Below are 61,306 nucleotides of genomic sequence, written 5' to 3' on the forward strand. Positions count from 1 at the left end.
CTCGAGTGAAGACCTGAATCCCTGACTCCGTTTTCCACATTCCCCTCTCTTAAACCCATGCATTAAGGGATTTGAAAATTGAGATGCCAAGTATCTTTTTGTAGGTTGTCAAAACAGAACATAGCATAACACCTTGGAAGCAAATAGTAACACTTCTTGAAACAATGTATACAGAAAGTTCAAAGTGGCTGGCCGTTTTAACGCTGTGCATGGGAGTGACTTAGAATTGAGAATACTCCTTTCAATGCAACTTAATCAAAGTTAAACATATTTCTTGTGTTATTAGCAATAGACAGTTATCTGGAAAAATGAATAAATACATTAATCCAATGGAAAAGAAGCTGTGTCATGATGCCACGACACCTGTGATTACTGAAGAATCATCAGCTAAGTTAATTTCTAAAGCTGTCAGTGCAGACCTCTTCCAGAAGCTACTGATTTTAAACTGATAACCTCTACTGAAACTTAAATGTAATGTCTTAGCTAAAGAAAAATCACTTTTATGATGGTCTTTAAAAACCACTTAACCAGGGGTGCCTGGGTGGCTCAGTTGGTTAAGCGTCTGACTTGGGTTCAGGTCATGACCTCAGCGTTTGTGAGTTCAAGACCTGTGTCAGGTTTTGCACTGGCAGCTCAGAGCCTGGAGCCTGCTTTGGATTCTCTGCCTCCCTCTCTCTCTGTTCCTCCCCTATTCATGCTCTGTCTCTCTCTCAAAAATAAGTAAACATTAAAAAGAAACATTTAACTACTTATGTTAAATGAATTGACAGATCATGATATCCACCCAAGATTAAAAAAAAAACTTTTAAATAATGTCTTAATTTCAAAGATAAATACATGTTTTTAAATGATTTGCAAACTAAATAATATGTATTTCAGTAGATAAATGCTCTGGCTTGGTTTAGTAACAATAAATCTCTATGTACGTGTCACATACAAGTGCAGACTTGAGTATTGTATTGTATTGTTGACTCAGAGAGTGTCACAGTCGAGTTCCCTGGAGAAAAGATTTTGAAATGGAGATTGCCAGGCAAGAAGTTGTTAGTCGATACCTGTGGAGAAGAGAAAATATCGGGGAAAATATTACTGACAAGGAGTCACAACAAAGGCTTCAGCCAATCCAACCGGGAACTCCAGAGCTGGGATTATCCTTCATATGCCTGTACCAACTAATTAACCAATAGACACAGGATGCTTCCAGACAGGGTGGGAACCGTGGGAACTGAGAGAGAAGTAGCTCTCCTCAGTTGATGGTGATTCCCAGAGGCAGCAAGCACCAGTACTGCCAGCCACTGAGGGAATGAGTATTTCAGCCCCAAAGAGAGCAAGACCGGAGGTGTGCCTCACATCCTCTGCCACCGTCTGCCTCTGTGATGCTCAGATCCCTATGTTCTTTATGGCAAGTTCTGGGATAGCCTCCTCCATGAGATTGCTGCATTTCTTCTCCTGGGGAAAATTAAAGAAGGCTAATTGGACAACTCATAGCCCCAGTGCTGAAGCTGGTCTCAAGACCACACTACTTCTCATCAGCTCTCTCTTCCAGATTCCTGAACTCAAAACTGTCAAGAAACTGCCATGAAAATGAAGGGAAGTCTGAGAAACTATCTTAGCCAAAAAGAACCTCGGAGAACATAATGACTCAATCCAATATGGCGTCCTGGATGGGATCCTGACAAGGAAAGACATTGGGTAAAAACCCATATCTGAATAAACTATGTAATTAGTTAATCATAAAAATGTATTAACATTGGCTCATTAAAGGTGACAAATGTACTGTATTAAGGTAATATGTTAACAGTAGGGGAAACTTGGTGTGAGACATATAGCATCTCTGTGCAATCTTTGCAACTTTTCTGTAAATCTAACAGTATTCTAAAACTAAGTTTATTTATTTTTTTATAATTTATTTATTTTTGAGACAGAGAGAGAGCACAAGTGGGGGAGGGGTAGAGAGGGAGACACAGAATCTGAAACAGGCTCCAGGCTCTGAGCTATCAGCACAGAACCCGATGCAGGGCTTGAACCCACAAACCATGAGATCATGACCTGAGCCAAAGTCAGACGCTTAACTGACTGAGCCACCCAGGCACCCCAAACGAAGTTTATTTTTTAAAAATAACAAGGAAGGGGTGCCTGGGTGGTTCAGTCAGTTAAGCATCTGACTTGATTTCAGCTCAGGTCATGATCTCATGTTTCATGAGATCAAGCCCTCCATTGGGATTCTCTCTACCCCTCCCCCTTTCATTCTCTCTCTGTCTCTCAAAATGATAACAACAACAACAACAACAACAACAATAATAATAATAATAATAATACAAGGAAAGAATTGGATTACTGCTAGACTTTGACCTTATGCCTTGGTCGGTCTGCTAAAAACTCAGCTCATGATGAGTTTTTCAAATGATGCGTAATTCTTGCCTGCAAATGGCATGGCTGTGCCCCAGAACCCTTGAGGTCTGTGTTGTCATTCTCCTATTGAGTTTTGCACAAATTCCACAGGGCATCTTTTCTTATTCCCAAGACTGTTTAACACCAAAGGTGTCTGCAGGGTTGTAGCATGGCCCTGTTTTGGAGCCTTTACCTGCCCTAAGCCTCCCTCAGAGGTCTAAGTGTCTCACATCACCCAGCTGTACAGGGTGGAGCAGTATTTCCAGGTGAGAACATAAGGAGGCCTACTGAGCATTCTGCTGCCTACCTAGCAGGGGGAGGTGAAAGATGAAATGACCTGACCTTTCCTTTGAGGAAGATATTCCAACAATGCCCCTGACCACTGGACCCCTAAAACCTTCACTGAAGTGATAGGTCCCTGAGACTTTGTAGGATTTATCTCCCATCCTCTGAAGTGCGTGTCTTTTGCCAAGGTCTCCATGCATTTGCCACTTCGTACTCCTCAGGTCTAATCTCATTGAGACAGGTGATCAATGTGATATTCTTCAGAATGACCGCATGGTACCTGTCCCCTTTGATTATAACAGAGGATGAGACACTCTAGCTCTGGAGCAAGCCCATAAAGGTATACTGTTGTCCCTCCCAAGTGAATGCAAACACTTTCTGATCTGTCTTTATGATGGGCATGGAAAGAACAGATTGCCAGATCAATGGCCACCCTCCATGTAGTTGAATCTGTGTTAATTTGTTCTCACAAAGATTCCGCATCCAGCTCAGCAGCTACAATTAGGGCTACCACGTGACTGTGCTTTCAATACTCCACTTGCATTCTCTGGAATCCATCCAGTTTTCATAAGGGCCAGTATGATGAATTGTGGTCAAGACCAATACTCTAGAAACCTTTAGACCTTTATGGGTAGTACTAATCTCTGCCCTTTCCCAGGATGCAATATTGATTTGAGTTTACTATCTAGGCCAGGGGATGGAGCAGTTTCAGACGCCTCCACTAAGCTTTCCCATTAAGACAGTTTTTAACCTACAGACCAAGAAATTAATGGTGGTCTTGCCAAGTCCCAAATACATTCAACCCAATAATTTATTCTGGAAGTGGAGAGATGACCATTAGCTATATCCATGGACTCAACGGACATACTGTGGGATAGACGTAAGTTAGGACTCTATAAATCCCATATTCCCTCATTCTAAAAAGCACACCATTATGATACTCTTGTTTCTGAGCATCAGCGTCAACTTGGACACTGTGTCCCACATCCTCAGAGTGTTTTTGTACACTTCTTTTCCCGGTGTACAGTTAATCTAGGGAAATAATCATAGGTCCCTTTGAGGAAGGACTAGTGGAAACATTGCCATATAGATTTGGAGTGCTGTTGTGAACTCCTTCTTCTTGGGGATCCAGACTTTCCCCTGGATCCTTGGAAAATAGCCAAGGTCTGGAACTTGGCAAGAGATCATAACTTTCTGTTAGGGTGGCTGTGCCCTATCTATCTCCTGGTCACCCATCCTTGACATCATTTGATAGCAAAGGTTGAGCAATATTCTTATTGGCTACCCATCTCTTCTGCCCCACGGACATTGTCTTCTATTAACCAACTCTAACTGTCTCTGCAGGTACCCCTCAGACGTGGCACAGACCACAGACCCTCAGACCTGGCACAGACCACATTATGATAACTGTGCTCACTTTGTTTCTGTGCCACTGGACCCCTATTCACCCTCCCCAATTGCTATCAGTGAGCCACTTCTGGAACAGCATCTGGACTACAGGCCTCCTTTTCAGTGAGCTTTTCAGTGATGCTGGTGCTCCCTCACCTTGGCCAGCATGTCGACTGTGGCTTCCTGGGTCCATCCCCTTTAAGGAAGCACAAATACTTTATTGTTTACTGCAAGAATATTCATGAAACAGGATATCCATCAATAGCTGATGTGCAAATGACAGAGATTTCCCTCTGGTGCACATTAAAATAAATAACTTTTAATGTGGAAATTCTCATTTATCTACCACCTGAAATCACCGTGCATAAACAAATGAACCTTTGAGAAGTACTACAGTAGCCAACTGGGAGACATTTAGACAGTAGGAAGACCCTCCGGCCACCTGCACATCTGTGGATCCTGGTCCTGCTGAACACCGTTTGAGTTCTGGAACTGTCCCTTCAGTCACACTTGAGCCTGTCATGTACTTGGATGTTCCCTAGACTTGAGCACAGATATAACCCCTTGAATGGCTTTAGGATGAGGGGAGGTCCTTAAATCCATTTGTTTATCAGTTTCTTTACCCTTTAATTAAAAGGGATTATGGAAAGAATTATCTGTTCCTTCTTACTTCATGGAACTATTAACACATATCCAACTGAAAAGTAAATGGAAAAGACTTTTTAATTCCTTGCAAGGAAAACTTCCTGGATAACTCTGCTTTTTTTATAATCAGATACATTCTCATCCTTAGTCATTCATTACCAAAAACAAAGACAATGGTGACAATTTATTCTTCATGGATGAAAACATCTCATCAAAAAAGGCATAAAGACAAAACACAAATTATGAGGACAGAAATGAAAACAATACAATTTTCAAAGATTTTTGCTCATTTTTGTTTTTATTTGTTCATTTCACTGTTTATTTGTTTATCTCGCAAGAGCCTACAGAAGTGAGGAAAATTATCTGCAGGCTCATTTTAAACAATACAAGAGAAAGATTAAGCATTAAATATAAAAAATAAAACTTTTACCTTACTTACTAAACTAGAAAGAATCTTCTTGAAACAGGTCAGTTAAACTGGTCTGCAATGCATTAATAAATGGAGAATGTGTGTCTCCTCTAACAAATATTTCAAACATTGTATACACTACCAAAAGAGCTAGTCAGAAAGTCTTCAAGTCACAATCCCTTGGACAGACTAAATTCAAGTTCCTTTTCACCTGAAGTTAGAAGAGCAAAGTCTGTGAAAGTAAAAATATTGCTATTGTTCTCAGCAATCTATGGCTAAATCCTATAGGGTCTGAAAGTCTTTTCAATAACAGGAACTATGATTTCCTGGCAAGCTCCTTGCTTACGTGGCAAGTAACTTTTGAGGCTGGACTTCTCAGTCTGTGACTAGAAGCAAGCTGTATTGGCAGCACTATCCATCTGGGAAATCCTCTTCCGAATGGAAGAAAGTACAGCAATGACCTTATGTGCAGTACTGCCTGCAGACGCAGAGAGACAAGTCCATGTTAGAGGTCACTGGGCAGGTGCAACTTGCAGCCAAGAAGCCAGAAACAGATTAAAGAGAAGAGAAGGAAGTGGAGGTCAAACGTTCCAGTGTACAGATGCTATTCCAGATAAAATATCAAGGGCTTGTGGTCTAGAAATGGATGATATGCAAAAATGAGGTAACCAGGTATTGCTAACGTTGAGAATTTAAGACGTGTGTCCCACAACTGAAGACAGAGCTGAGACGCTCTGCCTGGGATTGATCTATTTGGAACTCCCTTCTGAGGAGCAGTCTTAGATATTTCTATTATTTACTGTATCTAAACCTCTGAATAATCATAACTTATATTCAAAATGATGCCTCTGGCACCTCCAAGGTTCTGGAGGATCTTCCAAATCAGAGAAAGGTCACATAATGCCTGGCACTATTTTAGCGTTAGCCTATGTTATATAAGTTATTTAAAATTCAGTAATCCATATTTGGGTTCAATGATGGCTCTGTCAATCTTACTGTTTTTTAAACTAGAGCACCCCGTTCTCCCAAGAGGCTTAGCAACAACAGCTTATTGTACAACCAAAACCAAAATGGGGACAGTGGACTCTTGAAATCTAATCACCCATGAGGAAATATCACCTTCACTAACTCCCTGATGCCAAGATCACCAGGCTGTTTCACTGCAACTCAGACTCTCCTGACAGTAGCATCCCCATGAAGACCAGATATCCAAACCCTTAGTTTTTTTATAGGACTTAGGCTCATTTTTCCCCTAACTAGCCCTCCACTTGCTTCTAGTCTCCTGTATGCATTTGTCCGACTTGGGCTGGCTGCTGAGAGAACCATGGAGGAATCCCAATTCTGCCTCCCAGCCTCTCCTTTAGGGACTTGGAAATGGAAGGTAGTGCAGTTCTTTCTGGCCATCTGCCAGACTTCGGACCCCAGGCTTCTTGGGGTAAGTTCGACTGGCAATTTTAAAGAACTCTTCTGCGGCATCAAGAGCAATAAGACGGTCCTGCCAAAGATTTAAAAATACAAATGTTGTCAAGATGGGAACAAAGCCACGTTGATGGGAAAACCAATGTAAACACGACCCTACCCACCTTAGAAATTATCATGAGTGAGCAAAACACATCTTAAATTTTTCTCAACGAATTTAGAGATGTCCCCTCACCCTTTGCTTACATTATCCAAGAAACACTCTACATTCTTAAAGCCCCTCCAAACCCTTTGTTAATCTTAGGCTTTGTAAACAATGTTTCTCACATTTCTTTGACCTACAAATGGTTCAGAAAGCTGACTACATAGCAGAACTGGCTGGGTACAGACTCTTGAGCCATAACCGAGCCTCAATACGTCTGGGTGCAAGCCAGAAATCTGAACATGCAAAGCCCTTCCTGTGGTTCTGATGCGGCTAGACCCTGGAAGGCAGTTCACGAGATGCCAGCCACATCTGTCATCTCAAACTGGGTATTGCTGGCACTGCCAGAATGAGAAGTATATGGAATAATAGAAAAGTAAACATTTAAGGCAAAATTAGGGCACATTAAAAAAAATCACATCCACTTGGGGCACCTGGGTGGCTCAGTCAGTTAAGCAACCAACTTCAGCCTAGGTCATGATCTCACAGTTTGTGAGTTTGAGCCCCACATAGGGCTCTGTGCTGACAGAACCTGGAGCCTGCTTTGGATTTTGTGTCTCCCTCTCTCTCTCTATGCCCCTTCCCAACTCACACTCTGTCTTTCTCTCTCAAAAATAAACATTAAAAAAAATTTTTTTAATCACATCCACTTAGGATGTGGGTGACTCACTCAGTTGAGGATCTGACTCTTCATTTTGGCTCAGGTCATGATCTCATGGTTCAGTCCCTGGGATCGAGCCCCAAGTCACGCTCCATGCTGACAGCTGAATCCCTGCTTAGGACTCTCTCTCTGCCCCTTTCCAGCTCACATTCTCTCTCTCTCTCAAAATAAATAAACTTAAAAAAAATATATCCACTTACCACAACAAAGAGATATCTCTCTGAAAGCTCCCAACTTGCTGGGAAAATACTGGTTTCCTCAGCCAGTCTTAACAATATCTCCCGAGCTTTCCTTGTGTTTTTGGAATCACTGATGGTGCTGAGTTTCGTCACTGACAGCAAAGAGTCTGCTTCTTTTTGAAAACCTGTGGGGAAAAAAGCAGTCACAAGAAATGGCGGTCCTGCAGGAGATTAAGAAGGACCCAAATGTGGATTCTGAACGAACAGCAGGAGTCAGAAACCTGACTCTCCATGTGCTGCTTCCCAGGTCAATGTGATCGGCAGGGTCTTTAATTAAAGCTCATTTGATATTTCTTCTTGTTTAATTTTCTTCCTTAGCTTTTCCCTCAGAGTCAAGCCTCAGCTTCCTTGCTGCCCCCCCCCACCCCCTTTTTGGGAGGTTGAAATCCTCCCTCCTAGTCCCTACTCTGCACCTACCTACCTTCACAGTTCGGGAGCTACAAAGTGGCCTCTGCTTCTCCAAGTCCTGATTCCCTTCCCGGGGCAACAGGGTTGCCTGGTTAAAATTACTTACCCAAAATATGAAAGAGTCAGAGATTTATACCTGCCTGGAGTAACTCACATTATAAAAAGGAGACAATTACGTCCCAATAACATTGGGTAAGTAAAGAGGCCAGAGGTCCATCCCATCCCACTATATCCCAATAAAGCAATAGAGTGAGCAGTTGGGCACACCATGTTTGAAAAGTTATGATGCTGAAGTGTCATGGTCTCTTTCAAGGCAGAAGGATAATGGACTTCAAAACTGATAAATTCACTTTTTCTTTTTTAAAGTTTATTTATTTATTTTGAGGACAGGGAGGTAGAGAGAGATATATGTTTACTGGATCACGACCCTGGAAAAATTAAGAAAAATCAATACCCAATATCTGCTCTGATGCCACAGGTGTTTATCCGAACTCAGATGCTTTTCTACCCTTTAGTTCTTCTGGACTGAGTTTTGTTGTCTCTCCTACAAGCAATATTTTTTCCAACTTGCCTCGTCTTAAAAAGCTACTACTAATTGGCCAACCGTGCTCATCTAATTCAATGACATAATCTAATCGAATCATGATCATAATCTAATGCCAAAAACATTCAGTGGTAGCGTCCACACAATGCCTCTGCCCTATGCTACTCCATACTGAGGATAGATGGAGTAAAGCATGGCAAACTATGTCCTCGGAACGTGGGCTGGTGGTAACAGAAATATCAGATGCTTATGTTTAAGGACACAAGAAGGACAGGATTGGGAAAACAATCAGTGCACAGTAGCTTCTGTCAGTCAGTTACGATATGCCTTTTACAAAAACCATGCAGAAGCGCAGAGGAAGGATCACCACTAGTTATTTGTACCATGTCATAATCACTTCCGGACTCACCTAAATCTTCTAAAATGCGTTTCCATCTATTCCTCACTTCCCTTCGAATCTGTCGCAGGGTGTAGATATCATAGTTGAGTTTTTGCCACTCCTGTAGGAAAATAAAAATTGAGTGTTATTTTTACCCTTTGGCCTACGCTGCCATCTAATCCCCACAGGTATGCTGTGACACGTGGTTCCCCTCTTCACTAATCATCAAAATCTTTCTTATTTTCCTTTAATTTTTTAAAGTTTATTTATTTTGAGAAAGAGACAGAGAGAGCAACAAGGGGAGGGGCAGAGAGAGAGAATCCCAAGCAGGCTGACAGCGTGGAGCCCAACATGGGGCTCAAACGCACAAACTTTGTACATGAACAAACTGAGGCCCAAAGAGGTTAACTGGGGAATCCAATACCATCCAGTTAACTGCTACCAGAATTGGTATTGGAATCCAGGTCTGACTCCAAAGTTCATGAGAAAAATGACACATATAAAGAATTTATTTCTTCTTTTATTATCAGAATAAAGGAGACCTGGGGATTCCAGGCTTCTTGATTCCCAGCCAATGTTTTTTTCACCATATCTCAGCATCGCTCTCTTTTACTTATATTCTATGATGGGGTGAATCTTTCAAACATTCAGCAGAACGATTAAAAAGCTCTCATTCTGAAAACTTCCATCTTATGGGCAGTAGGCCAGCAGGTTGGTCCCAAAACAGAATCTGAATCTTTCAGGAGTATTGCAATCTTTACTAAGCTATGCGTTTCTTTTAAATGTCATGAAAATTATTTTTAAAGAGCCTTATCTATACAGAACAGTCATTTTATAGAGTATTCCTTTTCCTTTTAGCAAAAACACCCACCACACAGCTATTCTAATCACAGCTTAAAAGAGCATCATTCTGGGGCGCCTGGGTGGCTCAGTCAGTTAAGCATCCGACTTCGGCTCAGGTCATGATCTCATGGTTCATGGATTCGAGCCCCACGTCGGGCTCTGTGCTGACAGCTAGCTCAGAGCCTGGAGCCTACTTTCGATTCTGTGTCTCCCTCTCTCTCTGACCCTCCCCTGCTCACGCTGTCTTTGTCTCCCTCAGAAATAAATTAAAAAATTTTTAAAAAGAGCATCATTCTTAATGCTCCATTTAAGACTCAAGATATTCTGATTCATCTAACTGCACATGTTTCAGTGATGCCACCATTTCCCTATCAAGTTCCCTTTAAGGTTGGCCTTGCTCATTGCTCATCAACTTTCATGACTGGTTAAGATAAATCAATTTAACTACCATTCCCAAATACTTATAGATACCACTTTGAAGAAGAAAAGCCAGCAAAATAAAGAGTGTTTTGATCTTGTATCTAAGGTTATGCCATCAAAAGGGCATAAGATTTCAGCTGTCCCCTACTAGAAACAGTAAGGGGTGAATTTGAATACTCTTTCCTGGTCCCTTTTTTTTTTTTTTTTTTAACCAAAGGAGTGTATGTGTCTATGTGGACATGAGGGTGTGGCAACTGGGGTCAGGGATAAAGTCTGTGATCCTGGAAGGAAGCTAGGTTAACAGGGTCATCTCAGACACATGCCACCCTGACCTCACCTGTAGCATCATGTTAAAGCACGTGATAGATATAATCCCCTACAGAGTAGAGTGTATAAGTCGTTGGGGAGAAAACTCAAGTATTGTCATTTTTTTTTTTAATTTTAATGTTTTATTTATTTCTAGGTGAGAGAGAGAGAGAGAGAGACAGCGTGAGCAGGGGAGGGTCAGAGAGAGAGGGAGTCACAGACTCTGAAACAGGCTTCAGGCTCTGAGCTGGCAGTCAGCACAGAGCCCGACGCGGGGCTCGAACCCACGAACCGCGAGATCATGACCTAAGCGAAAGTCGGACGCTTAACCGACTAAGCCACCCAGGCGCCCCTCAAGTATTGTCATTTTCATGGGATGGGCCTCAGTGTACCAAAGTGGCCGTTCTGTGTATAGCATCTTGGAAAAGAACATGGGTTCTGGAGCCATACTGCCCAAGTTTGGGTCCCAGCTCCATTATTTATTAACAGCCCGACTTTGGGCAAATTCATAACCACGTCTTGTGGCCTTGTGTGCAATAGAAGGACACTAATGCTACCTACACCTCACAGGCTTATACTGAGGATCAAATGTGTTCAATGCAAGCCCTGAAAGTGGGGTCTGGTGCACATTCTCCTCCAAATCTGCATTGACACAATTAAGAAACATCCTCTGAGACTCAGGATGATTCTATTGTGAGGACCAAGGACACACACGTTACACTGTACGCTATCTCATTTGTGAGGACACCTCCAGAAGAAAAATTTCTCTGCTCTTAGCATCAGGTCCAGCTTTACTTTCCCTGAAAACTGTTTCATCATTCTGGATATTGTGAATTTTATAACTGGTCAGTCTCCACTAGGTGAAAATACAGAGTCCTTTCACGGAAAATTGATAGGATTTCAAAAGCATTTTTGAATGACTGAAATTTCGGGCTATTCTTTATGTCTTTATTCGTGTTTTTTTTCTTTTCTTTTTTCTTTCTCTTTTTCTGGTTTGTGCTCTCTCGCTGTCCTTTCATGTGAGTTGCTTAGGTTCTTTTTGATAGAAAGAAGACTGTAAATAAATAAAATATTAAACAGAGCAGCGTCACACTGATTCTCAATGAAATGGACCCTCCTTCAATGGAAAATGATCAGATTCTCAGTCACACTTGGTTAGCAAGACCCCACATGATCAATCCACAGAGAAATTGGCTCACGTGCTCACCCATCCTCGAATTATGTATCAAACCACTAGGTGGCTTCATTAACTTGTGATTCAAGGTCTCGGAGAAGTTTTCTTAGCTACTTAGGCTGATGCCTCAGAACTGTTTCCTCAACTCAATGTAGTCAAATCTTTGTTTTCAGAGACCCAACATCACTGAGTTGTCCAAGCTTCAGACTTTTTTTTTAACTTGTCTCTTCTTGCTGTCCATCAGCTATTTTGCTATTCCTAAATGTCACCACTGAATGTTACACAAATTCATTCTATTTCAGTGTCTGTTACTCTGATAAGTGTTTGATGGAAAAGCAACACTACGACATTGAAATATCTGCTAAGGAAGGATCCACTCATGATGCATGAACTGACTGGTGCATGGTAGGTGCTTGTTAAGATTAATGGAACGAAACCATGCATTTCATATATCCGTATTATTACTGTCTTCTTTTGACAGAACACTCATGGATAATCACGTATGAAAGTGTCTGGAAATTCTGTGCAAAATTTAAAGTTCTAAAATCAGTAGAAGCATGGATAGGGTTTTAACTAATAATTGGCTTTTGATAAAATAAATGATAAGAGAGGAATTTGAATTTGAATTTGTCTTTAACATATGACCCCAGGGGCGCCTGGGTGGCTCAGTCTGATAAGCATCCAACTCTTGATTTCAGCTCAATTCATTATTCAAGATTCATGGAATTGAGCCCCACATGGGGCTCCCTGCTGGCAGATCAGAGCCTGCCTGCTTGGGATTCTCTCTCTCTCCCTCTCTCTCTCTCTCTGTCCCTCCCCTACTCATAATCTTTTTTTCTCTCTCTCTCTCTCTCAAAATAAATAATTTAGTTTCTCCATCTCTTTCTCTCTCTCTTTTTGTCTCTGTCTCGTCTCTGTTTCTCTCATTGCAAAGGAAGCAGAAAAAGTGGGGAAACAGCTGTCAGTAGTATTTGAATCAATCATGATCTACCCACTGGGGCTGGCCCCTTGCTTCCCAAACAAGGAAGCAAAGTGTGATATGAACACTGGGGCAGCAAATATGTATGCAACTAATATGCCTGCCACAAACAGATACTTGATGTTTGCTTCCCTGACATCTATTTTCCCCTTCTATCAGTCTGCCACATTCACTCAGATTTTCCCTTGGAGAAGAGTTACATTCAAAGTGGGCACTGGCTGACTTAAGCCAATACACTCAACTTTGGCTGTGAATTAGAATCATCCAGGGAGCATTTTAAAATACCAGTGCATGAGATCTCCCAGGCTGATGAAATCAGAATCCTTTAAAGGGGTACCAGGTTTGAAATCCAATAAGTTAAGCCAATCAGCATACCTCCAACGGGGCAGGGATGGGCCCATAACCCAGCTCAGCAAAGGAGATGCAGCTAAATCTATGAGGCTTCTGGGAACAACCAGGGGAGATGTTCTCTCTTCCCCTGGACAACTTGGTAGGACGGTACAAAACTTAGAACTGCTCCCATCACTTTGACCACCCTGAAAAGAGTCAGTCTAAGGAAGAAGTCAACTCTCACAGGAGGACAAAGATGAAAGAATCACAGAGAGATAGAATCTCGGGACATCTGGGCCTCAAGATCTGATCTCATCTCAAGACAGTCTTACTTCCGGAACTCTGTTATCCAAAACAATTCCAGGGGCGCCTGGGTGGCTCAGCCACTTAAGCATCTGACTCTTGATTTCAGCACAGGTCATGATCTCATGGTTCTTGAGTTCAAGCCTTGAATCAGGCTCCATACTGACTGTGCAGAGCCTGCTTGGGATTCTCTCTCTCCCTCTCTGCCCCTCCCCCAACCTCAAATTAAATAAACTTAAAAAAAATAATTCCACTTAGGAGTTCTTTCTCTAGTCCTTGTATCTGGAAGATCCATGTTACAAGCACACTCATGAGTACATAAACAAAAAGGAAACTGTAATTACTGCACAAAATATTAGTCTCATACTTTCCTACCTCTTGCCCCTGGGGGGAAACATTTAGTATATAGACCTATTTAGCTGTGGGAGAATACGACTCACAGAGAATGCAGTGTTAGTGGCTCAATATTTCTGTCCCAGAAATGACTCCGGCAAGACAGAGCTATGATAGCAGTCAGTCTTTCTCTGTATCCAGGGATTGCTGTATCGTGCCTCCCCTCAATTCTGTCCATCGGAGCACTGCTTCTCACTCTGGCAAGACTGTTCTCATAAAGCAAGGAGGACGTGGCTTGTATCTAGTTGGCTAATTTCTTCCAAAGATCAATGGAAAGGGGTCCAAACTACCATTGGCTTAGCCACTCAACTCCTTTGCTTACAAAAACATGTTGAATCTTTCTGGCTGGATCTAATGATCAGCACAAAGTTAACTCCTGATTCCTAATAAATTTCAGTCAAAACCCATTTACCATCTGACACCAGGCATTGGGATATCTTGGTTTTTGTCCTTCTTGGATGGTCAAAAACCATCTTCAGAAAAAGATGCTCAAACCCAGGCTTAAATCCGCTTCATTGTCTTCATTCCATATCCCCAGATCAGATCATCACAAACTGAACTTTAAGAAATGGTCCTTATTATTTCTGATCGGCATAAAAACCCAGCCAAGAAGGTCCTTCCCAAATTTTGCATGAGTTACATTGCTTTCCCCATGCTCAACTTGCCAGTAGCAGTCAAGCCAGAATTTAAATCTAATTCCAAGTTCTATATACCCTTTATTTAAAAAAGGAAATAGAAGGGCACCTGGGTGGTTCAGTAGGTTGAGCTTCTGACTCTTGATTTCAGCTCAGGTCACGGTCTTAGGGTTCACAGTTCGTGGGATTGAGCCCCGTATCAGGCTCTGTGCTGCCAGCATGAAGCCTGCTTGGGATTCTCTCTCTCCCCTTCTCTCTCTGCCCCTCCCCAACTTGTGCTCACTCACTCTCTCAAAATAAATAAACACATAATTTTTTTAAAAACTAAGAAAATAAATAAAAAGAAAATTAAAAAGAATAACTAGTTACTGTTGCTACCCCAATACAGCTTCTTTTTCCTTGTATATTTACTGTTTGCTTATTTAGGTTAGGTAATAAATACATTTGTATGATCCATAAATGTAATAAAGTAATAGAGGCTCCATCCCCTAGCCATCAGTGTCCTTTCTACAAATAATAAGTATTAACAATTTCTCCTGCATCCTTCAATTTCCCCCCCCCATAAATGGTGCCTACTATATCCTGTACTTTTCAGTTAATATATTTTGACAATAATTCTGTATCAGAATACAAGGTTCCAAATTGTTCTTTAACTTGACTTTTCGACCATCTGGTATAGACAAACACAAAATTATAATAAACACACATATTTGCTTTACAGAAAATGAGTCCTTAAAAATTCACAATATTCTGTAATGCTGTACTGCATTAATCCAAGTACTGATCAAAAGGAAGTGATAATCTCTGTATACCGCCCAGAACAACTGGGGAAAATGCCCAAAGAGGCATTTTGTCAAACAGTGGCACATCCAGGAGGAGAGTAACCAAGACGAGATTAGGTGAGGTGCTTGTAAACCAAGTCATGTGGCCTGGCTGACAGATCTGCAAACTAGAGGGTTTGTGGAGTATGTGGTAGCATCCTTCAAGTTAAGCAGTTGTTGTAAGGAAGAAGGATTCCTTTTCTCTACATCTTTCCTCTACACTCAAAATGCAGGACTAAACTAACAGGTAGAAGCCCCAAGAAGGAAGATCAAAATAAGAAGGAACTTTCTATTCAGAATGAAGTCTTCATAAGGGAATGGGCCCTTCATCACAGACTTAGGAAATATACCACCAGTGACCCTTGAACAGCTCAGGGATTAGGGGTGCCGACCTCCTGAGGAGGTCATGTATCACTTTGATTCCCCCCAAATTGAGCTACTAATAGTTTCCTATTGACTGGAAGCCTTACTGATAATATAGACCGTCGATTAACACATACTTTGCATGTTGTATGTATTATATAATGTATTCTTATAATAAAGGAAGCTGGAAAAAAAGAAAATATTATTAAAATAAAGAGAAGAAAATAAATTTACAGTACTGCACTGCATTTATTGAAAATCCCTTATATAAGTGGACCTGTGCCATTCAAACCCATGCTGTCCATAGGTCAGCTGGATATAATTTTATATTTCTAGAAATAGAATTTCTATAGGCTCTTTTGATGTAATATTTTTTCCTATATCAACTGAAAAAACCCAAAAGGATTTGAAAACATTTATAAAAAACCAGAGATAGATAGATAGATAGGTAGCCAGGTAGGTAGGTAGATAGATATCATGTTTACAGAGTACTTACTCCTTCCCAAGCACTGCTCTAACTCTTCACATGGTTTCCTCAGGTAATTCTCATAACATGTGTTACTCTGGGCACCGGATATTATAACATCTCAAGAATGAGGAAACTGAGGTAATATGCTAGTTAGTGTTATGCTAGTAAGTGAAACCTGGGACTTCACATCCCGGCTTGTGGCTGGCTATAGGGCCAATGCACTTAGCCACTGTCCCCACTACCTTCTAAAACAGGAAGGGAAGGGCTGGGTGGCAAGGTGGGAAGGGAGGAAAGGAAGTGGAAGAAGAGAACAAAAGACAGCTGATTAGAGAAGAAACCAACCCGAAGCCACAGCAGCTGTGCCTGAGGAGGAACCAAGAAAGCACAATCGAAGTCTTGGGAGAGAACTTTCTACAAAGTTTTCCCAGGCTCTGGCCAAGAGGGCTACGAAACCCAAGAACGTCCTCTCTAAGGGTCAGCTTACTGGAACTTAATGCTCTGGTCTTTCCTTTGGGGACTTCAATTCTGTCTCCTATTCTGAGAAAAGGTGGAAAGGACCTCAACACCCTCCACTTTTCCCCACCCTCTCTTTCTACACTCCCTGCTCTCCCCCTCATTCTCATATCCTCTCTGAGGAGGGAGACAAAGGCAAAATCGTTCCCTCGGAGGAGCAGGGAGGTGAGTGGTGAGGGGTAGCCCAAGCTGCAAAGGTCTGAGATCCTAAGCACCAAGGAGAAAAGGTCAATATTTTGGCCTGAACGGTGTCTGCAACTGGGAGCCGTGACACTCCCCGTGCTTTTCTGAAACTATGCTTCAGGCTCCAAGACTGAGGAAAACCCTGAGTTTCTCGGACTCACCAGAGGTACTTCCTTTGCTCCTCTCCCTTGCTGCCCCACCTCTCAGTCTGAAAGGAAGCCGGCCACGTTATCCTCCCTTCCTTGGAAAAGTCCCTGGAGAGCCCGCGGCCCTCTTCTGCCGCACTTGCAGGGTTACAGGGCTACAGGGGTGGCTGATTCAGAGCCCCAGCCACGTCCCCCCCAGAGCTCACATGACAGACAGCTGGTTCAACACGCTCATGTGATGGGCTTCCTCCTCCCAGAATTAGTCAGCAGGCAGCTTTAAACAGACACCCAAAAGCTTGATCTCATATGCCACATCCAAGGAAAAGGATTTTAGAAGGAACTGGTTCACTCTTCTTAAAAGGACAGCTGGGTCACTGACACAAGTAGTCTCTCTACCCCGCTGATTCCTCAAGCTCCATCTCATTCCCCAGGCCTCCCCCCACTGCCAGACGGCTCCCCCGGGAACCTTCTACTTGCTGCTGTCACTTCCTCATCCTCCACCCACTCACCAGCCCTGGAGCAGTGGGCCCCTTTCAGATCTGTTACCCACAGAAAGCGCTAAGGTGCTTTCCCCACTTTGGGCATCTCATTAGTGACCAGTCAGGGGCAGCTCGTGTCCCCTCCCGTGGCCTTCACCCTACCTAAAGCATGGATTCCTGATGGCCATCCCCTCGTAACACACACCTCCAGAGAACGGGAAGAAGGAATGCGTCCCTGTGAAGCACCCCCTTGGTACAGGAGGCACAGACTCCTCCACCAGCCTCCATCCTGATACCGTCAAAGGTCCGGTATCTCCCTGGAGTCTGCGGGTCCGAGATTCAGGGTCCGCTGCGTCTGGTGTGCATCCTCCAGCTGATCTCCCCGCCCCCTCTCCCTTTCCTTGGCAGCCTCTTCTTCTTCCTTTGCCTCTTCCTCTCTTTCCATCCTGCCACGAGGCTCTGCCTTGGACCTTCTTCTCTTCTCCATCTGCCCGGATGATCACCCCCCAGCGCCTCAGCTCTGTGGGTCACTCCCAATCTCCTACACTTTCCCCAATCCCAAGCCTCAGCTTCGGGTCTCCACTGGCCCCCTTTTCTCAGGCTGTCTCTCTACAGAAACAACGGGACTCCCTGCCAGCCCCCCCGGAGCCAGTCCCCTCCCTTCCAGGCGCCAAGCCTCATTTCCTGCTGCCCACTGCCCTTCAGTCCAGGCCTCCCAGTGGAAACCAGTCATCTGGTCCTGCTGATCTGCCCTCTGCCACACTATTCCCACCGTGTCAGCCTTAACTGGCCTGCACAGCTGCAAACCCACTGGACCCTCTGCTTCTAGGAGCTAATGTCTCCCGACCAGCTGTCTTCCTAAAGGTGCTGTTGGGTCATGTCTCTGCTGGAAAGCTTCAGTGGGGCCCCACCACTTCCTGAATAAAGCTGCAATCCAGAGCAGCCTCGCCATGCTCTGACTATCCAGTCTCGTTCAGCCATGTCCCCCCACACGCGTGAGCCCCTGCCACACGGAACCACCAGTCTATTCTTGAGCACGCCTTGAACCTGTGTGCCTTTGACCATGTTCATTCACCTGCTGTTTCGAGAGCCATCTAAATCCTATTCACTCTTCAAGGTCCGGCTCAAATACCACCGCCTTCAGAAGCCTTCGCCGTTCTTACCAATTGAACGTAACTGTTTTATCTTTTGAAATTTCTCAACCTGTTTATGAAAACTGTCGTAGAGATATTTATGGTATGGACATCGGTATACAGGTATGTGCAATGTCCCCCTTGCTACTAGATTGGAGGGTCCTTGGGTACAGGAACCTGGATTCATCCATATCTTACACAATTTTCTGCGCACAGCAGCACCTTGCAGGCTGCTGAGTTCAAACAAATATGACAAATCACATAAAAGCTGAATTCTGCCAGTGACTCGGTGCCTATTTTGATCTAGAAACTGACACTAAATCTTATCATAAAAAGTCACTTGGACTCTCATCCATGATGTTTTTGGACAAAGCTGCTTTATATAATCAATCTATGTTGATTTCCCTATTTTTGGAAAATGATAAATTCAAGAAAGGTGGAATTAAACAAAATAATCCATTCGCCTCTTCCACTCTGTGCCTGATCAAGCATTTGATATTTGAAAAGTTCTTTTCTGGTATGTCTCTTTACATGATAATGGCTGTTGGGGCTGCGCCCCAGGGGCAGGTACCTCCCAGGCACCCCCCGGGGATGGCTACATCATCAAGTCCAGTGAGAGAGTTTTATGGATCCCTTTCTAGACACATGTTAAGTGAGGCTCTGAGAGTTTAAGTAGCTCAGCTGAGATCTCATAGCTCTTAGGAGGAGAATCTAATATTTAAACTCAAGTCTGTCTGTCTCTATAACCCATGCTCCTCCTGGTATCCTACACTGCCATTCAATTAGGCCCAAATCTAGCACACTATATTGTCCTTTCCTGTCACCAGTGTGGAAACTGGGACACAAAGAGAGAAATGGAACATAACGTGCAGAGACTTCCATTCCAAATGTGGCTTCTGGCAACAGCCACCCAAGTCCGGGATGCAGACAGGCTCCCCTCCTCTGTTCTCTGGCTACCCCCTGTCAACACACTCCTCACTGCCCCGTAGTCAGAGGAAAGACCATGCAACTGGATCCCAGGACAAGGGGCCAACTCAGAAGACCTGGGCAGGAAGGGGGGGCCACGGTCGATTATACAGAGGAGCTTCCTTTAAACACAGCTGGTTCTGGACAGTGTCAAGGCCACCTACCCAGGAGGGGCATCCTCTTTCAGGACTATAAAAGCCTATTTTCTCCATCTGCCAGACATGGTGTGCAAGTGAGAAAGATAGGATTGTATTTCATTGTTCCTAGACAGCCAAGCCAGTCATTAGCCGTCGGCCTCCACCGCGGCCCAAATGGCACAGGATCAAATGACAGAGCAGAGAAACTCAGCATAAGAGAGGATAAACAACAGATGATATGAACCTTGGAGGAGGGGGTAGTAAGGAGGGTGGCCAAGGAGGGCTCAGGGACATGGCACTTAGGGCCTTGGGGGCTCCAGGGGCCCTCCAACTTCTCCCAACAATGGCTGGTTTTATCACTTCAGCCTGGACATCTCAGCAGTCTGGAGCACTCACTCCAGGAAAGGTCTATCTGTTTGGAGCTAGAGTCTATGGAAATGAGCCTTTTCAGCTGGGTAGGTCAGGCATCCATGCTATGATCTCTCACCAAGTTTGATCAGGTCCACCTCTTCAGTGACAGAAAAACAAACTTCTGGGTTTGTTACAGATTTGCATCTAGGTCTCCTCCCTAATGACCTTCCAGAGCTATCTACTTGCCCTTCTTCTGAATCCCAGGGAAAGCTGGGCCTCAGCGGGGTTCCCAATACTGCCAGTCTAGGAGCAGCCTGCTGCGCTGACCACTAGGCCCTGGGGCCACACCCCAGATGCTCTGATACTTAAAAGATAGGAAAGCAAACCTTTTCTAAGGTCTGGCAGTTTGGGCAGCCTGACTCTATAAACCACTCAAAACCCTATTACCCATCCTGGAGTTACTGCTTGGAGCACCTTGGAAAGGGACATCCTTACCCTGGTTGCTAATGCTGTCCCATTGCAATGCTCATGTGTTTTGACCCAGAACTAAAACTAGAATTTTGACCTAGAACAAGCCAAACTTAAATGCCAAGCAACGCCTTTCCAACTCTCCCTGTTTATTTTTATGCCGCAGCTCTGCTGGAGTTCTGGAATCAGACTGATTTGCAGCCAGAGGCCCCTGACCTAATTCTTTATCTGGTTTTAACCAGATTAAGCCAAAGGCTCACTCACAGCTCCTGCTGCCAAAGTCAGCCAGCAAAGCCATGGAATGAACTGGACTCCTGAGCAATGAGATTTCAAGTCAATTTTGCCTAATGTCAGGGGGTTCCAGCCCACTTCCGGCTTCAGAGTTAGGAGAAGGGCCAAACTCCGGATGTGATTTGGCTGATGCTGCTGGTGGGAAGAATCAAGGTCTGGAGTTCGCATGTGACACTGTTATTCCTAATCAGCCAGCTGGACCCAGCTCAGGGTTCTGCTGCTCCCATCACTGCAGGGGAGACAATTAGTTGCTGTCCCTAAAAGCAAAGGATAATGAGTGGACTTCAATTTCTGGCAGGGCAGAAATAACCAATTCACGCAATGACGTAAAGCATGTACCCTTGAGGAAGGCTGCTTCATCCAAGGACAGAGGCAAGTTTAAATTTAAGGATGGGTTGTCTGAATCCAGAGTCTAGAAGACATGCGAGATCTAGCTACCCTTCAGCATCCAGCCCTGTGCTGTCCAATTTGGCAGCCAGAAGCCATGCATAGGTCGTAAGCACTCTGAGAGTGGCCAGTCTGCTCCTTTTATTGCTAAGGAGTCTTTTCAGTTTATCAAAGTGCTTTCCACCCATAATCTCAGTTCACTGATATCTACAGCTACACAAATGTCCTACTACAAATGTCCTACAAATGTCCAAGACAACAGAAAAGTATATCATTTGACTAAACAAAAACCCAAAACTTTTACACAGCAAGGAAAGAAAATAATAATACAGAGGTAAGCAACATGCTGGGGAAAGTGCTTGATACAAATAGCTAGGGGTTGACATAAGAAGAAAAATCACACTAGTGAACACAGAGACTTCAAGACAGAATTCACAGAAGGATCAATCAGGAGTAACATCTGCTCTCTAAGAATTCTCAGTACAACAGTGAATTTGGTGTTGCTGCTGTCGTCTGGCTAAATTATCTATTAAAAATAAAACTAGAATCCCTAAGGCTGAGAAAGGTGTGATGAAAGGGGCTCTTTCATTAAAATTGAGAGTTACAGGAGCTCCGGGGTGGCTTAGTCCGTTGAGCATCCAACCTCAGCTCAGGTCATGATCTTGCGGGTTCTTGAGTTCAAGCCCCATGTCAGGCTCTGTGCTGACAGCTCAGAGCCTGGAGACTGCTTTGGATTCTGTCTCTCTCTCTGCCCATCCCCCGCTCGCATTCTGTCTCTTTCTTAAAAATAAATAAACATTAAAAACATTTTTTTAATTGAAAGATAAAATTGATGTCATTTTTTCACAAACAGTGACAACTATTTGGCAATATGTTTCAAAATGTATAAAAATGGGTAAAATATTTAATCCAAGAATTGCAGTTACAAGAGTCTGTCCTAAGGAAATAATCTCAAATACAAAAAATATCAATGTAAATAATGCTCATGAAAGCACTAATTGGAAATGCAAAAAGGTAAAGACAAAAGACCTAAGATACATGAGTCATCAATGTTAAGGCAGAATATTTATTTATCATAATATGTATTTTTGAGACAATTATATACATAATATATATTGTACATTTGCATATATACATGCACATATATGTGTATTGTATAAATATGTGTGTGTATAGAATATATACATGTGTGTTTGTGTGTGTGTATATATATACACATATATATTGTCTCAAAAACAGAAGAAAAATGCAATAAAATAGTATACTAGTATTTATCTCAGAGAAAATTATGTATAGGTGATTTTTTTCTCCTGTGCTTTCCAAATTTTCCACAATGGTTACATACTTCTTTTATAATCAGAACAGAAACTTTAAAATACCTAAGGAAGATTATTTTTACAGCTTCCTTTGTTAAGTCCATCTAATTCTACTTACTTCAAAAATGAAAAACTCTAGTTACGGGTACTATTCTCATTTGAATTTATTTAGAGAAGTATTTACTATGTTCTGGATGGCAACTCACAGACCCTACTCAACTCATATGACCTCAATGACTTCTGTCAAATTGAAAGTCCTGTGGATAAATTTGCAAGTTCCTGTGTGTATGTGTGTATTGCGGTATTTAGCTGAAAACACAGTTGCTTCTGCGGGGCATTTACTCTGCATTTTCCAAGATCTCTGCCAGCTTTCAAGAGGATGAGAGAGACAGAAAGCAGGGGACAGAGTGAGGACAAGGGCAAGTATCGTGACAAAGGAGCCCCAGCAGAGTTGAGATTGTCTGGGAGAGGCAGGCAGCGCGAGGAGCCAGGGAGCAGAGAAATCAGGAAGTTATAATTTGCTTTTTTAGAAAGCAAAAGCAAATCCAAAAGTTTCTCATTTCTTTTTTTTCAACCCAAATACTTCTTACTGTAGGGGTACCTTTTTATAATTTTTCTTCCTGTATACCTTATCACAAGGGACCCTACAAATAATTTCTTTATTTGAAAGCTGTCAGTTTGTTTATTTCTCCCTGGCACTGAAACTTACCAGTCCTTTTCGTCTTCATGCCCTCCAGAAGGAAGGGGTTAAAGCAGCTGGCCAGTGATCTGTTCACTCAATTGTGTGTGTGTGTGTGTGTGTGTGTGTGTGTGTGTGTGTGTGTTGGGGGAGGGGTAAGTCCCCTAAGAAAAAGAAAAAAAGACTAGTGACCCTGATAGGTGACCCTAAGTTCCTTATCAACTGAACCTCCTGGTTACTAGAGGTATGATATCCACTAGACGGAAGAAACTATCTACAGAATGCCTTTAGCAGGATATCTCTGGCCAAAGCATTTCTTAGACTCAAGACACCCAACATCTTTGGGATACGGCTCCCTGGAATCATATGCTACCAAATAATGAAGGGATATAAAATGGAGCCCTTTCGCAATTTAAGTGCTTTCCACTATGTGAGGTAACCCAGTGAACCTTATATACACTCATCTAGTATTCCGAGTCAGAGGTACATGTCCTGTGGGGGAAGGGCATCCTAGGGTGACTTTCTCAATGAACTAGAACCCTCTGTGTTCCATCTGATCCTCTGGATTGCCTATGTCTTTGAAAGTATTAGCAAACCTTGATACTGGCTGGGTAAGATCTATGATCCGTGTGGCTCTGATTTGACAATCTATGTTTTGCTCACCCCACCCCGCCCCCATCACTTGACTCCAAAGTTCTAATTTCTCCATATTTTCACTGTATACTCTAGACCTCTAAGTTATTGATCTCCTTTTTAAGAACTGGAACTGCAAACTAAACCACTGCCCTGATCACACCAACCACATCTCCAGTATATTACAGCCCCATGAACATAACCCGAGTCATACTGACCCTTTCACAAAAGGAAAAAGATGCTTACTCCCTCTGTCACCTGTCAATGACAACACAGCCCCAGCCACACCTAGGAATTGTTATTCCAGTCCACGCCTTATACAACTTCTTTCCTTACAACTCCAGCCTCCCATTCACCGCCGTCCTCTTACTACCCGCCAACCTTCAGCTGGGCCTCCATGGCTGGCTCCCCGACTCAAGCATTCGGCTACTCTGACAAAGCCTCATGTGTGATGTGATGCCACAGCCTGAGGGCAAAATAATCACTCAGGCAGAAGCAGTCCTGTAACCGCCTGGAAACAGAATGGTTAATGCTTCTGTTTATAATTATCCCGGTCTTTACTGCCTATTACAGACCCAGGGATGACCCATGCCAAGCCAATGAGTAAGCTGCCTTGTGAATCCTGAACTCGGCTGCCATTTCCGGTTGCCAAAACCTTGCCTTCTTCATTATCTGCATGGTTCGTCATCAGCATGGCAGGCTTACACTAACTCGGGCAAAGCCCCCAACACAACTCCTTGCAGTGGAAATCAGAACGGGAAGGGAAAAGAGTGGTGTGCCACCAATCCACTACACGTTCAACATGTTTGGAAATCACAGTACATTTCTTAACATTTTGACTAATCTTACAAGATAGGTCATTGTAGAGTCATTTTCAAAAGGAAAAGAAAATCATCAGTAAATGAAAAGTGTCTTGTACCCATAACCGAAAAGGCTAGAAGAGTCTCTCTGTTTCTAAAGAGGATCTCTTGCTAAGTTTCCCAAAGCAGGGCAGGGTGGGGGATGTCACAGGAAGCCTTCCTCAAGGGAGCTTGTTATGCGTCCTTTTTGTATGAAAAATTAAAGCCACACAGGGGTGCCTGCGTGGGGGGCTCAGTCAGTTAAACCTGACTTTGGCTCAGGTCATGATCTCAGGGTCATGAGTTCCAGCCCCATGCTGTGATTCTCTCTCCCTCTCTCTCCCTCTCACCTGCTCTCTCATTCCCTTTCTCAAAAACAAATAAACTTTTAAAAAAAGCAAAATTAAATTCACACAATCATTTGAGCAAAGCCTACTGAGTGCTCAAACCAAAGGCACAGCTTGCATGATCTCAGGGCAGACAGTAAGTGTTTTAGGGTTTACGAGACATGAGGCCTCTGCCACAACTAACGCCACTTTGTCGCTGTAGCCCTAAAGCAGCCAAAGACAACATGCAAACAAATGGACATATTTGTGTTCTGATAAAACTGGATTTGGCAAAACAAAACAAAACACCTGGATTTGACCTGTGAGCGCTGCCGTTGGCCCAGAACGTAGAGGAAAATGTGGCATGGAGAATCAAATCGGCCCGTTCTACTCTGTGAAATGTCCAACCCCCTCGGGTTATGATCTCGTGGTTCATAAGTTCAAGCCCCACGTTGGGCTCTGTTCTGGCAGCATGGAGCCTGCCTGGGATTTTCTCACTCCCTCTTTCTCTTTGTCTGTCCTTCCCTCCTCCCAAAAAATAAATTAAAAAAAACTTAAAAAAAGAAAAGAAAAGAAAAGAAATGTCCAACCCCCCTTGCAAGCATGTATCTTGCTCAAAGGACATGAATGAAGTCTAGCTCCTTAAGATGCAGGAGTGCAGGAAGGCAACACTTGATGTTTCTTGAGTTAAAAGCCACATCACTGCTCCACAGTCACAGGCCTTTAAATACGGGGATTTTGAGATCCTGTCCTCCATACCTGCCTCTGGTAGATGAAAAAACAACTGGCCCAGAGAGGTTGTGTGGTCTGCCAGAGGTCACACACACAGCAAATTAGCAATACAGTCAGGAGACAGAGTTGGGCCTGAACCCCAGGAACTTTCTGTAGTGCCATGCCCCTCTTCATGCCCTGTGAAATGAGCATCTGCTTTCCTTTTTCACAACCACTGCCAGAGCCCCCGGGCTGACAGGGGGAGGTCATTGAGCTCTCAAATTTGTTCTGGCAGGAGAGTCTTTTTTCCAAATGGTAGCTTACATAGAACTCTGCCTGGTCAGAGCTCGTGGGGCACGTTGAAGGGATTGTAAGGATCAAGAAAACCAAGTAAAGACCAAGTAAAAAAGGAAAGACCTTTCCACACTAGGACGGAGGGATGGCAAGTACAGTGACTGTCATGAAGGGCAGGTTCAAATGTGACTATATTTTGCCTACTGCCCTCTCTGTACTTTCCATTTCTTTTTTTTTTTTTAATGTTTTATTTATTTCTGAGAGACACAGCATNGGGGGGGTGCAGAGAGAGAGAGGGAGATACAGACTCTGAAACAGGCTCCAGGCTCTGAGCCAGCTGTCAGCACAGAGCCCAACGCAGGGGTCAAACCCACGAACCATGAGATCATGACCTGAGCCAAAGTCAGACGCTCAACCGACTGAGCCACCCAGGCGCCCCTGTACTTCCCATTTCTAGCACTCTCTCCACTACTCTTCAGTCCTGCCCAGATGCCCAGGGCCAAACGCAGCAGTGCCCCTCTCTCCCAACCTTCCCCCTCCATATCCTCAGTCCCATTCCTTTGAAAAAGTAATTTGTGCTGATCGATTAATGATATTAATGACCTGCAAGTTAATTTTTGCTAAGATGTAAAGCAATCAGTCTCTGATAAGAATTAATGTATTATTGCTTCCAGAGATCAGATTTGAGGGGTTTTTATTTATTTATTTATTTTGAGAGAGGGAGACATCACAAGCAGGGGAGGGGCAGAAAGAGAGGAGAGAGCAGAATCCCAAGCAGGCTTGTTAGAGCAGAGACTGATGTGGAGCTTGAACCAACAAATCATGAGATCATGACCTGAGTCAAAGTTGGACACTCAACAGACTGAGCCACCCAGGTGTCCCCAGATTTGAGTTTTAAAGGGTTTTTGTAGTTTTTCAAAAACTACAGTGTTTTTGAAATCATGTCGAGTGACTTTTCCCAAGATGCCTAGGCAGCGGCAGGGGGGTTGCCTACCTGAAATGAGGAAATCTTCACCCAGAACGTCTTAACTTTATCAGTTTTCTGGTAGATTTCACGGCGGGGAGGGCCTGGTGGGGAAGAGTTCCAACTCTATTTTAAGAAGTTTAAAAACCACAGACAGACACCAAAGCATTGACCCATGGTCAAGTTCTCAGCCTTGAGGCCAACATAGAAGCTATTCTAAAGGCGTCAAGAACTGTGAGGCATCTGAGATAGGACTCCCTTACAAAGTGATGAGTTCTCTTGCCACAGTTTCATGAGTGGCATGAGATATGGCAAAAACCCCAGTAGACTCCTGGTAAGTGACAAAGGACCCAGCAGTAACGGGCCAGCACTTTTTATGGTGGTTTCTCTGAGCTCCAGTTCCAAAGCAGTAATGGGAAGAGTGTCAAATAATCCATGTACACACAGTAGTCTTTAGTACAGGAAAGGAGCCCTGCACTGAGGGAAGCTGAATCTTTTATTTTATTATTTTTTAATGTTAATTTATCTTTGAGAGAGAGAGCGTGAGTGTGGGAGGGGCAAAGAGAGGAGACACAGAATAGAAAGCAGGCTCCAGGCTCCGAGTGTCAGCACAGAGCCTGACACCAGGCTTGAACTCACAAACCGCAAGATCATGACCTGAGCCGAAGTTGGACGCCCAACCAACTGAGACACCCAGGCGCACCCTGAATCTTTTATAATGAACAGTAAGCCTGCCTGCCCTTTGCTCCAGAGAGACAACTACCCACATCTCTCAGGGCTGTTCACTATGTAAACACCCTTGAAAGAACAGTCTGGAACGAAAGGCAGGCAGTGTCTCCACTCACAACACGTGCACAGATCAAGAGACCCACAGAGAATTCTCTTGCAACATTGAAAGCCAGGCTTGCTCAGGATTCCCAAGGAATGTGAGCTTCCCAGATTGGGAATAACAGGTCCATAGGGAAAGAACAAATCTTGCACAGGGAAAATAAGCATTTTTTACTTGTTTAATAAGAAAATTCTCCCCCTTCCTCTTAGAATAAAATTCAAAGTCCTCGCCCTAGCCCAGTGGGCATTCCTGGTCCAGTCCTTGTGGGCTTCCCAGTGGCCCACCGCAGAGTCCTTTCCCTGTGTCCCTCTGCTGCAGCCACAGGGGCCTCACTGTCCCTGGAATGTACCACGCTCCTTCCTGCCTCCAAACCTTAGTGTCCACCATCCCTCTGCCTGGAATATTCTCCATGAGGCTCTCTCCCTCACCTCATTCAGGNTTTCTGTCTCCTCAGATCGTCTTCTCTTTCTTCAAAGTGCTCATCGCAACCTACTTTGTGTGTACCTGTGGTCAGTCTTCCCTCAGTACAATGTGAGCTGCCTGAGGGCAGACCCTTTGTTCACTGCTACGCCCAGCGAGTCTACATCTGAGCAGCAAAAGAAACAACTATATGTAACCCTAGCAATGGCGTACCTACCATTTTGGGTTGAATTGTATATCCTCCTCCAAATTCCTATATTGGAGTCCTAACCCCTAATACCTCAGACTGTGATCTATTTGGAGATTGAGTCTTTAGAGAGGTAATCAAGTTAAACTAAGGTCGATGGGAAACCCGACAGACTCCACCAGAAGCCTACTAGAACTGATCTAAGCATTCAGCCAAGTTGCAGGGTANGTCGATGGGATGGGCCCTAATGCAATATGACTGGCGTCCTTGTAAGAAGGGGACATTTGCTATGATTTTATAAAACGTCAACTGCTATCTACCCTTGGAGGCAGGAATTCAGTAGAAAATCATTGCTCTGAAAACATTTCAGTACGTGTTCTTTCTAGTTTCTACATACTCAAAGGTGCTTTCTGTCCCCTAAATGTCACTTTTAAATAGGTAAAAAGATAAATACTCTTTACCATCATGGATTAAAATGTTAAAGTGAGCTGCCCGGGCACCTGGATGGCTCAGTTGGTTAAGCGTCCGACTCTTAATTTTGGCTCAGATCATGACCTCACAGTTTGTGACTTTGAGCCCTGTGTCAGACTCTGCACTGACAGCTCAGAGCCTGCTTAGGATTCTCTATCTCCCTCTCTCTCTGCCCTTATCTCCCAAAATAAATAAATAAACTTAAAAATTTTTTTAAATAAAAAAAAAATAAAATGTTACATAACAAGCCACAGAGAGATGTGAGAATATCTGGAACAAGCAAAGGGAATAAGGGGATGGATGAGACGCGCAGAGGCCTGCTTGCTTCCCTTACCGGTTGTTTTGCACAGCCCTGTTCTATGCTTTCGGTGACTGGAAGCAGAGTCAGAGGGATTTGGAAGCAGGAGAAACAAGAGAAGAAAACACCTTTCAAAACTAGGGCGGAGGAACAGGTGGAGCAAGCAGTATGAAGGGCGTCAGTGTTTCGGCATCAGCCAAGGATCTGCCAGCTAGACAGAGATCGTTTCCCAGATGCCCCGCCTCACCAAACACCAATCGGGCGGCAAGGACGCCCCTGCACCTCCGGTTGGTTACCCACATTTTTGTGCAACCCAGAAATGCGCTCCATGCTGCCTGCCAATTCACGCCAGGGTTTGCCCCTCTAACAAGTCAGCCCCTGCCTGCATCCTACAAAATCCTTTGGGACACAAAGCCATCTTGGCTCCTCTGGTGCCTTGGCCTCCACCCCTGGTGTCCTCATGAAGGATCTGTCCCTACCCCAGGGATCCTGCATCTCAAGCCTCGGGCAGCATTGCCAAGGTAGTGAGGCTGTTCCAACACCAATTCTGGAAAGACCACAGACCACAGTGACAATGTGCATGGACATGTCATTTTTCATGGGAAGCCCCATGAAAAAGCACTGAGCTGAGTTGACCTCTGCTCAGAAAACCCCTCTTCTTCCTCATCTTCACAAATTGTGGTGAGTTTGGCTTCCCAAACTTCTCTTTCACATCATTCACACTCTCCACTGAAATCCTCTGGCTTTCTTCTAATATATGTTTCTTTTCAACTTCTAACTGAGCTGAGCCTACACAGAGTAAATGGATGTCTAACTGGGTGGAAAGAGGGGAGAAAAAAAATGTTAGTTATAAGATACTCAGCAGGGGAGAGCCTGGCCTGGTGGGGAGCCAACCCCAGGGGTGCAGCCAGAGGATAACATGAGAATCTTAGAGGGGCCTCTGGAAGTATAGAGGGTCCCAGAGGGCAGGGAAGGGTTTGGCATGTGAAGGTTGTCCATTCTGCTGGTCACAAATATACCCCTGAAGCAACCCCTATTAAAATAACATGAGCATTCTTCACAGAGCTAGAATCAACAATCCTAAAATGTGTATGGAACCACAAAAGACCCCGAATAGCCAAAGCAATCTTGAAAAAGAACCAAAGCTGGAGGCATCACAATCCCGGACTTCAGGCTGTATTACAAAGCTGTAATCATCGAGACAGTATGGTACTGGCACAAAAACAGACATTTAGATCAGTGGAACAGAATAGAGAATCCAGAAATGGACCCACAAACATATGGCCAACTAATCTTTGACAAAGCAGGAAAGAGTATCCAATGGAATAAAGACAGTCTCTTCAGCAAATGGTACTGGGAAAACTGGACAGCGACATGCAGAAAAATGTACCCGGACCACTTTCTTACACCAAACACAAAAATAAACTCAAAATGGATGAAAGACCTCGGGGCGCCTGGGTGGTTCAGTTCGTTGGGTATCCAACTTTGACTCAGGTCATGATCTCATGGTTCATGGGTTCAAGCCCCATGTCAGTCTCTGTGCTGACAGCTTAGAGTCTGGAGCCTGCTTTGGATTCTGTGTCTCCCTCTCTCTCTCTCTGCTCCCCACCCTTCTCCTGCTCTCTCTCCCAAAAATAAATAAATATTTTTTAAAAAATTTTTAATGGGTAAAAGACCTAAACATAAGACAAGAGGCCATCAAAATCCTAGAGGAAAAAGCAGACAAAAACCTCTTTGATCTTGGCCGCAGCAACTTCTTACTCAACACATCTCTAAAGGCAAGGGAAACAAAAGTAAAAATGAACTATTGGGACCTCAAAATACAAAGCTTCTGTACAGCAAAGGAAACGATCAGCAAAACTAAAAAGTAATTGGCAGAATGGGAGAAGATATTTGCAAATGACATAATGGATAAAAGATTAGTATCAAAAATCTATGAAGAATTTATCAAATAAAATGCCCAAAAAGCAAACTATCCAGTGAAGAAATTGTCAGAAGACATGAATAGAGACTTTTCCAAAGAAGACATCCAGATGGCCAACAGCCACATGAAAAAAATGCTGAATATCACTCATCATCAGGGAAATACAAATTAAAGCCACTATGAGATACCACCTTACTCCAGTCAGAATGGCTAAAATTAACAACTCAGGCAATGACATATGTTGGTGAGGATACAAGAAAGGAGATCTCTTTTGGACTCCTGGTGGGAATGCAAACCGGTGCAGCCACTCTGGAAAACAGTATGGAGGTTCCTCAAAAAATTAAAAATAGAACTACCCACGACCCAGCAATTGTACTACTAGGTATTTATCCAAGGGATACAGGTGTGCTGTTTCGAAAGAACACATGCACCTCAATGTTCATAGCAGCACTATCAACAATAGCCAAAGTATGGAAAGGGTCCAAATGTCCACTGATAGATGAATGAAGAACATGTATATATATATGTACATATATATATATGTTGTATATGTTGTGTGTATGTGTGTGTGTGTGTGTGTGTATATAATATATATATATATATATATATACACAGTGGAGTATTACTCAGCAATCAAAAAGAATGAAATCTTGCCATTTACAACTATGTAAATGGAACTGGAGAGTATCATGCTAAATGAAATTAGCCAGAGAAAGACAAATATCATATGATTCACTTATATGAGGAATTTAAGATACAAAACAGATGAACATAAAGGAAGGGAAGCAAAAATAATATAAAAACCAGGAGGGGGACAAAACATAAGAGACTCTTAAATATGGAGAACAAACAGAGGGTTGCTGGAGGGGTTGTGGGAGAGGGATGCGCTAAATGGGTGAGGGGCATTAAGGAATCTCCTCCTGAAATCATTGTTGGACTATATGCTAACTAACTTGGATGTAAATTAAAAAATAAAAAATTTTTAATAAAAAATAAAATAAAACTTGATGCTGAGCTATATAAAACAATAAAATAAAATAAAATAAACAAATATGCCCCTGAACATCTTAGTCCTAGTTAAAATGGTCCATTTCATCCTGACACATTACCTTTCCCCTCCAGACTTCAGCCTGGAGAGGAAAAGGGTTAACAGCTTAAAAGTATGTACTATAGTCATTTCCCATGAGATAAAATATTGAAATCTTACTGCCTTTAGACAGATAATAGCATACACGGTATAAGAAGATAGAGGGCATTTTAGAATTAATTTTTGCAGGCTGCCATGGTTAGTTGAATGGACACATAGTTGCCCTGCTTGAGCAGTCCTTGGTTGGAAGCTCTCTCTTCCTACGAGCTGTTGCCATCCCTCCTTCTACCTCCCTCAGAGCACCCCCAGATTGTAGGTAACAGCTGGGAAAGAGGCCGGGGCGAATGGGTGAGAGGTCACAGTCATGAAGCATGGTCTGTGTTTAGTAACACCTCAACTACAATGGAGTTTTATCACCACCACTTGTACTTGGTTTCAAAACTTTTCGGTAAATTCACCAAGGCCGGCAAAAAAAAAAAAAGAAAAGAAAAAGCTCAGCTCAGACAGACTGGAGTGCACCCAGCTGTACTACTGAGCAGAACTCTGGTGGTGTTCAAACCACTCCCTCCGGCTACACTCCTCCCTCAACACTTGCTTAATCAGCAAGGGCACTGGAGCTTCGGTTCTCCGTTTGAAAACCTTGAGGCCAAAGCCAAGAATGGCAACACTGCGGCCCCAGAGCACATTTCCCACCTGCTGGCGGCCTCCCTCCCACTGCAAAGTATTATTCACGGAAGAAGGAACGAGGTTAATTTTGACTCAGGTCTATTGAAATTTGCTCCACGTTAAGTTTTTGAATAACGACGATGACAACAACAACGTGTTATGAGAGCTTGGGCATGGCTTTCCCTCACCTGATTTGTAATTAAACAGGACAAGTATTTCAAGAGGGTGTATGCGGTTTGTCTTCATGAGCAGTGCGGCCTGCCTCCTGTTACAAAGCCATCCACACAGCTACATCCTGTGCTGTACATAGCACGATCAAGTAGAACCAGGTGGCCGGGCTGGGGCACCCAGATAGAAGGGTGGTTTTATAACAAGAAAAAGATGTCTCCTTCCAGAACACTTTGGGGATTTTAAGTGTGAGAAAGCAGCAGGTCTGGGCCCCCACCAGAACGCCACTGAGTTCAATCAAAACCAGAAAGCAAGTGGAGCTGTTTTTTGTTTTTTTTTTTTAATATTTTCAATTATTTCTGAGAGAGACAGTGTGAACAGGGGAGGGTCAGAGAGAGAGGGATACACAGAATCTGAAACAGGCTCCAGGCTCTGAGATAGCTGTCAGCAGAGAGCCCAACGCGGGGCTCGAACCCATGAACCGTGAGATCATGACCTGAGCCGAAGTCGGAGGCTTAACCGACTGAGCCACCCAGGTGCCCCAAGTGGAGCTGTTCTTAAGGAGAGCCCTTCGGGATCGTTCCTGAGCTTCCCCAGCCGAGCACATTCACATCAAGTCCCCGTGTGCCAGGATCCAGGACCCGCACAGGCACTGTGCAATGAAGAGCCATGCTCAGTTATTCTAAGATGAGCAAAGCCAACCAAAGGAAGGAGCGGGGGTTGGGGGGCTGACATTTGAGGGGGAAGCAGGAGGTGAAGAAGCCAAAAATAAAGCCCTGTTAATTACCAACTGCACCAGGCAGTTGGAGGGGAAGGGCGCTTCAGAGAAACAGCCTGATTTAGCAGAAGAATCTGACAACGTTGAAAAGATAAATACATACTGATTGCTTCATGCACTCTCTGCCTCAGTCCGTTTTCGCAGGGGTTCCTCCAAGCGTGCTCCAGCTCCTCCTAAATTAACTCTCCTTCTCTCTCCCCCCACCACCCTCCCCTTCCTTTTTTTCCAGCACACCCTCAATACAACAAACAAAACAGTTTGGAAAGACCCAGAGAAGCAGCCACCAAAAGTGTGCTGTGAAATAATTCTTTTACACGGGGTATATATACATGAATACATGCATATGATCTAAAATTGTTTTCAGGCAGTACACATTTCCATGAAGTTAAAGGAAAACATCCTGCATCCGCTTCTCCTCCCCAGGGGTCACTATGACTAACAAGCTTACAGGTACTATTCCAGAAATTTCACTACTCTCTATTAGCATTAGCTTTAATACAAAGGGGATGATATTATGCATACCCACTAAGCAGTAGATCCTAACTACCTTTCGAAGTCAGTACCTATAAATCCTACCTCATGATTTTAACTAGCACTTTCACTGGATATTTTATGTCCAGCTTTTTACTTTTTTTTTTTTTTTCAAAACAATCCTACAAAGAACACATATCTGTTTAACAGTGTGAGAATAGCCATAGGATGGATCGCCAACAGAGAGACTGCCAAGCACCCTGATTTAATTTAGATTCAATATTTAGGCTATTCCACCTTAAAAAGACTTGCAAGCTGGTGAAATGTAGCCAAAATGACAAATGAGGAAGCAGAGGCACTATTTCGATCACAAGGGATACCATTCTGGGGCAATCACTTCCCGTGGGCTCTCTTGTGTCTCGGCCGAGAGAAAAATGTAGGTCTTTGCTGAATGCTGCCGTAGGCTATTTGGGCAAAGATTCCTCAAAGCTCAACAGCCCCACTGCTTTCTGTGCCCTCAGGGCAGCATTATGTATTAAATAATAAACCAAGAAAATGAGTTAAGACTTCAACTGCACAAGTGTTGCTAACTATGGGCAGCAGGGACGATATCAGTACTTGATTGAGAAAATGGTCAAGAGGTCTCGTGGGAGAAAATGAGTTAGTAGGACTCACTGAGACTTGGCAGTGCCTTCAGCTCTATTTGCAGTAATCTGTGTGCTTCATTCTCTACAACATCTAGAGATCCCTGCTTTCTATTCTTAATCTGCTGACTCTGTTTGGGTACCTGCCTAACCTCTTCATCAAGTTGAACCTTTATTTGAAACACTTCCTTTGCTCTCAGAGCCCCAGATTCATCCAGTATTACATTATTCTAGATTTCTCTTGATTCCACATTCTGCTGTCTGCCCTCCCAAATCTGTGTCTGTGTCCAGTGCCTGAGGCTACTATTCACTATTCATTCTGCGATGCGCAGAAATATCTATCTACTACCATCAAGGGAAAGATGTCTAACCAAATTACGCACACAATTTTATACTAGAGATGAAAGTACCAGGTAATCATCATCACATCTGGAGGACAATGGTAGTGAACACAGTATATGAAACATACTTAGAGCAGAACCTGGTACACAGTAAGTGCCCTGTAAATGTCACTTGCCATGATTTCTTTTCACCAGTCTACCTTCCCAACTGGTCACTGATTTCCCTAACAGATTTCTTTATAGGGGAGAGACTACACTGACCCATCAAATTTATAGCCCACCAAATGGTTATATGTATTTGGGTTTATACAACAACATTGTCTCTTGTGAATTTGGTTACTGTGAGTAAAACCCCCTGGAATGGTTAATTTTATATGTCAACTTGACTAGGCCACAATACCCAGATATTTGGTCAAACATTATTCCGGATGTTTCTGTAAAGGTATTTTGCGGATGAGATTAATATTTTAATTGGTGTACTCTGAGTAAAGCAGATTACCCTTCATAAAATGGATGGACCCTAACCAAACACTTGAAGGCTTTAACAGAACAAAGGATAATCTCTGTGCAAGAAGGCAAACTGCTTTTGGACGTGAACTGCAACTCTTCCCTGAGTCTCCAGCCTGCCAGCCTCCCTCATCAGCTTTTGGATTCACCAAGCCTTCACAACTGTGAGCCATTTCCTTAAGATAAATATCTCTCGATAGATAGATAGATAGATAGATAGATAGATAGATAGAGACAGATCCTGTTGTTTCTTTTCTCCAAAGAACTCTAATGCCCTCTCTATGTTCATATAGCTCTACGTGCCCTGAAAAATTTAAGTTCAAAACTTGCAAAGCTGATCACTAGATCTCGCGCAGCAGTGACACCACCCATGGTACTGAAAGTCTGTGAACTTTGCATGAACAACCAATCAGCTTCCCTCACATACACACCCATCACATTGACCTAAGAATAGCTGTGAACCTGGAAGTGCATGTTTTATGAGGAAAGTAGAAACTCTAGCTTAACAGAAGTATCAACCAGTTAGTTCTCATACTGAGTTGAGAGGTGAGGGACATAGGAAAGACAGAAAATAATTACAGGATCACTATAGTCACACAAGCATCTGATCTTCACATGCATTCTACTGATGGTGTATAAATACTGCCTTGCTCAGTGACAGGGAGGCAGTCACTGGTCATGAGAATGACATACATTTCTGAACACGTCATGACTTAAAAGCTTTAAAATCAGCATAGAGAAGCGCCTGGGTGACTCAGTCAATTAAACGTCTGAGTTTGGCTCAGGTCATGATCTCCATGACCTGATCATGCTCTCCATGATCTCCCTCCCCCACTTATACTCTCAAAAATGAATAAATGTTAAAAAAAATTTTTTTTAATTTTTATTATTTTTTAAAATTTCTTTCAATGTTTTATTTATTTCTGAGAGAGAGATAGAGACAGCATGAGCATGGGAGGGTCAGAGAGAGAGGGAGACCCAGCATCCAAACACAGGCTCCAGGCTCTGAGCTTTCAGCCCAGAGCCCGACGTAGGGCTTGAACCCACGAACCATGAGATCATGACCTGAGCCGAAGTCAGACGCTCAACTGACTGAGCTACCCAGGCGCTCCCCCCCCCCAAAAAATTTTTTTAAATAGGCATAGAATTTCTATCACTGATTACACCAAATAAATATTACCAATTTTGAGCCAAAATAGTGCTGAAAAGTGTTCAGAAGAACGATCTGGCTTTTAGTGTTTATTTTTGTAAACAAACAGGTAAGTCTTTTTTAGCAGAGTAAAAATGTTGACTGCTACTAAACCATCAGAAGGGACCTCAAAGGGGGCGCCTGGGTGGCTCAATTGGTGAAGCGGACGATTTCGGCTCAGGTCATGATCTCGCAGTCTGTGGGTTTGAGCCCCACGTCAGGCTCTGTGCTGAAAGCTCAGAGCTTGGAGCCTGTGTCAGATTCTGTGTCTCCCTCTCTCTCTGACCCTCCCCAGCTTTGTCTGTCTCTGTCTCAAAAATAAATAAACATAAAAAAAAGAAAGGACCCCAAAGAACCTAAGTCAGAACACTAAACAAAGTGGAGAAGGGATGGAAGGGAACAAGAGAAAACATCTTGGAGCTAATAAGAGAAGCCTGGGACAGAAGCCCCAACTACTGCCATCAGCACGGATCAGTATCCCCTGGGAAAGGCGTGCAACATTATAACTAAGTAAGTCATGATCCTCAGACTCAACACAGCTCTCATCCCACTGATCTGCGGCTGCTGTTCACTCCTCTGGCACCAACAAGTCACAGAAAGAGGCTTTGCCCAGATGAGGCTCACCCATTTTGACGTCTACATGGAATTACAGGCAATGCCTATTCCTCTCCCACAATTTCAGTCACGGTGCTCGTTACAAATGATGTCTCTGGATTTGCGAAGCCAAGATTCAAATCTCGGCTTTACACTTTTGGCTAGGTGGCCTTGGACAGGCTGCTTCCAAAATCAACGGCGACAGCGACAGTACCTGCCTCCCTGAGTTGTTGTGAAGAGGACATGGTTAATACATGTAAAGGGGTTGAACAGTACTTGGTACCGTTTTCATTATTATTATTAATATCTTGGAGGACACGATCACAATGATTAAAATTATTTATACAAATAAATAGAAAAGAGGCATTGAAATTTCATAAACCATCATTATAGTCCCTAGAACTGGGGGCACTACGTGAAATACAATTAGTTTAACAAGAATAAGCATAATGATACTGAGTTAGTGGCCCTGTTCCCAAACATAAAGTATTTTACAGCATCATTCAAATTCAAGAGCAGTAAGTGTTCCACTGCTTAGAGGTTGGAGATGCATCATTTCTTCTACTGAAAGTCTGTTTCCAATCAGCTTTTGAAGCTTCTGCAAATGAAAGTGCATTCTATTGGATTGCAATAACGTTACTTTTACATTTTCTGTCCATGCAAGTCTTTTTAAGTTCATGCTTTTGCTTCATTATTTGCTCTGCACGTACTTCTTTTCTGATTTTTGTTTTCATTTTGGGAAAAGGCTGAAAATTTAGCCTTAACAATTTGCAGCATTTCCTCAACTAGGAGGATGGAGGTAGTACACACGCTGTTTTGAAATTACTTTTCATTTTTCAGAGAATTCCAAATATGGACATTTCCAGTAGGCTACTGTCACTCAAGGGAAAACATAATGTTCAGTTTCCCTTAATACCTTGTTTGAGCTTCTAAATTGTATCATGCTGGCATCCCTAGGGCTCCTTATACCTTAGTAGGTAGAATTCGTTTTCTTTTAGAAAATTTTTCTCCATTGGGTGACTCAATGGGTCAAGCGTCTGACTCTTGATTTCAGCTTAGGTCATGATCTCACAGTTCAGGAGTTTGAGCCCTCCACTGGGCTCTGCACTGCCAGCACAAAGCCTGCTTGGGATTCCCTCTCTCCCTCCCTCTCTGCCCCTCCCCTGCTTGCACATTCTCTCTCTCTCAAAATAAATAAACTTTAAAAAATTTTTGTTTTTCCTTCAAAATTAAAATCTTCTGTTTTATTAACATTGTACTAGTTTCATTCTTCGTGAAAAAGAAAATAAGCAACCACAATAAACAAGGAACTTATTCAAAACTTAAAACACAAGCCCAGGGGTTTCCCACTTCCACCTACTTAATCAACGATGGATTCATGTTTCACTCGTACTAGACAACATAACAATAATAATGTGTAGTAGTCATCCTTGTTGTTAACGTTCCCTACGCATTTGTAGCCCATAAACATATTTTGCTAGCTGACATGTTTTTTATTTAAAAATCTGGACATTTTATATGTAAATCTGGATTTTCAGCTCCCCTTAAAAACCAAAAGCTCCGGCACATCCAGATCCACATTTTCAGCCTGGCCAACAGCTCCCTGGAGGCCCAGGAGCTGCTCTCCTTACACACAGCGTGAGCTTCCAATGCTTTTCTTTTATTTATTTTTAAAAAAATTTTTTTTAATGTTTTATTTATTTCTAGGAGAGAGAGAGAGAGACAGGGCGAGCAGGGGAGGGTCAGAGAGAGAGGGAGTCACAGACTGAGAAACAGACTCCAGGCTCCGAGCTGGCAGTCAGCACAGAGCCCGACGCGGGGCTGGAACCCACGAACCGTGAGATCATGACCTAAGCGAAAGTCGGACACTTAACCAACTAAGCCACCCAGGCGCCCTGCTCTTCTTTTATTTTTAAAAAATTTTTAATGTTTATTTTTGAGAGACAGAGTGTAAGCGGGGGAGGGGCAAAGAGAGAGGGAGACCCAGAATCTGAAACAGGCTCCAAGATCTGAGCTGTTAGCACAGAGCCCGATGATGGGTCTGAACTCACAAACTATGAGATCATGACCTGAGCGGAAGTCAAAGTCAGATGCCCAACAGACTCAGCCACTCGATGGCCCCCCAACGCTCCTCAATTCTGCAGCCTCCAGCTCCTTCTCCTACATTCCTTCAAGGTGGAGGCACCGCCGTGGCAATTCCAACATTTAAAATGCACACCCTCTTTGACCCAGCAATTCTACTCCCCAAAAATCATCAAGGGCCATGCGAGTATATACGGATATCCACAGCAGCACTGCCTCAATACACTGAATCAAGGTGAACATTAATAAGAGCCTGGTTGAATAAATGATGGCAAATCTAGGCAGGAGAATACTAGGGACCCCTCCCCCACAGCAAGGACATAAACCTAGAGCATCCTGAAATGGATCCATGTCTAAAATATATTATTAAGTAGAAGAAAGCAAGGTGAGGAACGGTATGTAATGTGGGGGGAAGAATAGACATATTAATATATGCTTTTATGTACATTTCAAATTTTTGGAAGAAAATATGAGAAACTTTTTTTAACCATGTGTACATATTACATAGACATATATAATATATAAATTAATACATATAAATATGATTACATATAAAATATGTATATAATGTATATATAATATATATACCATATATATATTTTACACTTATAAAAAGGAAGGACTATGAACACAGATAGATGTTTATTTTATATATAACATATATACCTTGCATGTGTGTACAAACATATACACATATTTTACACTTAAAAAAGGAAGCACCACGAGCACAGATATGTACATATTTTATATATAATATATACATATATACCTTGTGTACGTATATATATTTTACAAGTAAAAAAGGAAGCACCATGAGCGGAGATATTTCAAATAATTTCGTGTGAGGTTATCATCACATCTGTGTATTATTTACTTGACTGCTGCCTCAGGTACAGAGTCCCTGCAGAGTTGAGCCTGACTCCAGCTCTCAGGCGAGGGGAAGAAAAGGCCTCTTGCACGGCCCTCCGCACAGAGCCGAGAGTGGCGCAGAGATGATGCAATGGGCCACTTGGGAAGCTGTGCTTTTCCACAGTATTTTGCAGCTTGTGTTGCTTTGCGCCCTGGCCTTCCAACAGTAAGGACAAACAGGAGCAGAGAGGCAGGAGCTCCTCCATGGAGGGCTGCCGGGCTCAGCTCCAAACACCCCTTCCGGCCCTGTTCGCACGTGCGTGGGGCCCTGGAGAGAGAGGGGTGCGCCGTGTATCACAGCCCTGTTGCGGTTACCAGCGTTGGGCATGGTGCGGGCAGAAGGGCTTTCTCACCAGCAGAGAGAAACCCCAGCTGGTCAGCCCAGTTCGGCGGAGCTGGGGTTGGCCCTTCTCCTCAGGGGAAAGCAGGGCCATGCATTCCTGTCCATGTGCTCAAGGAGGGCAGCCCAGCGGCTGTGCTTGGCCCGAGTGGCTTTAGGATGTGCTTTCGGTGTTACTAGCAGAGGAGCGAATTGTGCCAGGGACAGGGGACGCCAGGGACAGCGTGGAACATACCCCTCACGGGACGCGAGGCCCGAGTTAAACCCTGTGGCAGATGTCCAGCAGAGGCTGTCCTCTCTCCATACCCAAGAAAGGACTCTCATCAACAGCTACTGCTGACTCTCCATGCCCACCCTTCCCCCAGGCGTCAAAAACCAGGGGCAACTGTCAGCGGGCCCCCACCTTGCAATCCCCACCTCCACAGTCACTTCTAACCCTCCAAAGCTATCCAAGCTGCACCAGAATAAAAGGTCACATGGAACTTCTAAAAGTTATCACTTCCTGCTAATGCATGCTTTGGGAGGAAAATAGTTAGCAATTAATTAGCAAAAATAAAGAAATCTAGGTAAGGAACAGATGACCACCACCACCCCCCACCTCAGGCCACCGGTCCCCAACAACACACATACACACTCTCTGGTACTTGATTTCAGAGCCAGAGAGCCTGTGGTCTGCAATGTCCCTACTCTTAGTTACTATAAGATACAAAGTAAAACATGCAGGTCTATAGCTGATACAGGTATCTACTCAGAACTATCTGATGAACACAGAATTTAGAGCAAACCTAGGTAGTACCATGTGGAAAATGACATCCCCAACACTATATTATATTGTATTTATGTACAGTACTCTAATAAGAAAATAAAACATGATCCCCTCTGGTGTCTTAACCTATTAGAGTTCTCTCCTTTTCAATATTCTAGTATTTCTGTACCAGGAACTGGGGATAAGAGTTCATTAGGAGTGTTTCCAGCACCTGCCATCATCCATGTGTCAGAACCCTTAGAATGCATACCACGCAGTGAACCCTGATGCCTACTGTGGACTTACGCTAATAATAATGTGTCAGTCCTGGCTATAACCAATGTACCCCAGCCCCGCAGTGCAAGACCTTAATAATGGGGGAAGTGGCCCATGGAGGGAGTGGCTGCACTTTCTGTTCTTTTTCTCTAAAACCCTAACACTGCTCTGAAGAATTAATAATTTTAAGCACTACTACTACCAAAAAAAAAAAAAAAAAATAGATGCATTTCATGCCTCATCACAAAAATTACGATACGCTGCCATTTAATCAATAGACACAATTTAAGAAGCGATAATAAACAGAAAAAAGAAATAAAACGATTTCAGGTCCCACCGATTCACCATTCGTGATAACACAAAACACCCTTCCACGTCAGTCTGAATCTTCTAGCTGTGGCTTGCTATACCACCAGAAAAATGACAGAAACACCGGTCAGGCCACGCAAGACGATAAACTGTCTTCAACACCTTCAGCAGCACTGCCTTGCAGTTTCTGTAACCCTTGCATCAGTGAGGTAATAACTGGAAGTCAGTCTTATCTGTTTATCGAGCCGGTCTACCAGGACCAGCTATACTTAGCAACCACAGGCTGCTAAAATACCTGCCCTCATTCCAACATCTCCCTTTTCCTTCTTTTCTTTACTCCCAGTCGGCCTTCTCATGCACTGCTATTTGCTACCAGCCATTGTCATCTGCACACAGCAAGATCTCGAAAAGTGCTTGCTTACCTCTGAATCTTTGGCCTGCTGATTTCGAACGACTATCAAATTGTACAGGATCCGATCGTCGTCTGCCTCTGTGTGGGACACATCATGAGGCATGCTCCACAAATTCTTTTCATCATCTCTCACCAGGGTTGCCCCAAAGGAAGAATATGGATTGCTACCACTGTGGTGTTTAAAAAAAAAAAGGGCTATGAGCATTTTGTTATGGATGTAATATATATAATATATGCATCACATGTATGTAACATATTATAAAATATATAATATACACTATATACCATATAAAACATAATATACAAATACATATATTTCTAATAACAAGGTCTGAATTATTTTATTGAATAATTAAGCACAGCACAACAGAACAATTTTAAAAATCACTTTAGAACTGGCAGAGAACAAAGCTTGGGTGGCTCAGTTGGTTAAGCATCCAACGCTTTGATTTCAGCTCAGGTCATGATCTGATGGTTTGTGAGTTTGAGCTCCAAATTAGGCCCCTCATGGACAGCATGGAGGCTGCTTGGGATTCTCTCTCTCCCTCTCTCCCTGCCCCTTCCCAACATGTGTGATAAATAAATAAATACAAATAAATAAATAAATAATTTTTAAAAATGGCACAGAAGAGACCAGACACCTGGGCAGAGGTCATTTTACTACAATAAACATGAAATTATGACTGCATATCCAGGCAGCAAAAACAAAAAGGGAAATCCAATGGGGGAACACAATTCTCATGTGATTAAAAGAAGAAAACAATTCACAAGAAGAGGTGAACCTTTCACTGGCCCTGACTTCAAGGAAGCCCAGTAAATTTAGAGCACATGGCATGGAATGTCTATCAAACTCCTTACAAGATAATGAAGTAATAAATATGTATATCCAAATACTTTCAGTAAACAATGTGGGATGCTGAGTAAGAATTTCAATGGTCCTTGGGGCGCCTGGGTGGCTCAGTCGGCTAAGCGTCCGACTTCAGCTCAGGTCATGATATCATGGTTTGTGGGTTCGAGGCCCGAGTCGGGCTCTGTGCTGACAGCTAGCTCAGAGCCTGGAGTCTGTTTCTGTGTCTCCTTCTCTCTTTGACCCCCCCTACTCATGCTCTCTCTCTCTCTCTCCCTCTCTCTCTCTCTCAGAAATAAATAAAAATATTTAAAAAAATAAAAATAAAAAAGAATTTCAATGGCCCCATCTTGTATGCTTGCTTTATGATTTACCCTTCGCAAGGTGGTCACCGTGCTCGGGCTTATGGAGGAGGTGAGCAGCAAAGAGTCATACTTAGGACATGCTTGTACATGGCCCTGGTTAGCCTCTGTGGGACGCACAGGTAGGGTCACGCTGGGGCTATTTCCCTCATCTAATTATATGTATGAAGCACCGACTCCGTGTTAATCACAGGTCTCAGTAAAACTGTGAGTGAAACAGACATGATCCCGGTCCTTGGACCTCACTTAGAGCCTAGGGAGGGGAACATATTAATGAATGATCAGGTGACTATATAATGAAAGACAGGGATACGTGCTATAAAGGGGGAGTTCAGGGAGCCTTGAGAGGCAAGGGGAGAAAGCACCAGGTAGGCATCATAAAGAAGGGGTGCTTGAGCTTTGAGTTGAAAGACGGGAAGAGAGTTCTAGGCAAATGAAACCACACATTCACGGGCTCTGGGTGGGAGGAAGCAGGGTGTAGGGATTAGAGGAAAAGAGAACATTGGCCACAAAGTTGTTTGGCCACAGTGTTTTCTAACATTGACTAGAAACATAGTCTTTATTCCTAAAAGCAGGGTAAGATGTGGAAGGGCTTGAAGCAAGGTGTGATATGACATGAGTAGAATTACAGCTTTAAAGTCCTTTTTGGCAGAAGTGTGGAAAACACTTTCGAGTGCCAAGAGTGGATCTGGGGGATTCATTACCATGTAAGTGAGGTAACTGAGGTGAGACATGACAGGTATGAAGACTAGAACAGTGGTGTGAAGAAAAGTACACTCCTCAGGAAGGTGGACAAGGTAGGAGTTCCCTGGCTTGTTCACGTGGATGGTGAGGGCCATCATTTTCTGGAGCAGAGCTCTAGAATGGCCTGTGGTCATGGGGTGGCCAACACACCTGCACATGTGACGTGAGACAATGAGAAATGAGAAGCAGAAGAAGACGCCCAGATAAGCAGACAGCCCATTGGGAAGGAGGGGTAGGAGTAGCTGACAGACGGGCTGGAGGTCAATGTTGAGAATGACACAAGTATGAGGGGTGCCTGCGTGGCTCAGTCGGTTAAGCGTCCGACTTCGGCTCAGGTCATGATCTCATGGTTCGTGGGTTTTAGCCTTGCATCGGGCTCTAGATTACTCAGAAGCTGGCACTGGGGAAACCTTGTAATAGGAAGCAAAGTGCTAGTCAGCAAAACGGGGTTCAGCAGCAGGAGTGAGGGAGTCAGCCTACCAATCAGAGACGCAGACTTAGGAGAGCTGGCCAGGGCCCACTTGTAAAATCTGGAGCAACAGTTGGGATGGGATCTTGGAACCAAGGCCAGCAGGAGCCAGCTATCCACAGCGGACAGAGGGCCGAGACACACTGAGGATCCTTAAGTCCCTCAAGCTGCAGGGTGAAGTGCAAGGGCTAGGACTGGGCAGAGATTAGAGCATTCCGGAAAGGAGCAGCCTACGGGGAAGCAGACAAGCATGGCCACACTGTTATCAGAGCTGCCTGCCTTCACACAGGCTGCCCGGCACGGCAAAGGCTGAAACGCAGAGTGTCCTTCTTCTCAAGAGCGAGGAGCCAACAAAAGAGGAAGCAAATGGGGTCTCAGTGCCCTGACCACCCAGGCTTTAATGAGCATGTCAGATTCCTTCCTTCCTTCCTTCCTTCCTTCCTTCCTTCCTTCCTTCCTTCCTTCCTCCCTCCCTCCCTCCCTCCCTTCTTCCTTCAGTTGTTTATTCAACAAACGTGCTAGGCTGGGTGCTTCAGGGGGACTTGAAACCAGAGGACGCTGCCCCTGCCCTAAGTGTAACCATAATGCAAAAGTGAAATTTAAATATTTTTTAAACATTTTTTTTACAAACAGTTTAATGTCAAATTGGTTTCCATATAACACCCAGTGCTCATTCCCACAAGTGCCCTCCTCCATGCCCATCCCCCCTCCCCGCCACATCCATCAGTCCTGAAATTTAAATATTTTAACGTACAAACAGAATGTCGTAGGAGCAGAGAAGGAGTGACAACCTGTGTAGACAGGAGTTCAAGAAAGGTTTCACGAAGGCCACCTCTAACCCAGACCTGAGGAACGCACGGTGTGTCACCAGGAGGCAAAGCCCAGGGAAAAGAATTCCTGGCAGAGGGAACAGCAGAGGCGGCACGGGGAGGCTTGCGGTGCCCACGGGGCTAGGGGACTTCCAGCATCCCTGTGTGACTCGGCCACGCAGTGCACGCACACAGGGAAACGTAGGGACAGGAAGAAGAAAAAGTCATTTGGTGCCAGGTTGATGACAGTGCTGGGGCTCGGACTTTGTTCTCTGAACTGTGAAACAATTAAGGGGATTTTGAGCCTTGTCAGGTCTGGGTTTCAGAAATAACTCTGGAGGAAGAAGGAAGAAGGACATGGCTTAGGAGGCTGTCTGGAGACAGTAGGCATGGTGTTCACAGCCTGATCTTTGAGGTCCTACGTCAGGGGGCCCGTGGGCGGCTGTGGGGGGAGGGATATAGCAGGGGATGGGTAGGGCTCCCCTGGCAGAGAGAGACAGAAGCCCATAAACCAGCCACAACCAGAAGGGCCACTCAATTTAAATCTCATTTGTTAGGGATACAAGGAAATCTCTTTGGGAACAAAAACATATGTCCCCATCATCTGAAATACTGGTTGGGATGAACATGCACGATGGTGTGGCTGCAGAGACAGGGCAGGGACGGACCCGGGACGCCGCCCCGCGGTGCACCTGAGACTGGCAATCGCAGTCCTGGTGCCTTGTGGCCCGCAGCCCAGAGGAGCGAGGAGAGAGTCAAAGCGGCCGTGGGACAGGGATGCCTTTAACTGGGATGGCGCAGAGGAGGCCAAGGCTGACCTTGAGCTCACAGGGCAGTCAGAGAGGGGTCAGAATCTGGGCTTGGGAACAAGGACGGGGCCAGACACCTAGACTAGGGAGACATGCACGTGCCTTCCCATCACCTCGGCAGCCTGGGGAGCAAGGAAAGGTCTCACAGGGATAGCTAGACTGAAAAAGCAGGGAAAGCGGGGTGACTGGAAAGAGCAGGTAAGAGCCAAGGAAGACAGAAAGCCGGGCCGAGAGGAATTCCAGAGGGCAGGCAGACACCGGAGAGGTGACCACAACATCAAGGGCACTGTCTTCAACTGCTTTCTGCCTAACAGATTTTACAGCCCCTGACACATCATCTCTGCATCACACAGTGCTTCGCCCAAGGGCTTCCGTGTCTCACCCCTCCTGTTACACAACCATCTGAGGTCAGAAGGATAAGTAGCACTGCCCGGCTTTGCACACAGGGACCAGACTTCAGAGCTGCTTGACTTCCGTGGGTCAGGCGGCCAGCTGAACAGCGTCCTCCCAGCATGAGGTCCCCAGTGGGGTGGCTCCAAGCAGCACATGTCACAGACATGATATCCAAATGCTGCGCCGGGGATATACTCAAAAATGGAGCAGCTCAGATAACAACTACCCATGTGAAGTGCTGGCTGCACAAAGCGGCAAATCCCCCTGGGGCCTCTCCTCCAGGCATCCAGACCCCAGGGGCACCCCGAAGCTGCAGCCGAGGCTGCTGACGCCATGGTACACGTCCCTCTCGGGCCACGAAACCCCAGTACTTTCCTGAAACAGCTCTTTTATTTGTTCCCTGTTTCATTTGTATAAGTCTTGACTCCTCAACAAGCTGGCACGCTCCTCAAGGGCAGAGACTGTATCCTCCACTTCCTGACATTCCACATCACCTGGCAGGGTTGGGCACAAAGTGCGTGCTTTCAAAATACTTGATGAATGCAGCAAAGTGAGCTATCAAAGGAAATCTCAGACGTAACCCGCTGTCGCCACCTTTTTAAAACTTCCCCGAAGCAGGAGGTTTAGAGATTAGCCAGTATCCACCTGCATAATCAGTAATCAACCACATTTGGTCATGAATACTCCAGCCACTTTTTCTAGCAATCCACAATCTCTTTGCATGTTTTGAGAAGATTATGACAGGTGCCTCCCTGGCAAGTCCCCCTGCCTCTAACAACAATCTCTCTCACCCTCCCTCTTTGTCTCTGTCTCTTCTCTCTTTCACCCCAACGCACACACATTCACACATGAACGTGCGGGACTCCAGCCAACATAAAACACAGCCTCTCCTGCTTTATCTGCAGGAGACGCTCCACAGGACAGTCAATACCAGGCCTGTTTAGAAGGACGCATGTCTCCAGACAGGTGCTGCCTCTCGAGTTCTCTCTCCATACCTTGCCCTTCCCTAACTGTGAGCAGCATCGCCATCATAGGAGTGTTACACTGCCTGGTCACTAACATCTGAGGGGACATCAAACAGGAAAGAGAATTGTGAGCTTCTGCCTCTGATGAACAATGGCTCTGACCATGGTGTTTTCTTGTGGCTCCTGCCGTCCTCCTGGGTGTGAAATCTGACCTATGCATCTGGTCAACCAAACACTGGTCAAGATGAAGGTGAAAGAGGGCGTGAGTTCATTCAGAAGGTTCTGTCAGACTCCACCCCACTGGCTCACTGGATCCCCGAGGATTCTGTGCTCCGGCATGCTACTCCCTGATCCTTTCATCCTGCACCACCACCCATTCAAGGCATTAACTCACTTTATTTTAAAACTTTAAACCCTTGGAGTGGAGAGACCAGAAAAAAGAAATGCCTGAAGCAAACAACTAGAGAGCATGGGAACCTCTGTGTGCCAGAGACTGTGAAGGGAATTTTACTGTGTAAAGGAAATTCAGCGCAAAGGCCTTGAGGTCTGAGCCCAAGTAGCCCAGGGAGGAAAGAAGGCAGGGAGGGAGGGGATGTTGGGTCAGAAACTTCATTTTCTCTCCTTTCCCCATATAATGATTTCTAATTGGTTCTAAAGAAATTAAGAGCAGCTGTTTTCCCCCCGGCCACCATCTGCTGATGATAAATATTTTATTAACCTCGGGCATTTGAGAGGTGGCTCTGAAGTTACATTAGAAGCCGAAGCAGCTTTCACTCCAAAAAGCTAGGATGATTCTACCCCTAACTGCACCTGGGGGCACAAGACCGAATCGCTCCAGAGTCTCTTCTTTCAACCCATCTGCAGCTCACAGGAGACTCGGGACCTAGGAACACTGGACTCCCCAAGCCTGGGGACTGTGGGTGCAAGTGCTGCTGGGCTTTAACACTGCTTACCAAGAGTCTCCAGAACTTTCCATGAGTCCTCACAACCAACCATGCATAAAAGATTTTGGAAGTCCCCACGGCATATGGAGCACGCAGGCTGGCGGCTGATGCCCACAGCTGCAGTGACTCTACTTTCTCCCCACAGACAGGCCATGTGTCCATGTTCTCTGGTTGGAGACTAAAGCCCTGGGTGGCCCAGTCGGTTAAGCGTCCAACTCTTGATCCCAGCTCAAATCATGAGTTCATAGTTTGAGTTCAAGCCCCATGTAGGGCTCCGCTTTGACCGCACGGAGCCTGCTTGGGATTCTCTCTCTCTCTCTGCCCCTTCCCCACTTGTGCTCCCTCTCACTCTCAAAATAAATTAAAAAATAAAAAAAGACTGAAGCCCTAAAGACAGTGAAGACACAAATCTCAGTAAACAACAACCAAAGTTTTCAAAAACCAGACCCCAAAGGCTGTCTGGCGGCACCCCCTTGACTACTTAAGGACTCCTCAACTGATTCCCCACCAGGAACTGATCTGCTTATGGAGCCTCTGGTTTCCAGACCTTTCCCTTCCTCTCTAAGGAAACCTCCCAGTGCCAGGGCCCGTGGATCCAAGATCCTCTCCCTCTCCTTTTCCCTTCCATCCTCCCTCTGTATCTCTCTCTCTCTCTCTCCCTCCCTTCTTCCTGTCTTTCCTGCCTCCCTCCCTCCCTTCCTGCCTCCTTACACTCCCTCCTTTTACCTTCCTCTCCCCCTGCTAGATACTCTGCTCTTTCTCATACCTTACAAGACCCATGACTTAACCCCAACTGTAAACACGGCTCCACAGATCTGGGAGCTTTTCTCAGCATGTCACCACCGAGGCCATGACTTCCTTCAGTGCCAGAGGCACAACCTGCCTCAGTGTGAAGGATGAAAAGCAGCGACCCAGGCCTGTTTTGTGGCCCTGCTGCCGGCCCGCTGTGCTCCTGAGCTCCTTGCCTTCCATTCCCGAGCCGTTGTGTCTCACGCCTCCGTATGGTGCCTTCAGGCTTGAAGGTGGCCCTGACAGAAACGTTGGGAGGCGGGCCGGGAGGCTGAAGAGCCGCCGGGGCGCAGGAGAACGAGATCCAGTCCTCCGTCTCCCCTCTGCTCGCACTCATCCTGCTCACCTCACTTGGTCTCAGGGCTTCAGATACCATCTACATGAGGAAGGTTCCTAAGTCTATACCTGTGTCCCCAGGCTCCTAAACCTCCTGCCTCCTCCCCATTTCTGTGGATGTGCTCGAGCACACCATGCTCAAAACCAAGCACATGGTCTTCCCAGCCAGCCTCCCCGCCACCCCCAGCGGTCTCCACTTGGCGAATGGAGACTGCATCCTTCCAACTGCTGAGGCCAAAATCTTTGATGTCACCCTCATCCCCTCCTTCCAGTCCATCAGAAAGTTCTATTGGCTCTGCGTGAAAAAAATGTCTACTCTACCACCGCCACCCTGAGTGAAGGCTAAAAAGAACAGGCACTAACACGCCACAGCACGGAGTCTGGGATCTGGTGAGTCAGGGTGGGATGGTCTGACGTCTTACAGAAGAATCCCTCCAATCAGTTTTCCACTGATCGACCTCATTGCCTCCCACCAAGTCTATCCCTAATACAACAGCCAAAGTGATCCCTTTAAATCAGACCATGTCACCCCTCCCTCAAAACCCATTTGATCTATAATATAAGCCAAAGTCATCCAGTGTTCTACGAGGCCTCATATGACACCCCAGGCACTTTGCTGTTCCCTAACCCCCTCAGTCATACTAGCTGATCCTTCTACCTAGAATGCTTTCTCTCAGATATCCACACAACTCACTCTCTCCTCTCCGTCACATTTTTATTTATGCATCAGCTCCTTGGGGCACCTGGGTGACTGAGTCAGTTGGGCATCTGACTTCAGCTCAGGTCATGATCTTGTAATTCGTGAGTTCGAGCTCCATATTGGTCTCTGTGCTGACAGCTCAGAGCCTGGAGCCTGCTTTAGATTCTGTGTCTCCCTCTCTCTCTGCCCCTCCTCTGCCTGCGCTCTCTCCATCTCTCAAAAATGAATAAAGGTTAAAAATTTTTTTTAAATAAATAAAATAAAATAAACACCAGCTCCTCCATGAAGCCTGCCATGAATAATCTACCTAAAATGGCAAGCATGCTCCCTTGCCCAGGCTCTGCCTCTTCTTCCTACGCATTTACTTATCTTCCAATTTACCTATTATGTTTGCTGCTTCTTGTCCCACTGGAATAAAAGCCCTATGAGGAGAGGATCACCACCTCTTTGCTCAGTGATATATCACATGCATTTAGAACAGCACCTGGCTTGTGGAAGATGCTCAATAAATATTTGCTGAATGATGAATTGCTGTTTCCCGAGTTCACAGGGCTCTGAATGGTAGAAATGAGGCTGGAATCCTTGTCTCCAGACTCACAATTTGACATTTTGTAGCTATTTAAGCTTATGAAGTCTTGTGGGAAGAAGCAGACAGTAAGCACATATGTTTATGTAAGGTGATGCTCAGGGTTCTGAAGCACCTTATTCATGTGGTACATAAGGGACAGACCACGGGTGTGGGGACACTTTTTAAAAAGGGTTGTCACGTGGGGCGCCTGTGTGGCTCAGTCAGTTAAGCGTCCAACTTCAGCTCAGGTCATGATTTCACAGTTCGTGGATTTAAGCCCTGTGTCGAGCTCTGTGCTGACAGCTAGCTCAGAGTCTGGAGCCTGCTTCAGATTCTGTGTCTCCCTCTCTCTCTGACCCTCCCCTGCTCATGCTGTCTCTCTCTGACTCTCAAAAATAAATAAAAAACATTAAATAAATAAAAATAAAAAGGGTTGTGAGGGATAGGGCGCCTGGGTGGTTCAATCGGTTAAGCATCCTACTTCGGCTGAGGTCATGATCTCGTGGTCTGTGAGCTCGAGCCCTGCATCGGGCTCTGTGCTGACAGCTCAGAGCTTGGAGCCTGCTTCAGATTCTGTGTCTCCCTCTCTCTGCCCCTCGCCCCTTTTAAAAATAAAAAAACATTAAAACAATATTTTTAAAGGGTTCTGACGGAAGCAATTTCTGATAAAATGACTGAGCAGGGACATGAATAAAGTAAGGGAGTTACCCACACAGTTAAGTGGAGGAAGAACATTCTCAGCAGGCAGGGCAGGAAGTGCCAAGGCCCTGAGACAGGAGATTGTCTGCTGTATCTGAGGGCCCAAGGGAAGGTCAGCACGGCTGAAGGATGAACAATTTCACCTTATGTGAGGACTCTAAAATCGAAACCTCGTGTAATGGCTCTAACATGGAAACCACCCAAAAGTTCACCGACAGTTGAACGAGTAAACAAAAGGGATGCCCTATAGAACAGTGAGAATCACAACCTAAGCTATACTTAGCAACTGGATGGATCTCATCAGTGTGATCTCATTTAGGTAAAGTTTAAAAGCAGGCAAAAATAGGAGCATCTGGGTGGCTCAGTCAAACGTCTGACTTTGGCTCAGGTCATGATTTCGCAGTTTGTGAGTTCAAGCCCCGCACTGGGCTCTGTGCTGACAGCTCAGAGCCTGGAGCCTGCTTCAGAGTCTGTGTTTCTCTCTCTGCCCCTCCCCTGCTCATACTCTGTCTCTCTTTCTCTCTCAAAAATAAAAAATAAATATTTTAAAAATAATAATAAAATAAAAGCAGGCAAAAACTAAAATACATTTTTAAGGTGCACACATAGGTGAGAAAGCTATAAAGAGAAGCCAGGAAATGACTATCACAAAAGTCTAGATACAATCAGGAGTAGGAGATACAGGATGAAAAGTAGTCATCTCTTGCCCCGAAAGGTGATTGCAAGAAGATTCACTTTATAGTTGTTGTTTATACTGTGCATATTTTTGTACGTTTTTAACTTCTGATATCACACATATAAACCTGAAATTTTAAAAGCTAAGGAAAAAAATAAGAGGCAAGTCAGTAAACTCTCACCACATTTCAGGCAGTACAGGGGAATGCTAAGTACACAGTATCTCACCAAAATTATTCCCTAAAAAAAAGCACAGAACAGAGTATACAGTATGTAATTGGCACAAAACTAGTATTTAACCAGACTAAAAAGGATTTCAATCACTCACAAAACAACAACAACAAACACAAACAACTATTCTACCCAGCATTTAGGCAGAATTTACTTTTTAAACAAAGGTGAAGTGATAAGATCACTTCAAGAGATCTAGAGAATGAAAAGTTCCAGGAAACCCAGACCACACGATGTGTAAGGGAAAGAAATTTCATCTTCTCAGGAACTTCCAGTGTAACTAAGACTGGCTCCTGCAACTCACGAATGGGGAAGAGGGACACTGGAGATACCTGGGAAGAAAACCTTTAAACGTCATCCTTAGACGAACCTTGAGGGGCTGACTTCTTGCTAAAGCATTTACCTCCTACTCACTGGACCCGAGGCCCTGTTCTGGGAAATGCGCCATGACCCACCCCTTCCTCTTTCAAGAAGGTAAAAGTACAGGCTTTGCAATAGAACCTTCCAGCCAGGAGCCCCGTCCTGCAGTAGGAATCCTTTGTGCCTCTCCAGGCGCTTCCTATGACTCACCGTCTGGCCCAGGGCTCCAGGCTTTGCACCTGCAGTTTCTGCAGGAAGTCATGGGTGAGCTGTGTTAGCTGGGAGAAGCCTGCCGCACAAAATGGGAAAAGAGTCAGGCCATCTGGGCCTGGGGCTGAGAAATCTCACGGACACGAACACTTCAGCCAACATTTTTTAAAGCCCTTCCAAGGGGAGAAGACAATTTATTCAACTCAGAAGTCATGGGAGTCCACGGCATGAAGTGAAAGACTGCACATGTGTAAAGAAGGGATTATTGTCCTTCTTGAGCTGGTGGTGACTGCCTTCCAAATATCTTAAACCCACTAGCTTTCTTTCCCACGAGCACCTGCTTTCACCAGACTGAATACAGAAAATCAGGTCCAGTGGCTCTCAACCTCAGGTTGTAACAATTCAGGGCAAGTCTCATACGTCAAACACAATTTCTAGCACACAGCCTGTAAGCAGCTAGTTACACCCCTACCTGCATACTAGGTGGCCCCTGCTCTTTCTACGGCACTAGAATAGAATAGGATTTGAATCCCAGCTCAGCCAAGTATGCCTCTGAGCAAGCTACGGAAGCTCTTGTGCTTCATTTTCTCCAACCGTCAAGTGGGGATTACAGACCTGATTACAGTTGAGGTTCCTCATTACCATATTTGCGCCTCTCCCCACGTACTGAAATTCACTGTCCTCCAAAATCAAACCACCGATACTGATGGAGCTTTGGCAGCGCCAGAGGGGCACGTCCCCAGCTGAGGTCCAACAAGGCAATGTTCGCACTTCTTGTTTCAGCTGTCATACTGTACACGAGTGCCCTTTTCATGGTGAATTTAATGCCATATCTTTTGCATTTTTTGCTGTTTATTGGTGATTCCACTGTTTAGAATGGCCCCTGAGCATGGTGCTGAAGAACAAAAATATGTGCATTCAAGGAGCCTCACTCCAGCATCAGTTACAGTGCGGCTGGCCGGGAGTGCAACGTCAATGAATCAATAATATATGTACAATAAGGTGTCTTTACGCAGAAGCACACATAAAACAAGATATGTATGGATCCGTTGACAAGTCGACTCGCAGGACACGAACCCTGGATTCTTCCCTTGGAGCAATGAGTACCTTCATGCAGCATCTGTGGGGACCACAGAACATAGCTACAAGGAATCACAAGAATCGTATCACATGGATATGGGGAAGATTTAAGTAACAGACATACAGACAGTGCCCAGTACCCGGGGGCCACCAAGCAAGACCTATTAGAGGTCAGGATTGCTGAGCGGGGAAGGCTCCATCCCATCGCAGTCATCACCCCATCTGTACACCCGAGCAGGAGCTCGGACTGAATGGTCCTCGATGGTCTGGGAAATTCCATTCTGCTGCCCACACTCACATGCCCTGTTCCATTCCTCCTCAGAACCGCATGAAACCAGCCATCAAGAGCAAACTGAGATTTTATTTTCTTTTTCTCTACTGGGAACTCCAGGCACTGCAGAAAACGGAAACCCCGACAGCTGTTCTCAGTGTACAGCCCAGAGGTAGGTGCATAAATTCCTCCATCGGGCGGAGGCAGCAGAGGGGTGTGGAGGAAAGCAAGGAGCCAAGGGATGTGGAAGCTCATTACGTGGTTCACGTAGGTGGCTGGAGACAGAGCCACGAATAAAAACTCAGCCGTGGTTGTAATTCTCTCCCTTTCTCCCCTAGCTTTTCAACAAGTGGACAGTCACGTGCTTATCAGTTATCAACAGCCAACAGAAATCAGAGCTTAGAGTAGGTAAAAAATAGTAAGAATTGTACTTCTCTGCAAAACTTCAAAGTGACCCCTGTGAGATATGCTTTAGTGCCATTCCATGGCAGGCTCTTCCAGGCCCCTCACGCCTGTCTGTACTGGATGTTGTAAGGCAGTAGACGCTGGTCCCAGAGGGCTTGGACATCGCTCTGCTTAAAGATCAACTGCAGCTGGGCCTCTAGAATCGTATCATTTCAAGGGTCACAACTGATGCTCGTGGGGGAATTTTATGTGGCAAGAGGATGCTTCCTCACTGATGGAAGAAAACCATGCTATGAAAGTGAAATAAAAACCAATGCTTCGAGCTCAAACATTTTCCCAAAAGTACCCTGTAGTGGGTTGAATAGCATCCCCTAAAAATATATGCCCAAGTCCCAACCCCTGGTTCATGTGAATATGACTTTATTTGGAAAGAGGGGCTTTGCAGGTGTGACTAAATTAAGGATTTTGAGGTGTGATTAACCTGGATTTATGATGGACCCTACAGCCAATGCCTGGTGTCTTGGCAAGAGCAAAATGAGAGGCATCTGAGACAGAGAAGGGGAGAGCACATGGAAGGAAACAGAGGCAAAGACTGGAAGTGAGCTGCCAGAAGCCAAGGGCACCAGGAGCCACCAAAGCTGGTCCCTGCAAGAAGCAATTCGCCCCAGAGTCTTTCTGGCTTCCAGAACCGTGAACGAATACATTTCTGTTGGTTTAAGCTACCAAATTCATGGTAATTTGTTGTGCCAGCCCTAGGAAACTAATGATACACCCCCCATATGTTTCTTTTAATTAGTAACATGAAACCTCGAGCCTAAAAGCCATTCACTATTTTACAGACAAATGATCAATGAGCTAGCCATTCCAAAACAACCCATTTGTCCCCCATGCACGTTGGTTTGTTGCGGTTTTATCACTATTTACATTAGGAATAGTCAATGCATAGGAATACAGCCAGTGAAGGGAAGAAAGGCACGCAGAACCTCCAACCTTCCACGGTGATTGAAAAGATGAGTCTTCTAGGATTCCATACTAAAATCGAAGTCAAGGGCAGAAAACAGTGAGACTGAACAAAACATCTGCCTTTCCTTGGGCCTGAAGCCTGGTGTGAAGGTCAGGCCATGTGCCCTTTCTCCAGAACTGCTCTGAAGTTTCCTGGCATTAGAGACAGCTACTCACCTATTCGCTGGCAAAGCAGCCCTGGGAAGCTAGGGAGTTGGACAATCTGGCTGGGATGGCAGCATCCAGCTTAGAACCGTGATAAGCACCCACCTTAGAACCGTGAGTGACCAAGAGGTAAAAAGGAAGTAAAGAGAAACCATAAGAGCTTGGGGAGACTTTCTAAGGCTTCATCACAAAGCTGGCCTAACTAACACGGGCCTTAAGAAGAGAGTAGACTCTTAAGAAGTAGAAAAAACAAGAAGTGGGGCACCTGGGTAGCTTAGCCAGTTAAGTATCCAACTTTGGCTCAGGTCTTGATCTCTCAAGATTCGTGAGTTCAACTCCTGCTTCCGACTCTGTGCTGACAGCTCAGAGCTTGGAGCCTGCTTCAGATTCTGTGTCTCCCTCTCTCTCTCTCTGCTTGTTCCCTGATCATACTTTGTCTCTCTCTGTCTCTCAAATATAAATAAACATTAAAAAATATACAAGAAGAAAAAAACAAAAAGATGTCCAGCTAACAAATGTGGCATGAACAAAGGCGCCAGGAGGGAAAGCAGTGTGACTGCACACAGAGACTAGAGAAAGGAAAAGCAGAGGGTCTAGGGAAAGAGGAAGCGCAAAAAAAAGGAGCGGATGGTCAGCGCAGAGGTGTGCCCTGCACACGGAGAAAACAACATCCCACTTCTTTCTCTTGAAACTTTCAAGAGAGCAGTGTTCACGTAATCAGGCAGGAGCAGACACCAGATCTCACGGTGAATGGGTGCTAAAGAAGAAAAGGACGGTGGCACAGTTAACCACTCTTGCAAGATATTTGTGCCAGACACAAAGCAAAGCAAAGGATGGTAATTAAAGGGCTTGGCAATATCAGGATAAATTTTCAGTCAGGGTAGATCGCAGCATATTTCTAGAACAGGGGGAAAGAAAGAGCTAGTGGAACAGAGAGTAATACAGATGCAAACCAGACAAGGGGCAGGCTTTTCCCATCAGGTACAAGGTTCCAGAAAAGGCAAGAAAAATGAGGTCGAAACATAAAAGGCATGATCAGACTGGCAAAGGAGAAGAGACTAAGAGCTGGTTTTCCTGAAATAGCAAGAATCCCTAGTGCGTTTTGGAACAAGATTGCAGGTGACTGTGTGGACAAATGACAAATGTCGTTCCCTCAACCACACTGTTACCTCGGGGCACAAAACAAAGCTTGAAAACCATTACTTTACCATAAAAGATTTAGCTGGGAGGAGGACATATATACAAAACCTTTTTTTATAAATGAAAAAATAAAGATGACATAAAGAATGAAATTCTCCATAAAATTAGAATTAAGGCCATCTGGCCACATGATTTCACCACTTCAAGAGTTCAAACCAGCCACTTTGGGAAACAATCTGGCAGTCTGTCAAAAAGTTAAATGCAGAATTACTATACGACACAGCCATTCCACTCCTAGGTATATACCCCAGATCATTGAAAACATATGTCTACTCAGAAACTTGTACACAAATGGTCACAGCCCCAAGGCGGAAGCAACCCAAATGCCCATCGGTTGGTGAATGGATAAAAGACATGTGAGACAACCAACGAAAAGAATACTATTCAACTGTAAAAGGAATGAAGTGCTGATAAATCTTACATCATGGATGAACCTTCAAAAACACGACGCTGAGTGAAAGAAGCCAGACGTCCAGGCCACATATGTATGATTACATTTGTACCAAATTTCCAGAATAAGCAAATCTATGAAGACAGAAATCAGATTAACCGCTGCAGGGGAAGAGGGTGGGCAAGGAAGGGAGAGAGGCAAGTGATGGCTAATGGGTGTGGTGTTTCTTTCAGGAGTGATGAAAATGTTCTATATGAGACAGAGGTGATGATTGAACAACTTTGTGAATATTCAAAAACAAACAAACAAACCCCTGAACTTCTCACTTTAAAAATAAGTAAACAAACAAACAGGATTTCAGACCAGACCTCCTGATGACCTGAGTAGGAAAGAACCCCCACACACACCTATCACTGCCCCACACATCCATCAACAAGTGGCTCTTCCCAAATCTCGTTACATTGAAATTATGCCAGAATTGACACTAAACCACAAAATACCAGTCCACTCATATTCACATGCTCAGAAGAATAACAAGGATAATTAACAACAACTAGAATTTATTGAGAGTTTACTATGTGTCAGACACTCTACTAAACACTTTACAGGAATTAGCTCATTTCATTTCTCACGGCAACCCTCTGAAGTACATGCTGTTCTCATCCCCATTTTATAGATGAGGAAATTAAGGCACAAAAGTTTCATAATTTGTGCCCAGTCACCTAGTTGGGATTTTCACCCCAGGCAATCTGACTCACGAGCCCTACACATACTATTCCATTCCCAGTTGACTCCATCTTCCTAAAAAAATCACTTGCAAAATGTACTGACTTACAGTGTAAACCAAGGCAGGTCAAGTATTTAAATAACCAAAACTATTAACTCAAATAGCAATCCTGGATGGAATACTGGAAAGACCCAAAGCACTGAGAAGGAGTGCTGTATTTCTGGTTACAGTGAATATTGGTAAGTTGAATGTACAAGCCAAGTATGAAATTCTAGGTTGTTACCCACTTCTTTTAAGACTAAGGAAACTTCACTAGACGTCTCCCAGCCGGTGTTGACCTAACAATCAGCAAGAGCACACAAAAACATTGTGTATTGTGTGCACAATTGTCTATATATGTAAAATAAACATGACATGTATGTTTGCATACATGTGCACTTGCTAAACAGTGAGGGGCAGATGGTAAATTTTAAATCCTAAATCATAGGAGTGAGAGATGAATAAGCACAAAGCAATCAAAGAAGACTGTTTGGGGGCGGGGGTGGGGGAGGTATTGAGAACCAGCATTTAGAAGGGGCAGGAAAGATAAAGGTCACTCCTTGAGGCAATTGTGAGGAGAATAAGAAGGCTAGATTGTTCCTAAAGCTTCAAGGATGCCTGTCTGAATAAATCAAGGAGTTCACAGAATTTAAAATGCTGGAAAATCAAAGTGGACAGGCACTAAGGGGTTACATAAGACCTCAAAAGTCAAGGGAAGTGTTTGGACCTGGCAGAGTAAGAAAAGCTAAATCATGGTTTTGAGAAGTATGAAAGCTTTATCATGTCAGGTGCATATATCATAAAAAAACACTGGCTTCAATATTTGCTTCTTGAACCCTTGACTTTTACCTCATCTACTGTTCCTTCATTTCATGTTAAATCTTTTGTTTCTGTCCTATCTACCTCCAAGGCATGCCCTGGTGGAAGCTTCCTTCATCGACTGGAGGTACAAAATAATTGCTTAAAATGACAGCTCCGAACAAAACCGTGTCATCCGCCCCCTTCAACAAAGCCATCGAGCACACTCCAAATGTGCATTAAATTTCCTCACACTTCCTAACTTCCCCCTTAACGAGTCCACATCCTAGTGAACAGGCTGCCCCTTCAGAAAATACGCATTTTTTTTTAAGCGAAAAATATCACCTGTGCTCAGTCACTTAAATTGTCTGTCTCTGGTCATAAAAACTGAATGCAAAGTAGCCAACTTTTTTCCCGGGTAAAACAGAAACTCACGGGCGTCTGTTTCACTGAAATACACCGATCCAACATGCAGTCACTCACAGCAAAGGACCCAAATCGAGCCCCCGTGGAAACTTCTCCCCGGTACTTCGCTTCCACCTGGATCGCCGGCGCCTCCCGGGCTTTGTGTTTGTGGGCAGAAATCCCACCCAAGGGGCAGGATCTCCAGGAAGGGGCCACCGGGCGCCTCAGGGTGGCCGCGAAGCGAGCCCACCTCCCCAGCTCGGCCCAGCGCGCGGGCACCCGGCTCCGCGGCCGGGCGCGCACCCACCTGACCAGGGGCTCCTTCTCGGGCACGGCGGGCTCNGCGCGTGTTTTGTTGAGTCTTTTTCTCCCCCTCTTTCTTTTAATTCCCCGGGCGCAAATTGGGACGCATGCGTCCCCGAGACGCTCCGCTGCTGCCCTCTAAGGAGGAAGCAGGGACTCCAGGCGGAGGGCACCACCGACGGGCAGCCCCGGCTGGGGGGAAGGAGGGGGCGAGGCCCCGAGTCACGGAGCACGAGGTTGGGCTGAATCTATTCATACATTTTATTGGCTNGAGGTTAGGCTAAATCTATTCATACTTTTTATTGGCTTCACTCCCGGAGGAAATAAAAGGTCCCCTTCCTACTCCCGCGCCTTCAAAGCAGTGTTTAGGGCAGATTTTTACCATGTCAGCCCCACACAGAGTAAAAGCTAGCAGAAGAGCATGGACTGACACGTAACAGAAGTGGGTTGCGGGGGCGGGGGAGGGGGTGCGGTTAAGATTGTTTATTTTAAAGTCATCTCCATACCCAACGTGGGGTTCACACTCAGGACCCCCGAGATCAAGAGTCCCACGCTTCACAGACTGAGTCAGCCAGGCGCCTCCAGAAGTAGGGTTTTTTTTTTAAGTACTATATTCACGATGATTTTTTAAAGTCGTTTTCGGGGCGCCTGGGTGGCTTAGTCGGTTAAGCGTCCGACTTTCACTCAGGTCATGATCTCGCGGTTCGTGGGTTCGAGCTGGCAGTCAGCACAGAGCCTGGATGGAGCCTGTTTCGGATTCTGTGTCTCCCTCTCTCTCTGACCCTCCCCTGCTCACGCTGTCTCTCTCTCTCTCCTAGAAATAAATAAAAAACATTAAAAAAATTAAAACAAAATAAAGTAGGAAAAATTGGCCATCTAAACTGAATTTATGTCTGGCAATAATTTTATTTTATTTTTTAAAATATTTTGTTGTTTAAAATATTTTTCTGCTTGAAATACCATGATGATAAATTTTATAAATGCCAAGGTAACTCAACTGTGTATTTGTAATAGGATATTGATAAATTCATTTCATTTTAAAACAACCCCTGCCTCTTCTGAGGGTAATCACTCTTCTGACTTCTTTTTTTTTTTAATTTTTTAATGTTTATTTATCCTTGAGAGAGTGAGAGAGACAGAGAA

At 44.5% G+C, this 61,306-nt stretch overlaps 1 protein-coding gene across 1 annotated transcript; it reads right to left on the bottom strand.

Moving 5' to 3' along the window:
- Window positions 1-4,997: 4,997 nt before the first annotated feature.
- Window positions 4,998-60,196, bottom strand: MREG (melanoregulin). Its single transcript, XM_077748578.1, has 5 exons — window positions 60,168-60,196; window positions 42,478-42,637; window positions 8,999-9,089; window positions 7,599-7,762; window positions 4,998-6,611 (listed from the first exon to the last, which is right to left on the bottom strand). Exons 2-5 carry the CDS (start codon window positions 42,568-42,570, stop codon window positions 6,477-6,479), a joined length of 483 nt encoding a protein of 160 aa, XP_077604704.1. The 5' UTR covers window positions 42,571-42,637; window positions 60,168-60,196; the 3' UTR covers window positions 4,998-6,476.
- Between the last annotated feature and the right edge of the window lie 1,110 nt (window positions 60,197-61,306).

This window comes from Crocuta crocuta, unplaced genomic scaffold, assembly GCF_008692635.1.
Source record: "Crocuta crocuta isolate KB4526 unplaced genomic scaffold, BGI_CrCroc_1.0 scaffold229, whole genome shotgun sequence".
In the NCBI taxonomy this organism is placed as follows: domain Eukaryota; kingdom Metazoa; phylum Chordata; class Mammalia; order Carnivora; family Hyaenidae; genus Crocuta; species Crocuta crocuta.

Bases quoted from the DNA above. Each gene is read 5' to 3' on its own strand.
- MREG (XM_077748578.1), bottom strand. From the start codon at position 42,570: ATGCCTCATGATGTGTCCCACACAGAGGCAGACGACGATCGGATCCTG. The intron at 9,090-42,477 runs GTAAGCAAGCAC...ATTTTCCTACAG, and splicing joins AGCAGGCCAAAGATTCAGAG to GAGTGGCAAAAACTCAACTA. The intron at 6,612-7,598 runs GTAAGTGGATAT...AATCTTTGGCAG, and splicing joins AGAGATATCTCTTTGTTGTG to GACCGTCTTATTGCTCTTGA.